A 69,841-nucleotide genomic window follows, 5' to 3' on the forward strand; every position below is an offset into this window, starting at 1 on the left:
AACTATTTGTTGCATGTTTCATATTTTTCCATTTCCCTTAACTAGTAATATTCCATCTCATGAAGGTAGCCCGATTTATTCACTCATTCTCATACACTAAATGGACATTGAGCTTGCTGTCTTTTGTCTGTCATGAAGAAAGTTGACAAGGGCACTTGAGGACTAGTCTTTGTACACTCCTGGACTTTGATTTCTCTTGGGTAAGTATCGAGGAGGCTGAAGGCTGTTTCTCAGGGTAGGTGTTGATGATGATTCCCCCACATCCTCACCAGCACTGGGTATTATCAGCCTTTTCCATTTTAGCTCTTCTCCCCTGTATATGGCATTATCTCATTGTGGTTTTTTTTTTTATTGGTATGACTGATGCTGTTGAGCAATCTTTTCCTGTGCTTATGGGTGAGTGTGGAGGTGTGAAAAGAATTGACATTCAGGGGCAACTCCCAGCCACAGGATGGAATTTAGTAGATAAGTGATACAGCCTCCTTTTCCTCCGGGGTCAACTGTGGGACATGATTCATGATGATTCTTAGACATGTCCTATTGGGATTAAGTCCTAGTTGCCCACAGTAGTAAATGCATCCTTAAGACAGTATTAGTCTGTTCTCCATTGCTATAACAAAATACTAGAGGCTGAGTAGTTATAAAGAAAGGGGAGTCTGAAAGTTCAAACAGCATATTGCCAGCTCTGGGAAGGATGTCTTGGCTGTACCATATCATGGTGGAAATACGTGTGAGAGGGAGAGGTCGGATGGCAGACAGGAAGCCAGAGTGTGGACAGGGAGCAGGCTTGCTCATCTATTAAAAACTCACCCACACAGAAATGAACTGAGGTTGCCCATGAACTACCTGAATTCTTTCTTTCTTTCTCTTTGTTTTACTCCCTCCCTCCTTCCCCTTCTTGCTTCACCCCTTGGTCAGGATATAATGCAGCAGGAAGGCCCTCACCAGGTGTTGGCACCTTGGTATTGGATTTGTCAGCCTTCAGAACTGGGAGACATAAAATTCCGTTTGTAATTAACTGTCCAGTCCGAGATCTTTTGTTACAGCAGCGCAACGTGTACTGAGGCCCTGCCCAAGTCAGAGAAGGAGAGGGAGCCACACCCTGGCCCCTGCCCTTTCCACTTCCTCCAATCCCAGAGCCTCCCTGGGGTGGACTCCACCCCGCTGACCCAGGGCCTGGGAAATGCAGCCCTCAGGCTAAGGTCCCCTCAGGTTGAGAGCTGAGCCAGGCGAGGGCAGGACAGGGGTATGAGGGCACTTGGGCCCAGACCTGGTGGGAAGGGAGTCGGCAGGAGTCTCCCCAGGGGCCTTCTCTAGGGGCTGCCCAGGTCTTGGCTTCAGGGCTGGACCCAGAGACCACCCTCTCTGTGGCGCATTCTCTGTCCCATCACCTGGCTCAGTGACAGCTGACCACACAGGGTGTGGCCCACGTACCTTCTGCCCTCCTGGGCCACCCTGAGCTTGGCTGTCCCCGGGGTGGTGGGGTGCTTGGGTGTCTGTGAGATTCAACCCACCCGAGTGGACAATGGCGGGAGGCGTGCCAGCCCGGGACACCTTCCTCCTCAGCAGGATGGAGGCCTCACGCCCCTGCTGGCCAGGCCTGCCCCCGCAGATGGCGCGTCCAGCCCTCAGTGCCCGAGAGGGAACAGTCAGGCCAGGAGGAGGGAACTGGCTGGGCCCGTGGCTCATCTTGGCCTGGCCACTAATGGGTCAGTGGCCTTGGGAGTGGGTTTGTGCACCTCTCCGTGTTTGTGGGGTCTTGTGAACAGCAGGGGGGGGGGTCCTGGCTCGTGTCCCAGCGCCCTCTCTTCCTCAGAACACACGACGTGGCCAGGGGCACATCCGAAAGCCCAGGGTGTCTTCAGCCCAGTCCTGCGGTGGGAAGAGCGCAAAGTGACCCCCAACGATCCCGGCCCCCTGGTACTCACATTGTGGGTTCAATCAGAGGTGTACCCCCAAAGCTCCCGTGTTAACGCAGAACTGTTCAGAGGTGAAAAGATTGGATCAGGGGAGTTGTGACCTCTCAGTCCCTCCCGGTTTGAATGGCAGGGTGGGGCATGGCTAGAGGAGGCAGGTCACTGCAGGTGACCTTGGAAGGGTGCATGTCTCTCCCCCTCGCTTCCCAACCAACCCTTCCATGAGCTGAGCAGCCGTCCCTGCAGGGCCCTATATTGCTATAACAAAATACCAGAGGCTGAGTAGTTATAAAGAAAAGAGGTTTATCTAGGTCACCTGTGACCTAGGGCAATGGAGCCTGCCGTCTGTTGGGTGCAGGATGGGCGACCTGCAGCCCCCCAGGTAATGGGAAGTGGTTGGGAGAGAGGAGCCCACCAGTGTCTGTGGGTCTACCCAACAGCGCCTCCTGGAGCTCAGGAGTGGAAATGCAGGCAAAATCCTCAGCCTCCAGGCCCTGAGCCATCCTGAGAGAGGACACTGATCTTGCTTCCAGAACCTTCTCCTATCCTTTTTCTCATTCTCTGTTAATTCTAAGTCTTCGGGGATCTCTTCTGGCCTTCTCTTCTTAGCTGTTGCCTTCTGTCAGGCAACCATGATCTCTGGCTTGGACCACAGTAAGAGCCTCCTCACGGACCTGCTTCTTGCTTTCCCTCTGCAGACCAGCTCCTCTCTGAAGCCAGGGGATGCTCTGGAACACAAGGACCACCGTGTCACTCCTGCTCTGGAACTCTCAATAGCTCCCCGTGGCCCTCAGGACAAAGTCCTGACTCCGTGCCATGTTCTACAAAGTCCTGCTCAGGCGTCTCTCCCACCACCATCGACTACGCACCCCCCACTCTGGCCATGCTGAGCTGTGCGTCTCCTGACTCTGTGTCCCTCTCTGCTGTCCCCGGGATGTGCACATTTCTGTTCCTTCCTATGCAGCGCCGTCACCTTCAACTTTGAGACCTGCTGCCCACCCTGAGGAGTCACCTTGGACATGTCTTCCTTCCACAACACCTACCCTGTAGGTGTTGGACCCGTTTTTATTTGCCATGGTGTTCTGAGTGCCTAGCACAGAGCCAGGTACATAGTAGGTGGTTAATAAGTGCTTGCTAAATGTATGAATACAACCACACCAGCTCCCTGCCACTTATGGAATCTGATTTAACTAGTGTTTGGTGGGCAAATCTCTCCTGACCTGTTCCATCTTTCCTACCTAACCTCGTTCCCCTTTACCCCTAATATGTACCCTCACACGGCCGATGTCTTCTCATTGTCCTGCTTGGCCACAACCCTCTCCTGATGGCCACAGCTTCTGCTACGCTGTCCTCTGTGGGCCCTGGGAGTCTGTTTCCCCTGCCCTCTGCTCGTCCAGGCCAACTCACGCCCTGAGCCCTTTACCTACCTTTGGTGCCTGTGTCAGCCAGTTTGCTTTACTACAATGAAATGCCTGAAGCCAATCACTTAGCAAAGAAAAAACACTATATCTTTCGTTCCCCGTTTTGGCGCTTCGAAGGCATTGTGCCTGTGTCAGCTCAGTTCTGATCGGGGTGGTGGGGAGCAATGGCAGGACCATGTGTCACAGCGAGTCACAAGTCCAGAAGCAGAGAGAGGGAGAGGGGACTAGCTAGGGTCCCACACCCCCAGTGACCTAAGGACCTTGCATAAAGACGCACCTCTTTAAGGTCCACGGCACCTCCCAATACTGCCACCCTGGGGACCAAGCCTTCACATGTGGATCCCTGAGGGACACTGCCCACGTGCAAGCCCATGTGTCCAGGGGTGGAGAGGGTCTGGCTGAGAGGACAGGTTGAGGGTAATGCCGTGGCTCAGGGGGTCACAGCCTCAACAAGCGCCCAGAGGTGGGACAAGTCTGTCCTGGACGGAGAACCGTCCTGGGCCAGGCTCACACGCACATCTCACTTAAGCTGGTCACACGTGTCATGGTGACATTTTACTGCAGCCGAGATGCCAGGTGCTGGGGTCAGATGCCTGGACTCGGAGCACAGCTCCTCCAACGACCTGCCAGTGACCCTTCATGATGGACACTTGCTACCCTTCTGGTCCCCAGAGGGACACCAGTGGGACAGGCACCCACCCCCTGGGCTCCTTGGGAGATGCTTGGAACCGTGCTCGGCTCGGTAGACATTAGCTATTATGAGAGTCTCCAACTGTCCCGGTGGAAGCCGCCAGCCACACGTAGCTATTTCCATTTAGATTCATTAAAATTCAGCAAAATGAAGGATCCCGTTCCTCATCACCTTAATGGATGTGTCAGGTGCTCAGCAGTCAGGGAGTTGGAAGGTGTAGATGGGAAGTCCCCGTCACGGGGGAGGTCTGCTGAGGAAGGACACGTAAGGGGCAGGAGAGCTGGGGCGGTGGGTGGCGCCGTAGTTTGGATCTGGGATAACCCCCAGCGGCCCGTGGGCTGAGGCTTGGTTGTCAGCCTGCGGTGCTGTGGGAGGTGGTGGGGTGGGCCTTTAAGAGGTGGGGCTTATGGGAGGAAGTCAGGTGATCAGAGGCATGCCCTTGGGGACACTGGGGACCCCAGCTCCTTCTCTCTTGCTTCTTGGCTACCGTGAGGTAAAGAGGCTTCCTCCATGTGCTTCTACCATAATGTGCTACCGCGGGCACAAAGCAACATGGCCAAGGGACCGTGGGCTGAAATCTCTGAAGCCATAAGTCAAACTAAACCTTTCCTCCTTTTAAAATCGATTATCTCAGGTGTTTTGTCACAGTCTTGGAAAACGGACTTAGACAAGAAGACAGGGTGAGAAATCTCCTCTTGTCCATTTGGAATTTTCATCGTGCACATTTATTACTCAGCAGAGCCTGAAAACAAAGCACACGGCAAACAGTCCTGTCAAGGAGAGACTGGGGCTCAGAGAAGGTTTGAGACCACAGCACGGGATGGTGGCCAAGCCGAGGCTGGAGTGCAGGGCCTGAACTCTTGACTACCAGGCAGCAGACAGGGGGCTCAAACGGAAGCGTGGAGCCCACAGGCAGGTGATGTTCCAGAGTCTGGCCCTGGAGACTCCAGGGAGCCCTTACGATCCTGTCAGTCACGAGGCCCTTCTCCTGACAGATCCCTGGGCCCTGCAAACACTTGGCAGAAAAACAAGAGGCGCCCAAACCTGATAACAGAGGGTGTGGCAGGTGGCGGGAGGGCCTGCGGGAGTATTCATGAGGCTGCCGCGTGGCACTCTCCAGATTTCCTGACTGTCCCGCGGTGAGGACTCCCTGTCACTTTGCCCCCAGTCTTGAAAGCAAGTGCGCGCAGTGGCTGCAGCTGGTGTCTTGTTCAGGGGCCACGGTGTCAGAACTGAGCCCGGAGCCTGCTGGGCAGCCTGCAGCGGGCGCCTGAGCTCCTTCTGCAGCGTGGTGGCTGCGGGGAGGTCCCCACTGACACGGGGGCTGGAATCCAGAGCCCAGAGGAGGGGGATGGGGGGGCGGCAGGCTGGGGAGGACCCGGTGTGACCCAGCACGAAGGGACGCTGGGTGGTCAAAGGGTATGTGATTCGACCTGGGAGACAGACGGGGCTGTCCCCGTCCCCAGCTGTTAGAGTGGGAGCCAGGCCTTCTGTGAGGCGGGGGTCCACCGAGGCCGCGTGAGGGGTGCAGGGAAGGTGGAGTGGGGCCATTCCCGGGTCTGCAGGTCAGGGTCCAGGGCAGGTTGTTTGGGGAGAGAAGAGGAAACAGAGGGCCCTGGAAGCCTGGAGGGGTGGAGGTCCTGGGCCAGTGCTGGGCTGGGCAGTTCCCCAGGACCCTGCAGCTCACGGCTGCTCTGCTGACCCCCAGCTCCGGGACCTGAGAACGGGCTCTTTGCCGGTGATAGAACTTTGCTAGGTTCCCGAACGCTCTCCACCGCGGCTGAAACCCCAGGGGACTGTCCCTTCCCCTCCTCAGGCCACCCCTTTGGAACCTCTTCCATCATTTGTCCACTTTGGTCTTGAAGCCCTGCCCTGAGCGCCCGCCACTAGCCCGTTTAACCAGCTGTTCATCCCACACCGCCCCATCAACCGGACAGCCGGTCAGTCAACAGGCTGGAGGTCCAGTCAGCCAGCTGACCACCCAGCCCACGGCCCGACCAGCCAGAGGCCAACCAAGGAGCCAAGCAAGGAGCCCAGATTGACCGGGGTCAGGCAGAGCCACGCCATGACCAGACCCGAGCTGGCCGAGGACTTGGCCTTCCCGTCTGGTTGGCCCTCGCCCCGCAATCACCTCTCTGCACACTGCTGGGCCTGTAGAGCAGCGGTCTGCAAAGTGGGTTCCGTGGGGCCCGGGTTCCGTGGAAGCGTCCTGGGAGCGCTTTGGGCTGTGCGTGGCAGCCGGCGGAGCGGGGCGGGCAGGGCCTGGGACCCGCATCCTCACGGTCTCCCTCTCTCTTGTTTTATATATTGAGATTCGGGGTTCGATTCTGTCTGGAGGAAGAGTGTGATGTCTTGAGGTTGAAATCCACCTGAAGTGCTGAAGGTTGAGAACCAGCCCACTGGGTCACCTTCTGGGCAGTAGGTTGGAGACTGTGTCCCCGCGGGCCTGGGGGAGGCGTGGTGGAGGCCCTGGGCCTGGACCGGGCGTGACCGTGAGAGACGGCTGGCTGTGTCCCCCGGGGGTCCTGGGACACTGTGTCTGGGGCCGGATGCTCTGAGGAGCCCCGGGAGCCCTGCCCACAGGAGGGTCTGAGGGGCAGCAGCCCCTGGCCACGTTTCCCACGGTCCCAAGCACAGCTCGCCTCCGGTTCAGGGTTGGCGCGAATTTGCAAGCTCCTGGCAGGCGAGGAATGTCCTTGGACGCGGTGCCCACTAGGAACCGACTCCAAGAGATCTTCCGGCCGTGGCGGGGCCTCCCCATCTGCCTGTTCCTTGGAGTCTCCGCAGGGAAGGGAGCCTGCGTGGGAAGACAGAGTGAGTCACAGACACATCACCACCCAACCCTCAGAGACCCCGGGTGGGGCGTGGGGCGTGGGGCCAGGGACATCCTCTTGGGCTCCAAACCCTCAAAGTGGAAGAGTAGCCAAATCGGGTTCCCACTGCCAGAGAGAAATCAGAGCAGGGAGGCTGCACCTTGCCTTTGCTGTGTGGCCTTGGGCAAGTGGCTATACCTCTCTGAGCCTGTTTCCTGTTCTGTGCAAAATGGAGCTGGTTGGTGGCTATCACTGCAAAGCACATGGCCACAGGGGGATGTGTCTTCGTTCAGCGGCAAATGGCCACACAGGGAGTTTCTAGAAGAGCTGGGATTACCACTGAGGTTTCCAAGTTGACACCTCTTTCCTCAACCCTGTGGACAAGCCGGGGACATCTTTCTTGTCTTTCTCTCTCTTTGGGGGGTGTCTCCCTCAACGCCTGGGGCTGACGCAGGGGGCTCTTGATCTCCTTCCCCGCTCCCTGCCCCCACGCCAGCGGGTGTGGGTTTCGGTCTCTCCTGGGGAACATCAGCCGTCCCCACCGCCTGCCCGGGAGCTGAGCGCTGTCATTTATTCAGAAGCATCGCTGGGAGCGTTTGATGGATTGGTGACAGGCCAGCTCTGTTCTGTGGGCAGCCGATGGCCGCGCCGTCACAGTTTTAGGTGTTAGGAGCGCCATGGGAAGGTAGATCTCGTGCCTCGGGGGACCCTGGGACAACAGCTCTTGGGCCATGTCCTCCCACACCTTCACGCTCACCTGGCAAGAAGACAGTCCCTCTGGGCTGCCTTCCACCAGGCTACCGCGTGCGCACCCTGTGGGGGAAATCCGCTCCAGGATGGGAGGAGGTCCATTTTGGGGCCAGGAGGGGTCCTTATTCTGCGATCAGTCTGCTGGAGGAGAGTGAGTTCTTTGAGATCCCGTGGTCCAGCCGCTCACTAAGCCATAAAGAATCCAAGGGTCATGCTGGGTGTGGTGGCTCACGCCTGCCATCCCAGCAGCTGGGGAGGCTGAGGCAGGAGGATCGCCACTTCAAAGCCAGCCTCAGCCAAAGCGAGGCCCTGAGCAACTCAGGGAGACCCTGTCTCTAAATAAAATACAAAATAGGGCTGGGGATGGGGCTCAGTGGTCGAGTGCCCCTGAGGTCAATCCCTGATATCCCTCCCCCCACCCCCCAAAAGAATCTGAGGGTCAGAGTGGAGAAAGATCTTATCCTGGGCAACCAACCAGAAGGCTGCACCCTGACTTCTCCCCATCCCTCTTTTCTGCTGCAGTTGGGAATGAGCTGCACCGTGGAGAAAAAGAACTTTGGAGGAGATCCACATCTTCATGAGCTCTCCCAGTTTACAGAAAAAGAAACTAAGGTTCAGAGAGGACCCTGGCCCTCTGGGTTGTCAATTTCCCAGTCATTGAGGTTTTGTGCGGCTGCCCCTGGCACCCACCTCGGTGCGGAGAGCGTAAGGTGTGCAGGAGATATTCGTTGAATGAAGGGACAAGCGGTCATGAGCGCAAGATCTGGAGCTGGACAGGAGATTGAAGGCCCCCCTGGGGGACAGTGGCCGGCTTTACTCGGGGAAGACTCCCTGCGGCACCGTCCCATCCCACAGGTGGGACGCGGTGTCCCGGTCCGTGGAGACTTTTCTCATATGGGCTTTAAAGTTCACGAGGGAAAATGCAAAGAAGCTGTCACCCCCCACCCCCCACCCCCGCTGCTGAGCTCTGAGGGCATCTGTCATCTGTCCTACCCCTTCAAGGGGTGGCTACTGCCACAAAGTGGCCAGAAGCCCCCGTGCTGAGATGGGCTCCTGGGATGGAATGGAAACAGATCCAGAGGAGGCCCTGGGGAGCTGGAGGAGGGGCCAAGGCCGCAAGAGGAGGAGGGGAGGGGAGGCCAGCAGGGGAGGAGGGGAGGGAGGCCAGCCTCCGCCCTGGCAGACGGCGCCCGGGGATTAGCAGACGGAACACACCGTGAGGACATTATCTGGGCAAGGACCCTGCCCCAGCAGACACCGTGAACAGGAGGGCACCTAATTCCTGAGGGCTCAAGTCACCTTTTGCTTCACGGTAACAGACATTTCCTGACCACCTACTGTGTGCTGGGCTAGGCACCTTGGGAGTGAAGAGACAGGGGAGCAGGTGGTTAAGAAAGTAGACTCTGCCCAGGTCTCCGTCCTGGCTGGACCGTGTCTGGGCTGTGTGACTCTGGGTGACTCACTCACCGAGCCTCAGGTTACTGATCTATGAAGTCGGGGATGAGAGTGCACCCCACTCATGGAGTTAGGTCAAAGGACACAGGCTGTGGACAGGAGTCCAGCCAACACCTAGAGTCAACCTGGCCAGGCCCAGCCAGACCCACCAGCCCTGGCCCGCGGCCAATGTGTGTGTGAGAATCAGTGATGGTGGATTCGAGCTGCCGGATCCTGAGTGGCTTGTTACGCAGCATACGGCAGCCGAGCTGACCGATACAGAAGGCAACTGTGCTTGTTTTAATAGAAAGTAACGTGTTTGTTGCTCATTTCAGACTCAAGCAGACAGGCAGGAAGGGGTCCACGCGGACGTACTGTTACCAGCAAACAGATGAGGGAAGTCCTGGGACACAGGAGCCCAGGTGGAGAGGCAGGGGCCAGGCGGAAGACTTGAAGAATTCCAAGTGGTCTTAAGGCGTGGCGAGTTGCTGTGACGGTTACTTGTGTCCTGCACACAGGAGCCAGGGCCAAGTGACAGTCAGATGCCCTGATCTCAGAAAGCAGGAGACTCTCACAGACTCCAGAGGGGAGGCCTGGGGTCCTGCTGTGGGTGCTGGCCTCCCATAGCCTTGCCACGTGGGTGCTGCCAAGAGGGCCCTCTACACCCAGGGCACAAACACAGACTCAGCCGCCCCCTTGGGACCGTGTGGGACCCCAGAAGGAAAGTTCTGTGGACAGACAGCACCCCATTAGCATCTCCCACAGCCTTAGGGAAGGATCTCTGGCCCTGCAAAGGCAGGACAATGACCCCCACCCCCTCCCCTGCAGTTATTTGCTGACTCTCATGACATTACTAGCCCAAGACAGGGGGTCAGTAATTGGCGTCCACGTGGTCTTGTGGGCCACTCTGGCCTCAGTATCCTCATCTGTCCAAAGGGTGGAAGGTACCTCATATGTTCATCTGGATGATAATTGAGAGTGACCCAAGGTCACACCCACTTCAGGACCTTTTCCTTGGCAGTACCCCCTGGTACAGTCCACCCTGAGACTTTGACAGCTGGTGATAACTCATCACTCGGAAATCAAACAATACCTCCTCAGTAAGCCAACCGTGACTTCTCATGGTATGGCTGCCTGAGTATGCTCACCACACCCCCTTATCTATTCACCTTTTAGCACTTCCCACTACCTGAAATGATCTCATGGACACCACACCTATGTTCATTGCTCGTCTGCTCTGAGGGACTGTGTGGACATGTCCATATGACGAGCATGTGTTATAGCACATACACAGGACAGGGCCTGGCCAATAGTAGCTGCTCACTTAATCTTGTTCGAATGAACAAATAAACAGAAAGGTGAAGGCAAATTGTCTAATGCAAGCAGGTGTGCTGTGGATATATACTTCCTTTCACTGCCTCATCTGAGACCGCCCAGAGAATCTGGTGTATTCTTCTGGTTCTCATTGCTGTAATAAAACAGCTGAGGTTGGGAACATTATAAAGAAAAGAGGTTTATTAGAACACAGTTTTGGAGGCCAAAGGTCCTGAATCCATCCAGCCTTTGGTCTGGGCCCTTTGGCTGGGTCACATTTTGGCAGATGGCACCATGGCAGGAGTGAGTGTGAGAGAGAACACATGGTGATCCCGGGAAGCCAAGAGAGATGCGCGGGTCAGTCTTGCCCTTTTATAATGACTTAGTCTTTCAAGAACCAGCTCACTCTTCCAGGCCAGTTCAGTGCCCCCCGACCTGGTCTCCCTGCACTAAGCCCCACCTCCATCACCACATCCAGGACAGGGAACCCTTGGGAAGCTTTTGTCCACGCTCCAGGCAGGTCCCTCTCAGAGGTCACTGCGGGCACCGTGTGCTCCGTGGGAGGCTCTCGGACGCATCTGGGTGGATGACGGATGTAGCTTTTCAAAGCACGTGGGGCCGTTTTCTATCAATCAGGAGATTTTATATTGAAAAAAAAAAGGGCACATTTTCAAAAAGAAAAGGGAAATTTTGCCAAAGCCAGATCTGCCTTTCTGCCTTTCTGGGAGGAAGGACTGCCACTGAGTGGCCACCACCGTGGAGTCGGGAGGGACATAGGCGCCCACTTGGCCCCAGGTCCCCTGCTCCTCTCAGTGGCCTGTGCCCCGTCCACCTGTTCCTGTGACCCGCCAGCATGGACATCCCTGGATTCATTCTTTCCTGGTCCTGCTGAAAGGCCAGGGCCACTCCTCTGTCCCCTTCCCTGTTGAGCCACAGCTACTCCCTCAAGAGTGCACTGTCCTGCGGGGCAGCCCCCTAGCTTGCAGCTCCCAGCCCGCGCTCGCCCTTGGAGATCAGATCCTCAACTCTGTGCACTGGATGCTCCAGGATCGAGGGGTTGATGAGGAGGGAAGCCTTGGCTGGGCCTCCCGGGCCGTTTGGATCTCTGATGTCTCCAATTTCCCTGCTTCTTCTCTGGCCCCAGATGGGGGACCTGGGCGGGGCTGCTGGGCACAGATGGCTTGCTATTCAGACAACCACGACCCAGCACCCCTCCCCCAGCCCTCCTCTTTCTTTTCTAGATCTGCCCCATGTGCTGGAGGTGAGTGGTGTCGCCCCCCCACCGTCCCCGTCCCCCCCACGACCCCCCATCCTCCCCATTCCCCAATCCTCTCCAGCCACGCCCAGCACCACCAGAGTGGGGGAGGAATGTGGGGCAGAGGGAGCCTGGGGAGAGGTGTCCCTGCTCTTGGTTCCCCTGAAGAAGCATTAGAAATGCAGACTTTGGGCTCTGACCACTGCTAAATCAGAGCCGTGTGTGTCAGTGAGTGTGTGTGTGTGTGTGTGTGTGTGTGTGGTGCTGGGATTGAACCCAGGGCCTTGTGCACACAAGGCAAGCACTCTACCAACTGAGCTGTGTCCCCGGCCCCAGAAGCCGTGTTTTAATTGGTGTGGCCAGAGCCCCTCTCTGTCTGTCTGGGCTGCAGTTCTTTCTCTGGGAGAAGCCGTCCCCCAACGTGGGCATTCTGCAGCGCATACACTGGTATATAACTTCAGAAGAACAAGTGGCCCCTGGCAAATTCCGTATTACCCATCAATAAAACAGAAGGGAAAACGATTCGCAAAACCACACTGGGACCTGATTCGCACCACCCCCAGCCCCACCTCTAGAGCCCAGCCAGCCAGCACTGGGTTTTGCAGATTCCAGTCCTCGAATCCTTTGTAGGACAGGGTTAGGTTCTTGCTGAGACTTGGACTCCCCTGGGGACATTTAAATATTGCTCACTAGAGATTTTTAAAACCAATTTAATTGACACACAATAATTGTACCTATGTCTGGGGTGCAGAGCTGCTTTGCTACATACACGGTGCGACGATCGCATTGGGGTGATAAGCAAACCCACCACCTCAAACGCTTATCTTCTCTGCACTGAGAACTTGCCGAATGCGCTCTTCTGCTATTTCAAAGTGGAGGTACATTATTGCAGAATATAGTCACCCTATTGTGCAAGAGAACGTCACATCTTGCTCCTGTCCATCTGCAACATGGGACCTGCTGGCCATCCTCCCCTCATCCCCTTCTGCCCCCCAACCTCTGGCGATCGCCCTTCTGGGAGATCCATTTCAGGTCCCACCCAAGCGAGAGCAGGGGCCACTTGTCTTCCTGAGCCTGGTGGCTTTGCGTAACCAACCGCCTTCCTGATTGGTCCACGCTGTCATGAATGACATGAGAGAGTCTAAAGAAATCGGCCTGGGTGTGAAAGGGGGCGTGGCTTAGCAGCAGCTGGGCGTGACCTGGGAGTGAAAGGGGCGTGGTCTAGTCGCAGTTGGGCGTGGCCTGGGAGTGGAAGGGGCGTGGCTTAACCACAGTTGGGTGTGGCCTGGGCGCAGCGGAGATTTTAAAAGCTCCCCAGATCCCAGCTGCAGCCAGGACTGACAACCGCTGTTACAACTTCAGGCCTCCTTGAAAGGTCCCAGGGGACAAAATCACTCTTTCAAATCGCACAAGGAGGAGGCTGAGGCTGGAGACCCACAGGGCAGCCTCTCCCTTTTCCCCTCGTGTTGGAATTGGACAGCGGCGTCCGTGCGGAAGGACGAGAAGGATTGCATTAGGGGACAAGACCTGAAATACACACCTTGGAGTCCCAGCGTCCCCGTCCGGGGGAGATGCAGGCCTGCGAGCAGCTGGGAGGTGGCCGTCCACGGGCTGCCTAGGCGAGCACCGGCCCTTCACGCCCCGCTCTCTCTCCACCTCCCCACTTCAGGCCTCCTGCTTTCTTGGATCTCAACCCGTGGGTCCCTTCTCTGGCCACCCTCAGGGAAGGCGGGTTTCCCTTGTTGCATATATTCAAAGAATGGGGCTCTCGGCAGAGCCGGGCTGGCAGGTGGGTGCTGAGGCATGGAAGGCTGGGGACCCTCCTGGGGCTGGAAGCTCGTGGTGTTGGCTTCAGATCTGGGGGGCCCTCGCTGTGTTCCAGAACACGACACCGGACTTACTAACATCGCAACTAATGAGCCCATGCACGGCTCGTCCAGGTCCCTAAGGTGCCACACTTGGGGGAGGGTTCTCCTTCCCGCGTCCTCTAGGCACCCGGGAGGTACTGGGTCGACCCTGCGGTGTGCACTGAGGCATAGCTGGCTTTCGTGGGTCAATAATTTTCCAATAATTAGACTTCCGTGCTCCTATGTCTTGTGGTTTAAATATGACTCAGTTATACCTCTGTTGCTAAAGTGACTGCATACGTAAGCCCTCAAAAATTGGCTTTTAACAGTGCTGGGCTACTGTGGATTTGTGCTATTTAGGTAACTTGCAATCTACTTTCAGGACAATATAATTACATGGCTGGGTTATTTTTAATTTCATGGGGCAGAATTTCTCAAGCTTCAGTCATTCCAATGCCACCTTTCTGATTTTCTTCTCTATGGTGTGGTGAATTTAATATTTTCCTTTAAATCTACCCACTAAAAATATATGTAAACGTCCTTATTAAAAATATCAGTAAATGTAGCTCAAAAGGAAACTTATATGACCACAGAAAATAGAAAATCAGGTATTGCAGCATTGCTCGGGTAGACGGTGACCATAAAATATTCAGCTTTCACATAAACGATGAGAACTAGAACAAAGCTGTTCAGTGTCCACTTGGTACCGCTGCCCTGCCCTAGGCTTTGAGGCTGTTTCGTCATAGAGGGAGACCAGCAAGTGTTGGAGAAGGTGTTAAAACCCATCAGCACCAAATTGAGACTTTGGATAGGTCTAATCAGAAGGACTGAAAAAGAACTGAAAAAGAGAATAACTTTCTCACACTCTCATTCAATATTTCCTGAGCAGATATGTCACAACGAACCCCACTAATGCACTAATAAAAACATACAAAATGTTTATTTAGTGTCTAGCCCTTGTCATAGGAGATCATTTTATCGTGTAAACTTATTTGCATGAGCCCAGTGTGGTGGCACCCGCCTGTAATCCCATTGGCTCAGGAGGCTGAGGCAGGAGGATCTCGAGTTCAAATCCAGCCTCAGCAATTTAGCAAGGCAATAAGCAACTCAGTGAGACTCTGTCACTAAATAAAAAACATAAAAAATGGCTGGGGATGCAGCTTGGTATTTAAATGCCCTGGTTGAATGCCCTTGGGCTCAATCCCTGATACATTTAAAGAAAGAAAGAAAGAAAGAAAGAAAGCTCATTTGCATGAACTCACTCATAGTTACTCTTGTCCAAGTCAATAGCAATTTTAAGTTTGGCCTTCAGTTTACTGCAATTTATTTTTATTTTTCCTCTGGTTCTCTCTTAGAGCCAGATCAAAAGGGTGGAGATTGGGTGAGTCCTGAGATCTTTTGTTCTGCCCAAACTGGTGAGTTCAAACTGCTGACAGCCCCAGAGCCTTTGAAGTGGAACTGTCCGGAGTTGGAAGTCTGCCTTTATCATCTGTTTGCTCTCTGATCTTGTGCAGAGCACTTCACTTCTCTAAGCCCACATCTTCTTAGCTGCAAAATGCAGTCCTGCAAGACTTACATAAAAGCATTCTGTGGGGATCCCCTACCACAGGACCGGTGATCCATAATTGATGGTTATTGCCCATTCTGTAAGCTCAAGACAGCTGGACACTGTCTCTCTTATTGCCATAACACTAGCACCCGGCACCTGGTTGATGGTCAATTAAAAAAATCTCACACTTGAGGCACATATGTCTGTATTCCTGGTGATTCTGGGAGGCTGAGATAGAAGGATTGCGAGTTGGAGGCCAGCCTCAGCAGTTAAGCAAGACTCTGTCTCAAATAAATAAATAAAAATGAATAAAAAGAGCTAGAGATGTAGCTCAGCGGTATAGTGCCTTTGAGTCCAATCCCCGGTATATAAAAAAGAAAAAGACTCACACTTGAGGAAGTTCAAGGTTGCAGAGGGCGGGGAACGCTGCAGGCTCAGGAGGGCTTCTGGAGAAATCTCCTCTTAGGTGGTTGAAGAGTATCAACTTAGACATTGCCTCTGGGGGCAGAACAGCTCGTGAGATTCCTGGGGGGCAGGTGCTGTGCTGAGGAGTCAATAGGAAGGGCTTCAAACTGTCCCACGGATGGTAAAAATGAAGACAGCAGGTGTTTATTTACCCTAGTCCATTGGGGCTAGAAGGACAGAGAGAACCGACATCTGGAGAGAGGAGGTGACTCGACTAAGGGGTGCAGTTTGTTTGAAGCCAGCAGATGCTTGAACCCCTGTCCTCGGATGGCTTGTCCAGCACTCCGCTCCCACGTCGCCTCCAGTCCTGTCTGCCTCCTCCACCGCTGTCATATAATGAGAAGCAGCTGGGTTTTCTTTCCAGAACTTTACAAAGCCCCCATCTTCATCTCCTTCCTTTCTGGGAATCAATCTGCATTCAACGCCGGCACCTGCACACAGCAGGGGAAGCTGGGAGTCTCCTTGCGTGCCCACAGGGCCAAGCTGCTATCCCGGGGGTGTGCGGTCAGGGTGTGCACAACAGAGGGAGCGCCAAGCCTAACGGACTCCGGGAGGGCGGGGCCTGATGTCTCCCCTGGGTCTCATCTGCTGGATTAAACGATGCTGATCCCTGAATATTAAGCAACATGAATAAGAAATAGGGAAAAAGGAAAAAGAATTAAGAAAAACAGCAATTGGAATCCCACTCCTAGAGATGGCCACTGCTGACCCCTAGCCCCATTTCCTTCCAGTTCTTTTCTCTGAATATGTAAAATCATTTATATTTCCCCTTCTCCCACCCCAGTAAGTTCACAACTGATGCATAGGGCTTGGTCCTCGCTTTAATCTCCCTTGCCTATTCTGACCATTGACTCGTGTTAATAAAGGTTTTTATTATTATTATTATTATTATTTATTCATGGACTTGGAGAAAATAAATAATTTTTATATTAAAAGTGATACAACCACATTTTGAAGTAAATGTGAAACGGGCCTCAATTTTGTAAATACATTACAAGGCTTCAAAGAGAATTTAAAGATTTCGAAAGTGTGCTGGTGGTGTGGGCTCCCTCCAGAGCCTCGAGTTAGGCTGTCACAGTCTGTGCTCTTTGAGGGGGTAGGTGGGAGAAGTATCGGGCTATTATAAGACGTTTTATCACCAAGCAACACATATGTAACAGGTTATATATATATATGTTTAATACATTATATAGGTTTAATATGATCTGTATTTATATTTTGTGAAATGCAATATACTTAATATATAATAGCTTTATTGAGATTTAGTTTACATACCATCCAATTCAGCCATTGAGAATATACATTTCAATGGGTTTTAGTAGGTTCACAAAATCATGCTATCAATGACACAATTTTAGAATGTTTTCATTGCTTCCAAAAGAATCCCTGAATCCCTGCATGCCTTAGCAACCTTGATCTACTTTGTTTCTGTATATTTGCCTGTACTTGTTTTTATTATTATTATTATTATTATTATTATTATTATTATTATTATTATTATTATTTTGCAGTGAGGGTTGAAGTCAGGGCTACTCTACCACTAAGCTACCTTCTCAGCCTTTCTTACAATTTTTAAAGAATTTTGAGAAAGGGTCTTACTAAATTGCTGAGGCTTGCCTGGATCTGAAGATCCTCTTGTCTCAGCTTCTCAAGTCACTGGGTATACAGTCCTGAACCACCATGCCTGGCTTGTTATTGATATTTCATATAAAAAATTATGCAATTTGTGGCTTTTTTGTATCAGACTTTCTTCATTTGACACAACATTTTTAAGGTTTGTCCATGTTGTAGCATGTGTCTGGACTTCATTCCTTTTTTAGGGCTGAATAATATTCCACTTTAGAGTTATATCACATTTTCTTTATCCATTCATCTGTTGAGGGACTTTTGGGTTGTTTCAGCTTTTTGACTACATGATGAATGCTGCTGGAAACATTTGTGTTTAGTTTTTGCTTCATTTCACTGAAGGGGGGGGATTGCTGGGTTATATGGTAATTGTGTTTCTTTAGGATTCACTGCAATGTTTTCCAGAGTGGCTGGTCCAGTTCACACTCCCAGGAGCCCTGTAGGAGAGTCCGGGTTCCATTCCACCCCTACCTGTCACTGGAGCCACTCTAGAGGGTGTGCCATGGTCTGTCTGATTTGGATTTGCATCTCTCAACTGACTAACGATGTTGAAGATCTTTTCGTAGCTTATGAACCTCAGGCCATTTGCCTGTCTTTGGAGAAGTGTCTGTTTAGCTCACTGGCCCATTTTAAAATTGGATTATTTGGTCATTTATCTCTTCATTATTGAGCTATGAAAGTTCTCTGCCTATTCTAGGTATGAGTTCCTTAGCAGATGTATGAATTGCAAAGATTTCACCCCAAGTCTGTGGGTTGTCTTTGCACTTTTTGGATGTTATCCTTTGAAGCACAAGAGATTCAAAGAATTTTTTCTTTAATGAAGTCTCGAGAGTATTTTTGAGATACGATTTTCTGATAGGATCCCGTGTTTCCTGTAGGGAAGCCGCGACTTGCTGAACTGACGTTCGTGCTGTTTCTGGATTCTCCGCTGGGATCCATCTGTCGGCCAGCGGGGTGCTGGTGTTATCTAGTGTGTTCCAGGGCAGGACGTGCTTGTGGATAAATCTGTGAGCACAGGTCACACGGTTTCCTTGGGATGGAGTTCTGCAAGTGCTTCGGGTAGAGATGCCCCCAAGACTCAGAGCTTGAGTTTGGGCTCCCCTCTGGCTCCCGTCCACCCCACCGGTGCTGGGTGCCCATTCACACAGCTCTGCTACCGACATTTTGAAAAGACAGCTTTCTTCCCTGATTTTTATGTCTGAATTTTAAAATGTGCGTGTATGTTTCTGGCTGATCTGCCTACAACTTTATTAGGGGGAAGAATTTTGAGGTTGATCAGAGACATCTGTAGGCAGAAGAAAAAGCTAGTTTAAATCCCAGAACACCTTTTGAAAAATGCAGATTTTTTTTTCTTAGTACCAGAGATTGAACTCAGGGGCACCTGACCACTGAGCCCCATCCCCAGCCCTGATTCTGTATTTTATTTAGAGACAGGGCCTCACTGAGTTGCTTAGGGCCTCACTTTGGCTGAGGCTGGCTTTGAACTTGCGATCCTCCTGCCTCAGCCTCCCGAGCCCTGGGTTGACAGGCATGTGCACCACACCTGGCTAAAATGCAATTTTATTCCTTCTGTGGACAGACAGAAATCCTGTGGAAGGAGGAAATACCACCTTTGCCCAGTTCCTTGGGGCGTCTACTTTAACACACAGGCACCACGTAGCCATTCTGACACTTCTGGGCTTGTCGACGGTGGGCGCCTTCAACATCAGTCACCCTGGGTCTCCTTAGTGCCATTCTTCGGTTTCTCTCATCCTGGTGACAAAAGTAATTTGGACTAAAGGGTCATTCAAATCATGCCCAAATTCTGGATTAGTGGGGTTTGAACCTTCATGAAATCTTTGGATTGTCAGGAAGATGATGGCTTCAGTGTGTCACAGACCTGTCCATCTAGACAGCAAGTCTTCAACATGGGCCACGTGATTGCCCCGAGAACCAGGGATGTGAGGCACACGCATGAACCAGGTGTGTGGTTGTTTTGTGCTTAAAACCACCTGAAGTTCTCAGACCCCTTTGAAAATCTTTAAGCCTTTCCCCCAGAAAACCCTGTACCCACAGAGGCATGCACACATAAATTGGTGGTCCCCAGAGACCATCAACAGATGACTCAACTCAGAATTGATATATTCCAATGAATTAAAAAAGATGAGCCAGGTTTGGTGGCCCACACCTGTCATCCCAGTGGCTCAGGAGGCTGAGGCAGGAGGATGGAGAGTTCAAAGCCAGCCTCAGCCAAAATGAGGTGCTAAGCAACTCAGTGAGACCCTGTCTCTAAATAAAATTCAAAATAGGGCTGGGGATGGGGCTCAGGGGTAAGTACCCCGGGATTCAATCCCCAGTGCCAGAAACTATGAGAAATAACTGTTGTTATAAGCCACTTGGCTTATAGTACTTTGTTATTACAGCCCAAACAGACTGAAGCTTATGGGTTCACACAAGCCATCCCCCCACAATTCCCTTGTTATTATTACTTCCAGAAGGGAACTGAGGCACAGAGAGGTCAAGCCACTTGTGTTAGGCCACACAGCTATGAAGTACACAGCAGAGTGAGTGTTGGGGTGGGATTCAAACCTGCACTGTGCTCTGCACCTCTCCCATCTGCGACCTTGAAGTCTCCCGGCTAAGATTATGTTGTATTCATCATCTGACAAGAGCTGGGCTCTGCGTCCGGATCCTGAGTGCCTTACTTGCCAGGGTCACCCCTTTAGTTCCCGGGTCCTGGGGGGTCCTGGGAGGTGTGCTGGGCTTCCCCGACTGGTCAGGCGGTATCTTAATATTCACAGAACTGCTCAGTTCCCTCGGCAGTGCCTCTGGGCTCTTCTGAAGACGTGCACCTTGGTCGAGGTCTGTGCAGGGGAATGGAGAGCCCAGGGCCTGGGATCCTTGCAGGTCATGGTGGGTGGGGGATCTAGGCCTGGGCCCAGCCCCTGCCCCTGAGCTCGCAGTGTGCCTCTGAGTCAGAATCCCTGGCAGGAAAGCAAACTTTCTGCACCTAGGGGAGGAGTGGGGAGCTCACTTTTCAAAAATAGGAAAGGCAGCCCCGTTGCTATGACGAAGTCCTCGTGTTTTCAAAATCCAAAAAATGACGATGACCCATATTTACAAAAGGGGCACCCACCACGTCCTTGTGAAAATACACAGGAACAACCGCATCTCCTGCCCGGTGTGAGCGGGGGGTGGGCGGGGGCCGGGGCAGCTGGTCTGAAGTAGGACCTCAAAGGCTCTGGGGTCCCCCACACTGGCCCCCCATCACCAGCAACCCCAAGCCCCCCACAGAGCCACTGCAAATGTGTCCTACAACAGTATCTGAAGAGGGATTGGAACCATTCACACAACATGGGTCTTTATGAAAACTAAGAGCAGCCCCGAGCCCCTGAGCCCAGAGCTTGGACCCACAGGTGGTGGACATCGGGTCGGCCAGCTCACGCTGCAGTCTCCGCCTGGGCCTCCGGGGTCCACTGCCCACGACCGCGGGCCTCACGCGTCTCTGCGGGTCCTTGACGGGCTTCGGCCTCCAGGTTCTGAGCTCCTGATCCTGGCCGTGGAGGCAGGGCCAGGGCCAGGGGCAACTCCGGGGCCTCCGTCTTCCCATAGGCCAAATGGGCGCAGTCCAGGAAGCCAGGCAGGGAGACGGACAGCGGAGGGACGGGAGGCGGAGGAAGGCCGAGCCGGCGGGGCTCAGAACAAGTCACTGGTGACTCCGGGGGAGGCTGTAAGGGAATTCCTCGTCACCAACCCCCAGTAGGGGACGTGGTGGGGTCACCGGAGGCTTCTCGGCTGTGCTCTGATGGTGACCCCAGGGGCCCTGGGGACCAGGGTGCTGAGGGCAGTGGATCTGACCCAGGCTGGCCTTATTTCTTTCACCTTAGGGTTTGGGGTTCCACACAGAGGCTTCTGGAAAACAGAGGCCTTTATAGAGGAAGACGGAGGCTGGTGGTCAGGGGAGGCCGAGGGCTGGGGCTGGGGTGGGGGCCTGGGAGACTGGAGGGCTCGGGTTTCCTGACGGAGCAGGGAGAAGAGACAGGCCCTGGGACAGAGGGGTCAGCGGGGCAGGAGAAGGAGGCGCAGGCCAGCGACACACAGGTCTGGAGGAGACAGACCTTCATTTCATAGAAGGGACAAGGAAAGCCCAGAGAGGGGAGGTGATTTGCCCAAGTCCACACAGCAAGACGGCGGCAGGCTTGGATTTGAACTCAGGTCTTTCTGACTTCAGAAGCTGTGTGTGTGTGTGTGTGTGTTAAGGTCATGCCCTTGACCTCTGGGCTGCCTCAAGATTCAGTGGCTTTGGTGTCTGGCCCTGGGGAGGGGCTCAGTTCAGGAACACCCCAGTGTGGGTCAGCCCCGCGGAGCCAGGGACAGCAGCCAGGGCGGGAGGCAGAGGTGCACAGGGCCACGTGGCAAAGCAGGAGGGACACGTGGCCACGTGCGGACGGCCCTGCAGGAGGGCGCTGGACCCTGCCGGGCAGGTGGGGGACACGGCTGGAGGAGAGGACGTCCAAGCGTGGTTTCAAAGGACCCAGGTTCCCTGGCGGCTGGGCGCAGGGCGGCAGTGGGGGGTGTGTGGGGGGGTGTGTGGGGGGGTGTGGGGGGTGAGCTTTGCAGAAGGAACAGCTTGGCACAGGGTGGGTTCCGAACAGAAGGGGGGCACGTGGCTGGAGAGGTGGGCAGGTTTGGGGCACAGGAAGCTTCTGTGCATGTGCGTGTGCGAGTGTGCGCATATATGAGAGTGTGAATGTGTGTACATGTGAGCACGTGGGCAGTGTGCATGCTTATGAGTATAGGTGAGTGCGTGTGTATGCACATGTATGAGGGTGTCCACGTGTGCGAGCATGTACTTATGCACGTGCATGATTGTGCGTGTGCTCGTGTGTTTACCTGCATGTGTGCACGCGTGGAGTGGGGGTTGGGAAGCCCTCTGGGAGTTACAGTGATCGAGCAGTGGCTCAGGACTTGCTGTGTGGCTTTGGGCAGTTGCTTACCCTCCCTGGGCCTCTTTTTCACTGGCTGGAACACGGCTACCTGGGGTTCCTGTCACTGAGAGCTGGCAGACAGTCACCCTTCTCCTGAGCTCCTCCCATCCCCCCTCCCATCCCGTCTGGGGTTCCAAGAGAAAGGGGCTGAAACACCCCTGCAGGGCCCTCCCTGGTCACAGGCCCCTGGAAAGCTGTCTTGCAAGAGGAGGGGCTGGGGCTGCTGGCCACCCCTGTCACCCTCACCAGGAGGGTTCGGAGTTGGGGCTCCTTGTGCCCCACCCTCCCAGGGCCCCCTCCGTGTGTTAACCCTTCCCAGCCTGGAAGAGAGCCCGGGGCCAGCCTCCTCCTCCGGCCTCCTCGCCCTGGGTTCCCGAGGCCCAACTTCTCTGCGCTTCCCTCCCCCTGGATGTGTGCAGAGCCCAGGGAGCGCCCTCCCCTCCCCTCCCCTCCCCTCCCCTCCCCTCCCCCCCTCCCCTCCCCAAACCTGGTCTCCGGGACAGGAGAGGCTGGCCTCCCCCAGACAGCGGCATGCACACTGCCAACCTGACAGGATTCTGTCTGGGTGGGAGGACGCCTGAGGACCGCCTTGCTGGGCCCTCCTGCCTGGTGAACTTGGAGTCTGCTGGCCGCCCGCCTGCAGGAAGGGCTGCTCCCTCATTTGGGAAAAACGGCTTCCTAATGCCCAACGGGGAGGAGAGGAAACCCAGCGTTCGCGGCTTTCAGCCTCCTGCCAGATCCCGCGCTGAGTTCCCCACCGTGGTCTGGTCTCCGGTGAGTGCTCCATTCCTCCCATTGGAGGAGGAGAACGTTGAGATTCAGAGAGGCTAGGAAGTGGCACAAGGTCACACAGCCAGCAGGTGGAGGAGGGGCTCCCACTCGGCTCCGCCTGCCCCAGAGGCCAGCGCCTGAGCTCCGCGTCCTCTGGGTGCTACAACAAATCCCCATGAACTTGGTGGCCCAAGACAGCACAAGGTTAGATTCCTGTGGTTCCGGAGGCCCAAGGTCCAAACCGAGACTCAGGGTATCACCAGGGGACAGCAGGCTGGTCCCTCTTGGAGGCTCCAGGGCAGACTGTGCTTCTCGCCTCTCCTGGCCACCAGAGGCTGCCAGCTCCTTGGCTCCCTGCTCCTCCATCACCAGCCTCCTCCCCGTTGGGCCTCCCACCTTCCCACAGGGACCCTTCCCACAATGCACCCCCTGGAGGACCCAACCCTGCCTCCACATCTCCAGGTCCAAAGCACATCTGCAAAGTGCCTTCCCTGTCACCAGGGAGGTGGCATAGCCTCAGGATCTGGGGGTTAGGACAGGGACATGTTCTGCGATTCCTCGTTTCTGTTGGTCCTGGACACGTGCCCTGGGGATCCTTCCTGGTAATTCAGGGGTCATTAGGAAGCACCCTATCCCATCCCTCCTGGGCAGTCTCCAGCAGGCAGGCTCCCTAGGGTGAGGCCTGGACATCCTGCTCACCAGCCTGGGCCTGGCACACAGAAGGAGCCCAGGAAATGGCTCTTGAGGGCTGGATGAACCAGAGAAGTTAAGTGACTGGCCCAAGGGCACACAGGCAGGCAGGCCAGAATGGAGCTCGCCCTTCTAGGCCTTCAAGAAAGTGCAAAGGCACAGTGTGGGCTGCAGAGGATCCTGCCAGTCACAGAGAGCATCTCTGGGAGCCTTGTCTAGCCATCTGATGACCAGAGGGGTCAAGGGAACTTCAGTTCTAGAATGTTAAGAACTGGGAGTCCCTTTATCACAAATCTGCAGGACTCCAGAGCCCGGCGGCGGACGGGGGTCGTGAAGCTGGAGCCCGATTCTCCATCTTGACCCCTGAGAGCGTTTCCAGGGGTATAAACAGGTTTCCCTGCGCCCTGGCCTCTCCCAGGCCCCAGCCTGTCTGCAGGCCCTGAATTTCAAAATCCTGTTGATAAATAAAAGTGCAAACAACGAGACGAAAACATCCTTTCGCTCCCAGGGAGGAAACCCCAAACTTTTCAGCCATGTTCCCAAGGGCGCCCCAAACCCCTGCCTTTGGGTGGGCTGGAAGCCCCTGGGGGAGGGTCCTTGGCCAGGCAGCCCCGGGGACTTTCGGAGGGACCCCAGCAGGGCTGCATGTTCTCGTCCCCACCCGGGGACCAGGGGCCCGGCTGCACAGGAGCCCAGGGCCTGGCCTGGCCAGATGCGGCCCCGGCTGGTGGAACTCCAGCGCAGGACGCCCCGGGCGACGTGGGGGCGGGGCGGGGGCGGCAGGTCCCGGAGGCACCGGCGACGTCCAAGGTCCTCCAGAGTTGGCGTCTCCCAGCGCCCCTTACAGGGTCCCAGGTTGTGCCGGCCACCAAGAGGGGCAGCAGCCGTTCCCAGGTGGGGGCAGCACGCACCGAGGCCCAAGCCCCGGGTGGGGACAGAAGCCGCCCCGCAGCGGGTCCCTGGCAGGGAGCAGCCCGGGGCGCGTCTGCTCCCGGTTTGCGCCCAGACGGTGGGCGGGCTCCCAGCTGCGCCAGGGGCGGGTCGCCCGGGCCCTCGCTGCCACCCACGGCTCCCGCGGCCCCCCCCCCCCCCCCCCCGCGCAGCTGGCGACCCGCCCTCCCCTCGCAGCCCGCTTCCTGCCCCTCCTCCTCCCCTCCCTCCAGCTGTTTCTCTGGCTGAGTCCCGGTCCCCGTCCCGGTCCCCGTCCCATTCAGGGCAGCGGCTCGGACGGAGCGGGGCTCCCGGGAAGCCTCGTGGGGGCTGCTGCGCTCTGGGGGACTCCACGGGGGTCGCCCAGGGACCGAGAGCCACCACCCGAGGAGCCCCGTGACCAGGCGGAGGAAGCCAGGGACACAGTGTCCTGGACGGAGAAGGTATCGGGCTGGCTTCTGGACGTCTTCCAGAGGGAGCGGGAGGGCCGCGGGGACGCAGCGCCCACCTTCTGGTGACTTGGTGTTTGTCCACAGGCAGGGTTTTCGGGCCACTTTCAGATTTCAGACGTAACGCCTGCGGTTTACCAGCCGACCAACAGGGACAGCAGGGACACGGCGTCCTGTAGGGATGGGGACCCCCATGCACGGGTGGCCGCGCAGAATCTCCCACCATCTGGGTGGGAAGCCTGCTGGGCCCTGGCCGCCGACCCTGAACCGTCTTTGCCAACGTGTGGAGGGCTGCGTGGGAAGGGCCGGAACCCCCTGGGCGCCTGGCGGCAGATTTGTCCTTATTTTGAAGGTGCCACGCTTTCCCCGGTGGGTCATCTTTTGCGTTTGTCTTGGGGACCCCTTTCCAGGGGTGCAACTGCGGCCTATTTGTAAGTCTCTGGACCCTTTTGCCTCTTGGTGGGTGGCGCCAGCTCACAGTCTCTGTGGCGTTGTATCTGGGCGCAGGGTTCTCACATCTCAGTTACCCACCCCTTGGACCTGAGGACCTGAGACTCTTATCCAGATGCTTCTATGTGCATTTCTTATTAATGTTGATGGTTCGCTCTTCTTTGATTATCCTGTTCAACTCTGTTCCTATTCTCCACCCCTGGGAACATGTGTTTCTTTTTTATTGATATTTAGGAGTTCTTTGCATATGAAGGATAAGATTCCTGTGCCAGTGTGTTCTGTTGAAAATATTCCACACCCGCCCCCCCCCACCTCATCCTTGTGCATTTTAAATGGGAGGAGCCTCGAAGAAAAACGAACTTTGGGCCAAATTACAAATAGACAACACATTGCAACGATCTATTAGCTGCTTTTGGATGGAAGTTGGATTGCTCCGCACTTTGTGGTTCGCAGAGGCCAGATCACAGGTCTGAGGTCACATGGCGAGGAAGCGGCCAAGGAGAGCCTGGCCTTCTTTTCTGTTAAGGAAAGCCCAACTTCCCCTTCTGCACACCTGCCTCCTTCTCAAGAGCAACCTTCTCTGCAGCTCTTGCTCTCTGGACGTCTTCACGTTGAGCTGCATCTGGTGCAGGAAGCGGGTGGCTTGGCATTTTCTTAAGAAGGAGGGTTTAACTTGAACTTTTGGGGCTCAGGTGGAAAGTCCACTTGTCTGGTCTGTTGTCCTGGTAGCCTGGGAGCTCCTGCAGACCTTGAGTATCACTTTCTTTCTCTGTGTCCTCAGTCCTTTGTGCAAGAACTAACTTAACCCATGATAGGTTCATGGAAGAGCATTGATTGAGTGAGGAGTAACCAGCTTTCAGTTTCTCCATCTGGAAAATGGGGCTGGACTAAAGTCCCATCTCTGAGGTGTTTACTCACTGACATCTCCGTTTGCAAGCCACTTTATTAAGATGACTCTCTTGAGTCTGCTCCATGGCTTTATGATAAAGGTAGCAGGAACACACCTGTTTCACAGAGTAGAAGACCCAGGCCCAGAGGGGCTTCTGAGGCTCTATCTCCTCAAGACACCATCAGCACTGTGCTCCAGGGGTCAGTTTGAACTGGATGGCCACCTGACAAGTGAGTGACAGAAGCAAGTTATCCTTTACCTTGGTGCCTCGGTTCCCTCATCTATAAAATGGGGCTACGAATAGTAGCTACCTTGTAGGATAATGATAAAGATTCAATGGGACCATACACGGACAGCACCCCGCAGAGGCTTATCATGCAGTAAGGTAGGCAGTATTAACAAATCTGTGCTGTTTTAGCTTACTCGGTTTGTGGTACTTATTGTTATAGCAGCCAACAAGAAACTAATACACTCGTTGCCTGAACTCTTACTTCATTTAACACCAGGATGTCACAGATTCTGAATACTGTCCAAACAAATCCAGGTATTCATTATACTTCTTGTCATCATTTTTATACTACCATGCTGTTTAGACCTGTAACATTCATCTGAGCCATACAGAAATGAAGCTGGATGCAGTGGTGTATGCCTGGAATCCCAGAGGCTCTGGAAGCTGAGGCAGGAGAACCATGAGTTCAAAGCCAGATTCAGCAACTTAGTGAGGCCCTAAGCAAGAGCAAGACGCCTGATTCCAAATGAATAAATACCAAAAAGGCTCTGTTCTTCAATGCCCTTGGGCTCAATATCCCTGGTACCAAAAATAAATAAATAAATAAACAGAAAAAAAATATACATTTTTTACAATAGATTATTAATATCTTTAAAATAGATGATTAGTTCATAGATTCTTGCTGACATGCAGGAAAACCAAAAGCCTATTTTGTTCTCTTTGAGCTTCTCTGTGCCTGTGCAGCCATTGCTGCCTCTGCAAGGCTATGAACTAGACTCAGAGCATCTTGCCCTGTGATCTCCAGACCACCTGGATAAGAATCATTGATGGTGTTTCTCAGAGTTTAGAGTTGGAAATCAGAATCTCAGAAGGTGAGGCACTGGTGTCTGCATTAGGACCAACTCCTGGGGAGATGGGAGCACCCTAAAACTTGAGAACCAGAGTACTTGAATATCTTTTTGTTTTTTTTTTGTCCTTTTTCCAGGTTCCTGGATTCTTTGCTGGGCATGGGGGTTTCTTTTTCCCTTTCTAAGCAAATACCCTTGTGTTTCTGTGAAGTCAAATGTTCTGTGTCAGCAATTGAGGCCGGGAGGCTTGGTGGAGAAGAAGTGAAACTTTGTCTTATGGCACCACAGAGAGTTGGATCATGTTAGCAAGCCCCCAGCGAGGAGAACTTTGAAATCATTTTAAGCCGCAGAAGCCTTTTCTCAAATGAAATTTGGCTGGGAGGTGCAACTTGAAAACAGATAAAACAGGGGGTACAGTTTACTCTGGAACAAAAATGGAGCATGTCAGGCCGCAGCTCACTCGACCCGCCTCTCATTTCTGAAGGACCTCCAAGAATCACTTAACTCTCTGGGGTGGGCTGAAAACTGGAAATCTACTTCATTTACTTGATCTAAAGATCAAGCTTCTAGACCTTTATTAGACTTGCTGTGTGAACTAAGGCAAGGTGTTCCCTGTATCTGGTCATAATCATTTAATCTCTAAATAGGGAGGTTGTATTAGTTAAGGTGGTCTGCAGTAACAAATAGGCCCAAACACATAAATGGCATTAGCAAGACATGCTCATTATAAGGCAGGTGTTTGTTTTTTAACTCTTCTTTTTGTTTTCTTCCCTCCTCCTACCCCACCCCACCTTTTGAGACAGGTTGTTTTCTTTGTTGCCTCAAACTCCTGGGCTCCCTTGATCCTCCTGCCTTGCCGCCTGAGCAGTGGGGACTGCAGGTGCATAACACTGTGCCTGGCTTAGGGCAGGTGCTTCTGAATGGAGGGTGTTCCTCGTCCTCACGGTAATTCAGTGACCCATCTTGTGGCCCCCTCACCTCCTTGGACTGGCAGATGAGAGAGTGGCAATGGCATGTTCACGTCCTAACACCTGGGCTCGGGTAGCAGACTCCCTTTGCTCCTGGGGGAGCTAGGCTTGTGGCCAATCGAGTTGCAAAGGAGGCAATTCTCAGGCCCCTAATCATGAATTTCTCTGTACAATGGCTATTTTCTCTCCCTACTGGGCGGGGTGGGGTGGGAATCAAACCAAGGATGACAATTTTAATGAGTGCTTTACATTTATGGAGTTGAAAGTTTTTATAGCCATCATTTGTTTCACTGATCTTGCGTGGAAAGGATTCAGGATCATCACTGCCTCTTTATAGATAAGGAAAACAAGGCTCAGAGAGGTAAAGGGACTTTGTCAAAGTCACACAGCTCTTAAATAAAAGAACTGGGATTCGAACTCAGAAAATCTTACTCCACCGGAACATTCACGAGCACAGACGTGTGTGTGCATGTGGTCAGGGTAAAGATCGTCCAGGCTGGACTTCCCCAGGGCTGGGCACAAGGGCAGCCAAAGCTCAAGATTATTGCAGGGTTCCCAGAACAGGCCGAAGTTCCTGATTGGGAGGCAGCTGGGTGGTTGTCCTGGCCCGGGGAAGCCCAGTGTGACAGGATTACAGCCACTGGCCACGAGAAACAAGAAAGGGCGGTGTGGGAGGGCAGGTCGGGGTCCTGGGTGGGGCTGGGGCTTGGCTGGGCTGGGCCCACCGCGGGTGTCTGGGAGCGTTTCCTGTGTGGACAGCCCACAGCAGGACGAGGACTTGAGTGACATAGGAAACTCGGTGACTCAGCCCTGCCTCCTGACCCTTGGCCCTGGAGGGAGAAGCTTGCAACACAGACTTTTCCTCATTCACTCAACAAACACCCAGTAACGCCTACTGTGCGTCGGGCCCCTCTTGGCCCACCCCATGAAGAAAGGTGGGTTCCGTGCCCTTGTGGACCTTGAGCAGTTATATTTGTTCCCATTTTAGAAATGAGGGAAGTGAGGCTCTGGTTAGGGGAGTGACAGTCCCGGGTCTCTTGGTGGGATGAAGATCTGCGCTCTTGGCCCCTCCTGGGCTCTTTCCAGATCCACGGCGGAGAGGGAGGCACTGGGCCCGGCCTGGGATGCAGAGAGAGGGCCTGGTAACGGGTGGAAGCTACTTGTGCTGCTTCTGGGCTCAGGTCTGAGGCAGTGTCAGGAAATCAGTTGATTCATCTGTCTTTGGTGTCCCTGCATTTTTTTTTTTTTTTGGAGTAACGGACGTGAGCATTCTGGAGAAAGAGCAGAATTTCTTGCACTGCTGGACGGAACCAAGGGGCAGTCATTTTGCCCGGTCCCAGAACTGCCGTAGACTCTGGGGCCCGCTCTGGAATGCAGGCCCTGACTTCCTGACAGCCTCGGCTTCCCCCTCCACGTTGTGGAGGGATGGAGTGACCAGCACTCACAGAGCCCTGGGCGCACCAGGCGGCTCCAAGAAAGCACCCTATTATCACCTTCTCAGGAAAGTGAGGACGTTGTCTTTGCCAGTCTGGGTCGGGGGCACCTGGTGCTTTGCAACTTTGGGTCCCCAGGCCGGAGCAGGTCCTTGGGGCCCTGGGGGACCACCGTGGGCCTGGCTTGTCTGAGCCTCACACATTCTCTGGCATTGATGGGAGCCCCAGAAGTTGAGTCAGCAGGCGCCAGCTGCCATGGGGGGGGGGTGGAATCAGTTCTGCTTTCTCAGGACCTGACTGGGGTTTCTGTGATCCTGCCCTGAGGCACGCGGCCTCCTGCTGAGGGCAGCACTTGTGCAAGGAGGTGGGTGGGCGGAGAGCCAGGCTCAAGAAACAACTGGCACAAGTGATTCTGCACCTTGGAAATCAGGGATGAGCGACTGGGAGCTGATGGGAGGGGGTGAGCATGGGGGGGCAGGCCCTGCACCGGGCACACCGGGCACACCTGGGCTCACCTGGGCACACCGGGCTCACCTGGGCACACCTGGGCACACCGGGCTCACCTGGGCACACTGGGCACACCGGGCTCACCTGGGCACACCTGGGCACCGCCCTGCATGGGCATGCTCCGTGAATGCAGACATCTTTGCTGGGCTTGGGGCGGGGGTGCCTCCCTCTGCCTGTCCGTCAGGGGTACCCCCTACTGTGGTCTGCACCCGTGTGCCTTATGGACTTGGGCTTTGAGGCCTGACCTTGGCCCCAGCCTTGGGCGTCCGTCATTGAGACTGGGGCCGAGTCCCTGCTTTACCCGCTGAGCTCCTGGTGGCGCAGGGTGGGCTCTTGGCTGTGAAATGCTACTAAGTGCTTCCCGGGGGTCGATAAGGAGAAGGACTGAGCCAGACTCCAGCACCTGGCGGCTGCTCGGGCGGGGCTTGGGGTGACCACATGAGCCCCTGGCCATTCAGGCTTCCAGGGCGGGCGCTGTGCCGGGCGTGGGGACCCTTCCGCTTCTGCCCCATGTCAGGAGCCGAGCTCCCTGGGGGCTCCTGGTGGAGCACGTGTGGCCACCTAGTGGCAGGTACCAGCTGCCCGCCAGGCTGTGCTCAACCCGGAGACTTCTTGGGCTCTGAGTTACCTGTGTCCCCTCAGCTGCAAGAGCCGTTGTGACCTCAGTGTGGCTCAGTTCGCCCCATTTCCGCCCCTTTCCAAACATCTGTTTCTGCTTCTGGTCCTGCTCCCGATGGCCCCACTGTCCCTCCCAGTCCCCTGTTTAAACGCGTCAGGAGGGAGCACCTTCCTGGTGCAGATGGCGCTGCGGGGCCCCCCCACAGGTCCCTGACGGGGTCCGCTTTGCTCTCTTGACAGTGGATTGGATCCCTCTCAATCTGGAACCTTCCTTCCCAGCAGGTCCCAGAAGAATCTTGAATGGACGTTGAAGTGAACGGTGTTGACCTGGACAGGACCTGGTCAGAGATGCAGGTCCCCCCCCCCCCCGCCCGTCTCTCTGGTGGTCACCTCTCTGCCTGGGTGCTCAGGCTCTGCCAAATCTGCAGCCACCTGACCTCTTGAGATCAGGCTTGGGACTAGCTGGGTATCGCTTCTGCCACTTCCTGTCCATCCTGGAAAGTGACCAGTCCAGTCTAGAATCAGGGGAGGAGCAGCAAAGTCCCCCTCTTCATGGTAGGAAGGACAGGTATATTTTGGGAGAGGTCACAGTCTGTCCTTAGAGATAATATACCAACTGGGGGTGACAATGACCGCCTGAGATAAGTGTGGCCACGCCTGAGCTGGTGCACACTCCCGTTTCTCAGCTGAGCCTCCGAAAGGGAGCGTGAGACCATGTAGAGAAGAGAGTCTCCATGGACATGGTTCATTTATTGAGCACCTACTGTATGCTAGGAGCATGGGATATTGGGCTCAGTTGAGTGGCAGGTGGCGTGTAGGCAGACAGAGGGGTCCTGTCTGCTCGGAAGGTGGGCTTGCAGGTCGGGGAGTCGGGGGATGGTGCTCACGGGTCCTGACCTCCCCTGACCATTCCACTCACCGTCCACTCAGTGGGGAACACGCACACAGGGCCACTGTGACCGAGGGCTGATTGTTGTCTGCACTGAGGCCCCTTTAGCTTGCCAAGGGCTACAGGGACAGACAGGAGACGCTTTCGGGGATCGGAGCTGGGTTAAGGGGGTGCCTGGAGGAAAGTTGGCTGGAAATAGAGGTTTCAGGCCGAGAGAGCAGCGAGCAGGGGGACGTCGGGGGCACCACAGCGTGGGGTGTCCTGTGGGCAGGGCGGGAGGCAGGGGCTGCCAGGAGGGAGCGGGGGCTCCCAGCGGTTTCGGGGAGGGCTGGTGCTCCTGGTTTCCCTGGAGGGCACCCTGGCCCTCCCAGACTCAGTGCTGGACTCCAACAGGGGGCCATGGAAGATTCCAGACGACCCCAGGCTAATTGAGTGTGCAGTTAACAGAGGGCGTGTGGCTCTGTGGCTTGTCTCCCTGGCTGTCTGGCCCCCGAGGCCAGCTGCGGGGGGACTCCCGGTGGTTCTCATGTCTGGGGGATGGCGGGTCCTTTGTCCTGCCGCTCTAAGGACTTGCTGACGGATGTGGGCACCGAGGCTGGGAGGGAACATGGCCTTTGCTTTGGGTTTCGCGGGAGCGGGATCAGGATGGCCTCTCTGGTGGGCCCCGGGGGATCTGTGGAGTCTGGACGGGCAGGAGGAGGCTGGCCTCCAGCCTCGATACCCAGGCCAAGCCTCACTGACATTAGAGGCTCCTGCGGCCTCCAGGCCCAGGGGGGTTTGGGGCAGCGACACAGGGACAGGTCCTCAGGGAGCCGGGTCGTTTCCAGTCTGTTCTAGAACAACCCGGCTCACCAGGGGCCTCTTCTGCTGCCCGGGGTTAGGGTCACGAGGAATCCAGGGCTCCTCTGCAGCAGGACGGACCCCTGGCCCCCGTTCCCGCCCTCTCTGGGCTGACCTTGGGAAAGCTGCCCCACGGCAAGGAGCCAGCAGGAGAGGACCTTCCTCCCAGGGACGTCGTGGGGCTCAGAGGAGGGCCTGCTGAGCCGGAGTTGGGGTTCCCAAATAGAACACGGCCTCCGTGGGAGGGGCTGGCCTGACCAGGCCCCCAGGACTCTGGAGCCACCGCAGGTGAAGAAGGGCCAGCTGTGGACAATGCCCGTGTCCTCGATTTGTCCCAAGTGCCTCCCCTCCTCTTCCTGCCTTGGCCAAAAACCGTGGCAGGGACCAGGGAGAGGATGAGTCACCAGCCTTGCATTTCCTGGGCCCGGGGCCTGTCTGGCCTAAAGGGGCCTCTCCTTGACTGTCCCCTCTCCTCCCGTGACACACCAAGGGTGTGAAGGAAATCAGAAGCAGGACTCTGTGGTCTGATGGGCAGGCGGGGCCCTGCGCCCCCTCCCGACCCCGGGGCTGGCCGTCTTCTGCGCTCCCCACTCCCCGTCACTCCACACTCCAGCCCTGCCCAGACTCTGGCAGGTCACATGTCCCAGGGCCTGGAGGCCAGAGGTGCCTGGGGCTCTGCTTGCCGAGAGCCCTGGTGTTGCTTCACCTTCCTGAAGGGCCAGGTAGATGTCTCCAGCTGTGTCCAGGTGGGGCTCCTGCCCAGCGCCACTTCCTGCTGCCAAGGTTGTCCCTGGGCCATCCCTTGGGCTGAAGGCCACAGACTGTTTATGAAAGGGACACTACCCTCCCCCATGGAAGCGTGTGAGGGAGGGGACAGCCCTGAGGGACGGGCAGGGAAATAAGGCCAGAGGGGACGCTTCATGCTCCACTTGTGCATCTTTATCAGTGAGATGATGACTTGAGCTTTTTTCCTGTTTGGTGGGGCTCCTGGGGATTTGCAGTTGGACAGACCTGGGTTCGAATCCCGAGTGCCCGCATTTCCAGCTGGGTGATCTTGGATCTGCGAAGGTGTCTCTGAGCCTCAGTTTCCTCGCTTACAAATTCAAAGTGGTGGCAGAATCTGCCGTGAGCTATGAAGTGAGGACTGAATGGAACCATCCACACCAAAAAAAGAAAAGTTGGTAAGCCGGGCATGGGGCACACACCTGTCATCCCAGCGGCTCCAGAGGCTGAGGCAGGAGGATCACAGGTTCAAAGCCAGCCTCAGCAAAAGCGAGGTGCTAAGCAACTCGGTGAGACCCTGTCTCTAAATAAGATACAAAGTAGGGCTGGGGATGGGGCTCAGAGGTTAAGCGCCCCTGGCTTCAATCCTTGGTACCCAAAGAATACAAAATTAGAAATCAACGCCACCGCAGTGGGCCCGCACCTAGCAGCTCTGTCATCCAGAGAGCCTGCCCAAGAACCGGGGCTTCAAACAGTGTGGCCTCAGGCGTGGCCCCCAGGACGAGGCCTCCAGATGAGGAGCCTGGGTCCCTGTCTCTCTAGCCTGACACTCAGGGTCCGGCCATCTCTCTCTTCTTTGCCTGGGCTTTGGAAGGAAGCAGGTTCGGGGAGAGGCCGGGGAGAGGCCGGGTGGTGTGGCAGTGAGCTCCGCTGTCGTGGGGATTCCTTGATGTCTAGTGAGATGGCCTCGGTTTCCTCCCCTGTAAATTGGAGGTGAGACTGAAATGCCTGACTGAAATGTCGCAGGGGAGGGTGGGGGGCTGCAGGGGCGACTTTTTCTTTCTCTTTTCTTGGGGGAGTGGGGATTGCCACAGCCAGATGTTTAAAGGAAAGAAGTTGGAACTGGGGGGCCGGGAATTGGGCTGATAACAGCTGGGACCCTGGCCGTTCGCCACGCGCCTGCTCGGCTCAACACAGGGACGCTTTACCAGCCCTTTTTATGTTTTATTTGGAGTCAGGGTCTTGCTAAGTTGCTTAGGGCCTCACTAAGTTGCTGAGGCTGGCCTCAAACTTTCGATCCTCCTGCCTCAGCCTCTCGAGTCGCTGGGATTTCAGGCATGTGCCCCTGTGCTGGCTTGTCTCTGTCTTTTGAGAAGCGTGTTTCCAGAAACCAGGGCTGTATTCTGCGACCTCTTAAGTGATCAGGACAGGGTGGTGGTAATGTAGAAGGAGCCCTGGCTCAAGGCAGACCCTTGGGACCCCTTCTGGAACCATCCAGAAGACGTGTCCCTCCCCTCAGGCACCAGGTAGAAATGCTGGGACATCTCCAGACCCTTGAGTTCCTGAGGGGGCTCTGGGGGTCCTGAGGGGTCTCCCGGCCACGGCTTGGAGAGCATGGCCCGGTGCTGGTCAGCAGGGGCCGCCTATCCTGTCCTGTCCCTGTGCTCCCGCCCCGGGACCCCTCTGTCCCTCCTGGCCCTTCCTCCTCCTTTTCCTCTTCTCTCTTTATTGAGAACGGGCTGCAGTCTTCCAGAGGCTGAGCCCAGCAGTTGGGCCAAACCCTGCCTGTCCCCAGCAGAAGGGTCCTGGAGGTGTCCCGTGACAGCTGGGCGCTGGGATGGGCTCAGCCTCAGCTCTGGAACGGGACCTGTCTCATGTCCCCTCCAGACAATGGGCCCCTCCAGCAGAGGGACGCCCCCTCCCCCTGCAGGGAGCAGGAGCTGGGGCATCCGCAGGAGCCCTGTTTACCTCGGGGAAACCAGAAGGAGAGCTAAGATGATGCTGAGATCCTGCGCTTTGTTTTAAAAACATATACAATTATTTTGAGGACATATACTTGGTTGTTTTATTGAAAAGCCTGGGAATTTTGCATCCAGCACCATAAACGCCCTGTGCATCTGAGCTAAAAAACTGTGGCCCTTTGAGTCAGTTCCAGGAAGGGTGCCTTCTGTGTCCCCTGGCCTCCTGTCTGGGTGGCTCATTTGGAGAAACCCTGGGGTGGGGAATTCATGGACTACCAGGTCTGAGGGAGGGGCTCTTTTTTCCCTTTGTCTCTGCATTTTGTATTCAAGGAGAGGCACAGAGAGGTGGAGGAATTTGCCCAAGGCCACCCAGCTGATGAGCAGCTGAGCCAGAGTTTGACCCCCAGGGGCTTTGACCATCATCCTCCGGGAAGTTGCTGTTTGAGGAAGTCCATCTGTCCCTTTGGGTCTGCAGCTGGGCAACTAGGACAGGTTTCCTGCACAGCTAAGATGGCCTTCCTCCCGGAACCTGGGAGCCTCCTGGGGGAAAAGAATGAGGAAAAGAGGATTCTAAGAAGTCTGTGGTGGGCTCTGATCTGGGTTCCCTGTGTGGTTTTAGGTGTTTGAGGGCAAAACTATCAAGTTTTGGGCACCCCCGTGTCCCCCGGTTTGGACTCGCTTGCCTGACTCTGCTCTGAGGGGGGAGGGGCTCTGAGTCCATTCTCTGTTACTAATAATACACCCCACAGTCTGGGTAAGTTGTAAAGAAAAGAGGTTTGTCTTGGCTCATAGTTGGGTCCAAGGTCAGGGGGCCACATCTGTTTGCTTTTTTGCTGGCAGAGTCCCCAGGCGGGGCAGGCATCACATGGCAAGGGACAGGGAGGGTGCAGCGCTCACCTCCAGGCCTTGACACTCCCGAGACAACCCCTAACTCGCTGCCCTGCCCGGTGACTGCGCGGATGGATCCCTGGGAGGGCAGAACCCCAATCCCCTTCAGACACCCCATCTTCCCAGCTCCTCATGAGGAACAAACTTCAACTTGAGTTGAGGAAGAAAAGCCCCATTTCCAAACCACGGCAGGGAGGGAGGGAGGGAGGGAGGGAGCCAACCCGAGATGTGGCCTCAGGTGGAGGCTGGCCTCAGCCTGGCCCCTGGAGCCCTGGAACCGGAGGGATTGTGCCCCAGGTTAGTCAGGGACAGGCAGCTCCTGCTTGGCAGAGGGTGATTCTCAGCAAAGAGGACGGTGATGACATGCTTGCTTCTAATGTCCCCTGGGGCTGGCGGATGGGCAGCTCTGCTGGGGTTTTTGGCTTCTGGACTGTTTCTGTGGATGCGATTGCAGGGGAGCTTCGGGTCCAGCTTCCACTCCCTTACAGAATGCATGAAGGAGCAGTGTGTGGGCGGAGCTAGAGGGTGTGGGCGGAGCTAGAGGGTGTGGGCGGAGCTAGAGGGGTGAGGCTAGAAGATGTGGGTGGAGCTACAGGGGTGGAGCTAGAGGATGTGGGTGTAGCCAGAAAATTGGAGCTAGAGAGTGTGGGTGGAGCTAGAGGGGTGGAGCTAGATGATGTGGGTGGAGCTAGAGGGTGTGGGTGGAACTAGATGATGTGGGTGGAGCTAGGTGATGTGGGTGGAGCTACAGGGGTGGAGCTAGAATATGTGGGTGGAGCTAGAGGATGTGGGTGGAGCTAGAGGGTGTGACGGAGCTAGAGGATGTGGGCGTTGCCAACAGGTCACTTGTACATCTCCTGGGCACAGGGGAGGAAGGCCAGCGTGCCTCCCCTTTAGGATTTCGAGAGGTTCTTGGTGAACCTCCACCTCTGCCCCATGCGCTGCCTGGCTTTTCACCATCAGAATGACCCATCCCAGTTCCGCTCAGGAGAGCCTTTCCCAGCCATTATGATGGGATCCTGCAGAGCTTCTGGGCTCTGCAGTGACCTCAGCCTGACAACCACCTGCTGATCCAGTGTCACTTCTTTGAAGCCCTCGGACCCAGAGCTGGAGTCAATGCCAGCCCACGTGTCCCCCACGTGTCCCCCACGTGTCCCCCAGCACCCTGGGATCCCTCTCTCCTGATCATCCCTCCTCTGCCTTCCCCACCTGGCTCCTGGGGTCATGGGAGTGGGTCTGTGTTTTTGTATTCCTGGTTCCTGTGCCAGGACCTGGCAGGTCATAGTGCTCAGTGAGGTTATTAACTGTGGATGAGAACCATGTCATCACACATACCTCCAACATACGTGTCAGCAAGAAAGCTCCGAGACGGGGGTTTGAAAGACTCAAGCTCCTTCACAACTGTACCGCTTGTGCAACTGGATGAGATTCCTAATCACACTCAGAATAATAATAATAATGAATAATGGTAATAATACTAGTTACCAAGGCTTTATCACGCGTCCTGTGCTCTGCTCTTCCAGTTTACCTCCCTCCTTTATCATATCCATGAAGTACCTACTATTACTGCTTCGATTGACAGGGAAACAGAGACATAGAAATCAAGCAACCCTGAGGTCTCACAGGTTTCCGTGTCCCAGAACTGGCACTTGAACTTGGGTGGTCTGGCTTCAGAGCCTGCCCCCTTCACCATCACCCATTGAACAAGGCTTTGGGTTCAAGTCTTGGCGTCTCTGTTTTTAAGCTGTGTGCCTCTGGGCAAGTTGCTTGACTCCTCTCTGCTTCAGTCTCTTCATCTGTGAGATGGGGGTGGTTGGGAGGAGAAGTGAGGGCTGGGAGGACCCCAAGGGTTCACAGGGATGGTTCCCGGGTCTCAGCAAGGCAGTGGCTTCAAGGGGTCCCTGAAGTCAGCACTAGCAGGGACGTCACAGGCCAGGGCTGTTGGTAGAAGGTCAAAGAGACTGGGAAGAGGGAGACAAAGGCTCCTCTGTCAGCCACTTGGCCCCGCAGGGAGGCTGGCCAGGAGGACCATGAGTACCACGAAGAAGGTGGACGGGATGGGACTCCTGCCCAGGAGTGGGTGGGGACCCTTCCTCCTGCCAGGACGTGTTCTTCTAGTGCCCTGGGTGGAAAATTCCCTTGGATTCTTTCCCGGGGGGCCAGGAAGGTTGGGGCCAAGTCTGCGGAAGGGACGGCTTTCTCCGGTGCCCGGGAATGCCACTGCTGTTTCTGTTTAGGACTAAATAAAGGCAGAGACAGTTCTTAGCTGGTGGCTGCTCAGGTCATCTGTCTGCCAAGCCACCCCCAGAACTGGCTCCCCCAGGGCTCGGGCGCCAGCTCTGGGACTGGGGACCACACTGACACCTGCCTGCTGGCCTGTCACATGTTCTCTGTCACATGCTCCGTCCTCTAGCCTGGCTGGCCTCCTCTCTGGGAACCTAGAGAGTCCAGCTCCACCCTGGGGTCGAGGAGGGGCCTCCGGTGCACGTCACCCTCCTGTGGCCATCCACCGTGTGGAGGATCCCTGGTCCCACAGCACCCCGGGCATGGCTGTGGTCTCCCTTGGTAAATGTGGACACCGGGGATCAGGATCGGGAACAGCTCCCGCAGCTGGGTGAGAAGCAGGGTTCCCTGATGCCCTTGACTGCAGGCGTGGCCCAGCTCAGGGGACCCACACTGGAGAAGGTTCTGGATGGTTTAATGCAGTGTTCAGCCAACACAGGGGTGAAGCCCCTTTGGCTCATCGTAAAGATGAGGGCACTGGAGATTGGAAAAGTTGTGCTCTACATGTGTGATAGGAATTACAGTGCATTCTGCTGCCACAGAGAACAAATTAAAATAAAATAAAAACACCAGACTCTTCTAAGATGCTCCAGAAAATTGGTGGGGTACATCGCAACACTGTAACACATGCACTATTGTTAGTTACCAGATTGTAACAGTAAGGGACAGGAAGAAGTTAAGTACCCCTCCCCAGGAAACTGGCTAAGTAAAACCCCAAAATTCCACTGCCCAGCGGTGCTCGCCTGTCATCCCAGAGACTCGGGAGGCTGAGGCAGGAGGATCGCAAGTTCAAAGCCAGCCTCAGCAACAGCAAGGCGCTAAGAACTCAGCGAGACCCTGTCTCTAAATAAAAAAATTAAAAGGGCTGGGGGTGTGGCTCAGGGGGAAAGTGCCCTTACGTTCAATGTCCTGTGCCCCTAAACAAACAAGCAGTTCCTCTTCCTGTTAAAACCCACCAAAGCCGTTGAGCGTCCCTTGGCTCCTGTGACCAGCACGTGGGCACACCCATCACCGCGATGATTCTAGCTCCATCCCAGAGCCAAGGCCCCTCCTGTCTGGATGCTCAGCTCAGAGGACTCTGGTCTCTGAGGATTTTGGAAATCCTCGCCCATCCTTCCCACGCTTTTAAAAACATGCCAATACAACAGAAAATGCTCCCCTCCTGCATCCAAGATATTGGGGGCCTCCATGATGGGGTGCCTTTCCTGGAGCTCCGCCTGTCAGCACTGGGGTGGCTCCGTTGGGTCTTCCTGGGAGTCTGGGGAAAAGACTCTTTTAGCTTGGCCTCCTTCCTCTTGTCTACGGGCTCTAGGTTCTCGTCTGTAAAGACAAGACAAACCGAGGCCCAGAGAGGCCAAGTCGCTTTCCCCATGGTCTACAGCTCACGAACCTGGACTGGAGAGAGCTGACCCCGGCACGTGGCGTCCTGTGTCCCTTCCGGAGCCGAAACCGCAGGGGCCCTGGGAGGCCACGCTTTTCCATCCGTGAGCTGAGGCTCTGTGTCTGCACCTGGAAGATGGAGGTGCCCAGAGGAGCCCTCTGAGCAGAACCCACTGCCTCTCTGACTCCTGGGCAGCTCCCGGCACAAGACTGCCACCCTAGGTAGCAGGTCTCTGAGCCTCAGTTTCCTCGTCTGTCAAATGGGTGTCACAGTCGTACCTACTACTCACAGGAGCGTAATGTCACAGGGCAGGTTGTTGGCAGAGGGCCTGGCTTTAGGGAGTGGACAGGGTAGCACACAGGGCAGCCCTTCCCCCCTCAGGGACAGAGGAAGGGACCTCGGGCGTCAGGAAACTGATTTATTGCACACTCCCAGGCACTGAGAGCCACAGGGACATGCCTAGGGAGTATGTCGGGACACGAGGTGTAACGGGGATGGTCCTGCTCGGACTCTACACCTGGGTCGTGTGCTCTCTTCACCTGGGCGCCGACCAGCAAGGGTTAGCCCAGGCCTGTGCCCCCCGTGAGGAGTGTAACCAGGTCAGAGCACTTGCCCTTGAGGTATTCTAGAACTTTCTTCAGATTCAGGCAGCAGTGCCTACCTGTGCACGTCAAGGCTGAAATGAAGCGTCCCCCTCCCCTGGCACCCCCAGGCCTGTCCCTTACACAGAGAGGCGTCTTGTTCAGTCATGGTGTGTGCAGCGTCCCCCCGGGGACACCTGGGAGCTCTGGGCTGTGAGGGGTCAGCTCCGTGGATGGCTGTGCCCAGGCCCCTGGGGGGACGTCCTCCAGCTCCCCGCAGCAGGGGTCGTGCAGTTTTCCAGAGGAGGCTTTTTTGAGCCAGGAGCTGCTGACCTGTGTCGCGCTCTCAGCCTGGGCTGGCCTCCAACACGGGACCCACCCACCCACCGGGGACCCTGGGGACTTTGCCTATCGTCTGCGTGTTTTCCTCCCGGTCCTGGCTCCTCTTCTGTCCCCACCCATGTCCCCCTTCCTCCTTTTACTCTCACTTTTAACTCAGGGTCCCTCTGTGAGCGAGCGTCCCCCACCGTCCCCTTCTGGACCGAGTCAGTGAACCAGCCCTGGCGGCCTGGGGAAGCCGCGGGCGGGGGCTTGAGGGCCACGGAGAGGAAGTGCCCGCGGAGGTCACAGTGAGGAAGTGGCCCCGGCCCGGGGCGGGGTGGGCGGTGGCGGGCAGCGTGTCCTGTGTGACCCCAGGGGGAGCCGGACCAGGCCTGAGATGAACGGGCAGGTTGTCCAAGTTCAGGTTCCTTAAAAAAAATAAAAGGAAGGACTTTCTAATGCCCGAGTCTTTCTAGAAGTTCCGTGGGTGGGGGATTCGAGCTGCCCGCAGAAGCACCGGACTTCGGAGGTCCTCGGAGCCACCAACCTGTCCTAGGGTCCCCTTCGATCCCCTCAAACTGGACAGCGGGTCACTCCACACACCTGCCTGCGTGATCTCATGACGGCCCCCTCGGACCCAGGCTGCAGTTCAGCCACCAAGGGGGACGCGGCCAGCCAGGGGCCAGGCGGGAGCTCCGGGCGCTGGGCCCCACTTCCTCTGGCACAGGGTGGTGGCCCGTCCTGGGCTCTCCAACAACAACTTTTCAGGCTCCGGAATTTCCTCTGGTGGCCAACCAGGGTTTGGTGTCACGCAGGGCGGGGGGCGGGGGAGCGGCTTCCCAGCAGGACCCCTCCCGGTCAGGGCTGGGCCTCCCTGGGAATAGGTGGCGAGGGGTGAGGGCAGGGCCGGGTGGAGGCAGGCAGCCTGGGAACAGGGTGGGACCTCCTACCCCAGCCTGGTCACTGGCAGCGGCACAGGACATTTGTCAGGCTCTGCCTGGGCGGGGGCCAGGGAATTCCAAGGGGCCAGACCCGCCCGCCCAAGGCCCTGCGCCTGGGCAGGTGGGGACTGGGGCCTCTCAGGGACCACCGTGTCCCCCCAGTAGCTCTGGGTGAGTGGGGGTCACCGGGGGCTCTAGGAAGAGGGGTGCAGAAGGTCACAGACTGTGGCCAAAGGACAGTCAAGGGCCGGGAAGAGGTGGACCTGAGTCGGGGCCCCCGGGTCCTGATCCCACTCTTAATCTCCCTTGGTGGTGGGGTCCTGGACCAGTTCCCTCGCTTTTCTCCGCCTCAGCTTCTGCACCCCAAAAGTGGGAATGAGAAGATTCACCTGGAAGGTCTACGTAGAGGCCCTGGGGGGCAGTTGGGGCCGGGGTGCTGCCTGATGTCATTCCAGCCTCCTGGTTCCTGTCCTCTCGCCCCTGGACCCTAGGACCCGGCAGGTGCTGAGGGGACAGAGGGCATGTTTGGTGGGGGGTACAGGGGCTTGAACTTAGGGCACTTACCCACCAAGCCACACCCCAGCCCTTTTTGGATTTTGGAACAGGGTCTCACCGAGTTGCTTAGGGTCTCACTAAGATGCTGAGACTGGCCTTGAACTTGCGATCCTCCTGCCTCAGCCTCCTGAGCTGCGGGGATGGCAGGCGTGTGTCGCTGCGCCTGGCTCACCGGGGTGTTTTAAACAGTGAGGGGTCGTGCTGGGCTCTGGCTTAGACCACAGGCCTTGGGCTCCCTCAGGGCACCAGACACTGGCCGGCGACCCCACTTGCTTGTCCATCTGTAAATTGGGAATGACGGCCGAGCTGTTGGGACACCAGGAGGCGAGGACGGCCCAAAGTCCAGCCAGACGCCCGGTGAGGCTCTTCGTTCCTGGTGTCACTTTGCCGCAAGCCTGTCCTGACCCGCGTTGAGTCCACCGTGAGGCTGGGAGCCAGGAGGGGCCCTTGTGAAAAGCACACCCCGAGCAGAGGGTCCCGTGACAGGGTGGCCTCCCAGTGCTGGGCTCCTGAGCCCAGGGAATGGGTTGATTTGGAGGGACCTGGGCTCCGAGGGTCCCCACAGTGACCCCTCCCTGGCTTCCCAGGAGGCCATCCTGGCTGGCCAGGGGGGAAGGGGCCTGATGCTGCTGCTCATGGCCAGGTCCCCCTCTCTGGGCCGCCTCCCTCCGTCCACAGGGTGGGACACCTGATTCCTGGACTCTCCAGAGACCTTCCTGAGCCACCAAGTCCCCTTGCTGTCCCTGTCTCTCCTCCCAGTGCGGCTTCCCCATTGCCCCCTGGTCAGGAGCTGCAGACCAGGCCTGGCCCCCATGGCCCTCGGGTCCCATGGGGGGGTCTCACACTCTGGGCCCCTCCGTGTGTCTCTGCGACCCCCCGCCCCCCGCACCCCAGATTCCCCAGCCGCACTCCGCAGGCCTCTGTGGGGACGTCACGGTCCCCTCTGCAGGGACCCCTCTTCCTCCGTGGCTCCACCTGGCAAAGGTCTCCCATCCTCCTCGGAGGCTCCTCCTGGTCTCCCCGGCCACCGTCCCCGGCTTTGCCCAGAGCCAGGGACCACTCAGCAGCCAGAGGAGCCACGCGGGAGGGAGGCACGTGTGACTAACTCACGGACTGCTTCACTTCCACAAAGAGACCCGAGGGCGACCTGTCCTCCCGCCCACAGGGGCCCAGGGCCCGCGGGAAACGGCGGCCGACTGTTCCCTTAGAGCCAGGGGACAGCAGGGAGGGCTGGGGACTGGTCACCCACCCTGTCTGCGGTACAGGTCCAGGAGGGCCGGTTTGCTGGGCCTGGGTTTGAGGTGACATGGCACAGCCCTGACGATGCTGTCCTTTGTTCCTGCACCCTCGTCCCCTGGGGGAGGGCAGGGGTGGGTCACCTCAGCCCCGTAGCATCTGGGAAGGAGGTGGCACATAGAGAGTGCCCACTAGCGGCTTTTCCAGGGGCCATCTGAATGCGAGGATGGGTGCAGTTTCTTGTCCCTTTCCTGGAAGGCTGCAGGAGAGGGGACAGGAGGGTCACCGGGTTGGAAGGAGGCATCCCTGGCCCTGGAGCCCAGCCCAGCGTCCAGCCTGTCTTGTCGGAAGCTGCCCAGCCTCCGGGAGGCCTGAGTCAGCCTGGGGGGGGCGGCCTCCAGTAGAACCTCTGTCTCCTGACCGCTCCCAGGAGGAGGTGCCCGGCCTCTGTCTGCCTCCGGGGCCCTGCCGCGCACACTTCCTGCCCTGGCGGGGCCATGGGCCTTGGGAACAAGGTGGCCTCTGTTGGGCGGCCAGCAAGAGGCCTGAGTGGGGACGCCCTTGGCCAGATGTGATGGGGCCGATGGGACACAAGGAGAGGGCCCGGAAGGGGCCTGTGCACTGCCAAGTTCTCCTTGGACCCTGAAACCGTGGATTCCACCGAGGAGCCGCGGAAGTGCACGTGACTTCCATCCTGTGACAGAACTTCTCCTTCCTGTAGTGCCAGCAGTGACCGTGGCCACGGCGAGCCGTGTTTTCTTGTTCCTCATAACTCCTTGAGATGGAGGGCAGAGAGGAGGAGCCTGAGGCCCAGAGAGGTGCAGTAAGTTATGCAAGGTCACACAGCCAGGAGGTGCTGTGCTGGATGGAAATCTAACTCCGAGTGATGGAGCAGGATTCCAGGGCAAACCAGAGGAGGAGAGGCTGAGGTCCAGCTTGAAGCTCCTGTTCTGCCCACTCACTTACTCCCTGGGTAACTTTGAGGAAAATCCTGAGTCTGTCGGAATCTCAGTCTTCTCATCTGTGAAATGCCTTCGTTTGAGTCGCGGAATCCCTTGAGACCCGACCAAGGGCTGGCTGTTTGGCTGGGGACACAGGCCGTTTCCTGCCCCGCCAGGAATGCCAGGTGATCTGCAGGTCCCGGAAGTGGAAACGGGTCTGGAGGGGTGCAGAGGGGGCCCGAGGCCACCCAGCCAGGGAAGGACCGGATGGCCGCTGGGCTCCTCCTGAGGGACTTTGACACAAAGTGTGAAAATGCTTCATAGAAACTGCTGTGGTCAGCAAGGACGCCAACCTTGCCCATGGGGTCATGGGGGAGAGGATGGGTTGTAAATTAACCTTGACCCTCTGAGGGGATTTAGAGCTGCAAAGGGTCCCCAAAGATCCCTCCCTGCAAGGAAGGTTTTATTATGACTATTCCATGGGCGGTTCAACTGCAACTCAGAGAGGCAAAGCAATTCACCCAGGGTCACACAGCCCAGTCATGCTGTGTATTTATGGTCCCTGCTTCTGCCCACCCAGCACAAAGCTAGGAACAGACACTTGGTCCTTCAACTATGGTCTCTTTTAAAGCGGAAGGGAGTTTCTGAGATGATCAACTGCAACCTCCTTGTTTTGTAGATGGGGCTCCAAGGAGTCAGAGAGATTCCTAAGCCCGTGTGCTAAGTAGAGGCTGGGAAGTGTCAAAGAAAGAGCGCTAGATTCTTCCCTCTCCATCTGGGTTCCAATTCCACCTCTGTTCCTCCTTAGCCACGGGACCTTGGGGAAATCCTCGGCCCTTCCACTCTAGAGCGGCTGAAGAATGGCCATGACCCCATGGGGCCTGGATGAGGTGGTGTCTCTGCACATCTGGCACACGTAGTAGGTGTTCAATAAAATGGTTCACTCTGGTGGTTACTATTCACAGTGAACCCTGCCGACGGAGGGTGCAGGGTCTACCTGGCCAGGGTCAGGAGTGAGTTCAAGGGGCCCGGGGGGATGTTCTCCTCGTTCACTGGACCAAGTGACAGAGAGGGAGGAGGCGGAGGCTGGGGTTCCTGCTCTCTCGCTCCACCCTCTCCCTGGCAGGCTGGGGCTCTCTTGTTGGGGAATTTCCTTTCCTGCCACCTCCCAGGTCCCTGAAGGTGCCTCTGCAGGGGTATCGGGTGCAGGTTGGTGGTTGGCCCTGAAGGCGCTGGGCTGGGCTGGACCTGGGGAGACAGCAACAGCTGCTCAAGGGGCACCTGGGACCCCTCAGACGCAGCCTCCAAATCTGCAGCACCCTGGGCGGCACAGCCAGCGTGTGCCACCAGCTGGCTCCTGGCTGGGGACAGTCGGGCCTCCCGCAGTATCCTCAGACCACATCCTGAGCGGCCCACATGAGCACCCCGGGCTGTCCCCTTCCACATGTGTTGAATACACAGTCCGGGGACTGATGGCGTGAGAGGACCCAGAGTGGACTTCAGGGGATTAGCTGAACACAGGACTGGGCCTCCCAGTCCGGCGGGACATAAGCAAGGGAGGAATTGTGTTTACCGTCCACCTCCAGGGCAGGGGCAGTGTTTATGGGGAGCAGCTTGGGCTGTCTGCCTGGCGACTTTGTATAAGCCCTGGGCCCTTGAGATAATGCCTAGTGTTTAGTACTGGACGCATTCTTGGGGACTGGAGTGGCTTTCAGGACTGGAGAGACGTCCATCCAAATACCGGCTCTGGGGGCCTTTGATGGCTAGGAATGGCTCTGGGGAGACGACTGCACAGGCCCCTGATCGCCAATGCCATAACTGGGCTGAGTTTGGAGGTGTCTGCACTCTACCTCTGAACCTGCTGCCAGCCCAGGGGTCATTTTGGGGCTGGGGTCGAGCCTCAGCTCAGTACTAAGGTAGGTAGGGATTTTAGCCAGTGGGTGACGTGATGTGGTTTGCATTTTAGAAAGATGTGTCCTGTGATAGTCAGCTTCCTGTTACTATAACAAATACCCGACATAAATCAACTTGAAGAGAAGAAAGGTTTCTTTTGGCTCAGCTTTGGTTTCAGTCCAGGGTCAGTGGGCTCATGACTCCTGGGTCTGTGGAGGAGGAAAGTGATCACCCAGTGGTGGCTTATGGGGTGACCAGGAGCGGAAAATCCCTGGTGTCCAGGTCCAGCCATGGCCAGGAGAACTTTCCTCCCTTGGCTGAGGGGTTGGGAGAGGGCGTGGCCACCGGGGCCCAGAGGGTGCCTCTGTGGCTAAGCCGTGGGCCCCTTCACGCACTCTTCTGGCCCAGCGGTGTGCACCCAGAGAGGCTGGAATTAGAGGTCGGAAGGCAAGGAGGCTCTTGGGGTTGGCATCTGGGTGACCCTGGAGGGCACAGGGCAGGAAGGCGGCGGCTCTCTGGTGAGGTCCTTGGCGAGGAAGGAAACGCCCTCACCCCTCGGGGAGGGGTACCCTCGGGGGACAGGCCAGGCGGTGGCGGGGTACTTCGGGGGTCTCCTGCATCCTTGTGCTCAGAGCTGCAAGAGGTTTTGGGGTCTCCTGGCCCCTGAGCAGGGTCTCCCCTGGCCTCCGCCCGTCCTCAGGTCCTGAGCTCAGGCCTCTCAGACTCGTGCCTCCCAGCTCCGCCGGTGACTCAGTGCGAGCTCCCGCACGTGGGCGTGAGAGCGTGGAGGACATTTTCTCCCGACATGGAGCTAATTCTGTCCCGGGGCTGGCAGCCAGGGCTGCGGCGGGGACATCTGCTGGTGCTGTGTGGGTTCCAGGTTAGAAATCGCTCAGAGCCTGGGGATCCAGGGATTGCAACCACGGCCATCTGGGGGAGCCGGGGGCCCCTGCCCTCTGCCCTGGAGGGTGGGAGGTGGGCGAGGGACCCTCCAGGGAACCACGCAGCAGGCAGACATCCCGACCCACAGCTGTCTGGCGGGTGGGATGCAGGTACAGTTAGTTCTAGGCTCTGGGGTCCACTGTGCAGACGGTGGACAATGTCTCCCTTCTCTGTGGCCTAGGGAGGGTCACCACCCTCTTGGGGGTCTCAGTTTCCTCAGCTACAAAACAGGACATCCTCAGGGGGGCGTCCTGGCTCCCCATAGCCTTTTGGAGGCCAAGAGAATCAGGGGAGAGGCGTCTGGGCCGCCCAGCTAGACGGTCAGGGAGGGCCGTGGGGAAGCGGGAGAGGGGGACAGGAGCCAGGCCAAACAAGGCCATCTGCAGAGTGAAGAGGGATTCCAGCCTCCTGATGGGCTCCCACGCCCACGGCCTTGTTCAGGCCTGGTGTTGAGGCCGGGGCCTGTCGCTGGGCTGGGGGAGGCAACTGTGGAGGGAGAGCCCACAGGTGGTGCCACAGCTGGGCGGCCCGCAGGTGAGTGGGTGGCAGGTGAGGGCTCTCAGCGGGAGGGCTTCGGGGATGGCGGACGGGGAGGGGGAGGGGGAGGGCGGGGGGAGGAGGAGGCTGAGACACAGACAGGATTAGAGAGAGGGGACCCAGAGGTCAAACGAGAAGTGGGCGGAGGAAGGGGGCCAGGGGGACCATAAGGCAGAAATGGAAGTCACACTTTGCTGCCTAGATGTCCCTTGGCCCCACGGTCCTCTGAGCCCATGGGGACACAGGTCACCCCGGCTCACGGGAAGCTGGTTCACGCTCACCAGGCGGCTGTGAGGGGTGACCCAGGGTTAGGCTTAGGGTCCATCCAAGTGACCTTGTGGCACTAGGGCAAGGATGAGCCGAGGCCACGTTCCCTCCGTGGTCTGCCGTGTCCCAGCGTCCCCGCCGGCCAGGGGCAGAGGCCCCTCCTGTGCCTGCAGGAGGCTGGAAGGTCCACCGCCTCAGAAGGGCCTCTGTGGTGCCCTGTCGGGCCATCTCCCCTCGGGCCACAGACTGGAGGGGAAACAGAGGAGCCCGCGACACAGACCCCGAGCCCTGGCGGGTTGGTCCTGCTCTCGGAGGCTCCAAAGGGGCTGAGGCCAAGGAGGAGGGAGTCTGGCCAGTCCCTGGGCTCGTGCCACCTTGAGCTTCCTTGGGTCCTGCGCTACCTGGGGCTGAGGTTCCTCCCCTAAGTCTTGGGCGGGCGGCTGGCGGGCGGTGACAGCCACGCGCAGGTTGTTCAGTGAGAACGGAGCGGACACCATCCGCCTGGGCTTCTGTTCTCGGTGTCGGGGAACCGGTGGTGACCTTGACCGCGCTTGGTCCCTGCAGGAGTCCTGTGGTGGGGTTGTGGTCAGAACAACCTGGTGGCCTCCTGTCCCCATCTGGGGAGGTCCTGGGGCCAGGCCACCTCACAGACGCCTCGGGCTGAGCTGTTGGTTTATCCAAGTCCAAGTTCATCCCCTGTCTGCAGAGAGGACCTGCTTGGCCCCGTGCCTGGGGCGGCTCTGGGCTGGGCGCCACCTGAGCATGAACCCAGGCAGGGATGCGGGGGTCTGTTATTTTGGGGTCTCTCTGGCAGTCGGGAGAGGAGGGGGATTTGACCCCATTACACCCTCTCCGACCTCACCTCCCGCCTCACCGCCGATCTCACCTCTGACCTCACCTCCCGCCTCACCTCCCTCGCAGCCTCCAGGAGCCCCTGAGCTTGTCCCCTGCCCCACACCGCCCCCTGTCCCAGGACTGCCCCGGTGCGTCCTGTCGTCCGGCTGGGGTCTTGTAGAACGTGCAGTTCCGCGTCTCCAACGCATTTCCCGCTCTCAGGGGCTCGTGTCCTGTCCCCTGCTGCTTTTAAAAGGGCTCCCTGTGGCTGCGTGTGCACGTGGTCGTCTGGACAGTGGCACAGCATCTCCAGGTGGGGACTCACCCCCGTCACCTGTCCCCTCTGCCAGGATGGACACTCAGGGGCTGCCAGCATCCAGCCACCGGCAGACCCGCCTGCGCCCTGCCCGAGCGCTGCAGGGACTGTGTGCAGGCACTGGCCTCCCCAGGACAGCGGGCACTGCGACAGTCTGGGAGGGATGACCTCGGGCACCCGGGCAGCCCCTGGGGATGTGCCCCCAGGACAGGCCCCGAGGAAGTCAGGAGTCAGCCTCGGGGATGTGGCTGCGTGGTCCCCACGGTGCTCGGTGGGGCTGAGCCAGAGCCACGTCTGTGGGCCTCTGCAGGTCCCCTCCCTGGCTCCTGCCCGCACAGCCCTGGCTCTCCGCTCCCTAGGGCTTTCCGGGATGGCTTCCTTGCTAGATCCTTTTGCAGGAATCGTCACACGAGGGTTTGCTCCTGGGGGCAGCGGCAGAAGCCCCTCTACAGCAACAAGCGGGTAGAGACCCGCTGTGAGCCCCAGGCCCAGATATTCTCTCAGGAGTGGCCACAGGGACCCACGGCGTGACAAAGTGTCTGTGGCCCTCCTGGGCAGCCGGGGACTCTCCTGCTTTCTCCTGCTTGCCACGGCCTGGTGGGGTGGGCTGCGCACCTTGTGCTCGTCCTTGGCAGTTCTTGGCCTTGGGTTCGTCCGACTCCTGGGCTTGGGAGACGCCCCCCTGGACATTGCCTGTCCCGACATTTCCCCACCTTCCTGTGGGGGGCGCTGTCTCTAGGGGTCTGTAGGAAGGAGTTCCTTGAACATGCTGATGGCCAACCCTTGTTGGGTTTGGAGACTGTAAATACCCTCCTGCACTGGAGTCTCTGTGTGTGAGTCTGTGGTGTAAGTACATCTGTGTGTGTGTGTGTGTGTGCGCGTGCGGTGGAGTCCGGGGACCTGAGTCCCAGAATAGGTGAGGCTGCAGGGCGGGGAGCTGCAGGGAAGGCTTCAAAGCACAGAATGAACACTTGGAGGAACCACAGGCAACCCCTTGATTTTTGGGGGGGGTACTGGGAATTGAACCCAGGGGCACTCGACCCCTGAGCCCCATCCCCAGCCCTAGTTTGTATTTTATTTAGAGACAGGGCCTCCCTGAGTGGCTTAGGGCCTCACTCTTGCTGAGGCTGGCCTTGAACTCGGGATCCTCCTGCCTCAGCCTCCCCAGCCGCTGGGCACTCCTTGATCTTTGATGGAGTCGTGTTCACATAAACCCAAAGTTCAAAGTATTGTAGGTTAAAAATGCATCCTCGGTGCCCCAGTCAGCCTCAGGATCCCAGATTGGCTGGGAACTGTGGCCAGCTGCCACTGCCCGGCATCTTGAGAGTGGATCCAAGCACCTATCCCCAGCCTGGGAAAAGGCCAGAATTCAAAATATGAAGTATGGTTTCTGTTGAGTGCATATTGCCTTTGCATCATCATGAAAGTCGAAAATTGTGAACCGGATCGTCTTGAGCTGGGCACTGGGTGCTCTGATTTATAACAATGACAACAGCAATGACCTGAAGCTGCATGTGTTTCCAAAGCCTCAGTTTTCTCATCCGTAAAATGGGCCAGAGGACACCCCCCCACTGCAGAGCTGCAGCCATACGTGGGACAGTCTGTGACAAGGCTGGGCACCGTTAGGTAGTAAGTGCCCAATAAATACATTAGGGTGCCAGTAATATTAAGCGTGCACTTATTAAGTGCTCCCTGCATGCCGGGCATTGAGTGGGGTGATGACAGGGAACGGTAGGTGTCAGGTGGCCCTTGGTGTGTGGGTGGCCTTGGGAGAAGCGTCGCGTGGAGAATGGTCAGCAGCAAAGGGAGAGGCCTGGGGACCTGGAGAGAGGGAGGCAGGAGGAGCCTGGTGGACCCCGGCTACAGCCAAGGCCACCGCTAACAACAAAATAAATAGCAACACTGGCCGCGTCCTCCGCCGGGGCACTGGCCTGGCCTCCTTGAGCCTCTGTGTCCCCAGCTGATGGGTGTGACCACGCTGGGATCCTGTAGGGCCCTTGGGTGGCGTCAGAGTGCAGCTCGAGGCTGGCTGCCCAGGAAGTGCTTGGTGGAGTCACCTTGTCCTTCATCCCCCCATCTGCTGGACGGTGTTCCGGCCCCGGGCTGAGGCATGTAAGATGCTCACTGGGGACAAAGGGTGACAGGCCCCTCTATCCCCGCATCCCTTCTTTGCCTGTTTAGAAAGAGAAGAGGGCAGAAGTGACCCTCGGTGATTTCCAAACCCTGAGCCTGAGGGGACATCACAGGAGGAGGGCTGCTCTGGGACACGTCACCGCCCCGGGGCCACCATGCTGGGCGCAGGCTCAAGCCACCAGTGCTTTAGAGGATGGTGTCAGAAAAATAGGACAAGACAACAAAGACCAGTGGGTGCCCACCATTGGCTCTGGTCCCCGGACGTGGCGCTGAGTAAGGTCCAGCTCTTGTGCTCAGATGTCCTGCCGCCTGGTCAGAGGCGTCCCCTGGCCACGGCCACATAAATAACTCATGACTCTCAGAGGTGAGCAGACGGGGAGTGCGCTGGCCTCCTAAGGATGCTCCGCCAAATGGTCACTAACGGTGGCCTGCTGTCACCCTGGCTGTGACAGATAATGTGGCTGCTGGCCAGTGACTCCCCTCCCTGGACGTGTGCCCCAGACCTCAGCCAGATTGTCCCCAAATCTGGGGAGGGTGCATTCCTTGAGAGGTTCAAACGAGCGGAACAAGAAGGAGAGTGTCCCCAGAGGGTGGAGCCGGGGACCCTGCAGCATCAGGAAGGATGTGAACAGGCTCAGAAAAATGTGCTTGGCTTTCTAGAAAGCCCTGTGGTTAAGTGCTAAGGTCGGGGTTAGAGCAACCTGGATGTGCATCTGTCCCTGGCTGACCCTGTGACATGGGCTTCCCTTCAACGGAAGCGACAGCAGGGTCACCCCTGGGTTGCATGAGCTCATGCAGCCGAGCGTCCTCAGCACGCCCCGGCTCTTGTGTGCACCCCACCAACTCTGCATCACAAGGGACTAAGACCAATAGAAAGCCTCATCCGGGGCAGACCAGGGACCCAGCCAAACCCAGGCAGAGGCTGAAGGCCAGCAGCGGTAAGGGAACGGCTGCCTTTAGCCTGCAAAATCGACTCTGAGCTTCCTTGTAGCCACATCAAAAAGGGAACAGCGGATCCATCGCAGGGTCTTGCATTAAGAAGAAAGAGGAAAGAGTTTCAGTGTCTCAGGAGACACAATGTTGTCCTGGACCAGGAAGGAAGAAATGGCAGCGCCATGGACCAGGAATCACACAGCTCGGCAGGTGTCATCTCATGTGGAACTTGGGGTAAAGAGGAGGGAAGTCTGAGAAGGTGCCTCAGATCCCTGTGAGGGCCCCAGGAATGTGAGGAGGGTCCTGCTTGGGCTCAGAGTAGGTGGGAGTGGGCTGTTAACCCTGCAGGGAGGCAGGGGAAATCTGAGCCTTTTCACCTGGGAATCTCTAGAAGTCAGATTCTGGAGGCAGATATACTAGCTGTGTGACCTCAGGCAAGTGGCTTCACCTCTCTGAACCTCAGTTTCCTCATCTATGAACTGGAGTTATCCCTGCAGGGCCATTTGGGAGTACGGTATGGAGTCTTGCAGTGTCTTGCAAGTAGTGAGCACCCGAGTAGTTGTTAACCACGTGTGCGCCCATATTCTGTGTATATAATCGCCTAGACTCCTTTTCTTTCATAAGCTTGGAGGGATACAAGTGACTAAAATGTGCTAGCTCTTTACAACGAAAACTTGTCCAAAGGGTCATTGCCATTGTGTGCTGCTCCCAGCAACTCGAGGGGGCAGTCCTTTACCTCCATCTGAGAGGCTTGGCTTTGAGAAGCAAAATCCTTACTCTGTCCCTGATCTGCCTTTGGACTCAGAACCGGCATGACAGGAGGGTCCCCGTCCTCTGGCCTCCCAGCTGGCCTTCTCCCCTCCACTCAGATGAGAGACAGTTTAGGGAGTCGTGGAGAAGCCTGAGGAGTTGATGATAATGACCAGCATCGCGCCGGCCTGCGAGAGGCCCTCCTGTCCAAGGATTCCGTATCCGGGATCGGAAACATTTTGGAAAAACAATTGCGTCTCCACGGAACGCGTCATTCCTTGTCCCCAAACCATTCCGCGTGTGTAGGCCGCGTTTGCCTTCGTCCCGTATCACGAGGGATTCAGAGGTAACTTGAAGGCGTGGCTGGGCACCGCCGTCTTTACGGGGTCCTTGGAGCCTGGGGATTTCGAGAAGCGGGGGAAGGGCACGTCCCCACAGAGGAAACGGGCCCACTGGACTCCTGCTGGAGGGTGGACAGACAGACGTGCCCAGAGGACGTCGGGGAGCTGTCAGGGCCTCTGTGCAGCCCTGCTTGACTCCGACCCAAACATGGAACGACGCGGCCTCTCACTCCACGGTGCCCTCAGCCCCAGCTGAGAGCCGCCAGGTGGTGACGTGTGGCTGTGTCTCTGCGGAGCGGCCTGGGGTCCTGGATCCCCCTCCTTCTCTCCCTTCTTTTATCTTAAAACATATTTTCAGTTAGATGGACACGATGCCCTGAGTTTGTTTACTGAGTTTTACGTGGTGCTGAGGATGGACCCAGGGCCCCACAAGGGCCAGGCGGGCGCCCCACCCCTGAGCCCCAGCCGGCCCCTCCCTTCTACCCTCTGACTCCACTTGTCCCTCAAAACTCAACTCAGAAGCCACCTGCCCCAGGAAGCCTCGGACTCCCAGGCTGGTGGCCGTCCCCCCGCTGGGCCTCCTGGCGCCCTGCAGACCTGCCCTGGGCCCGCACTTGTACCTGTGAGCTCCCGTGGGAAGGGCCCCGGCAAAGCCATGTCCTCGTCCCTGGGAGAACCAGCACTGGGGGACTCTGGACAAGGTCGTTTCTTCCTCAGGGACCTGCTTGGTGGGAGCCATTGACTTGGACGGATCACGATTTCAGGGGCAGCGTGACCTGCGGGTTCAGAGCCCAGGGTCTCTCCGGGCCTCTGCCCGGGCCTTCACCTCCCGGAGCCTCACTTAGCCCCGTCCTGGGGTTTGAGTGACAGCAACCCGGATTGAGAGCTCTGCCAGTCCCGGGTGCCTGCCAGCTCAGCATGTCACCCCAGGGGTCACCAACCCCCCGTCAGCGTCCTCCAATCACGAGAGGCCAGCTCCAGTACCCTTGGGGACACTCAGTGGACGCCCTGGGCTGCCCCCCAGCCTGCAGAGTGGAGAAACACCGAAGCTCAAATCCTGAGCCCCTTGATCTCAGAGTCCTGCATGGAATTTCCCAACTTCTTTTATCTAATAGAAGCCAAGGACGACTTTCATGTAATCAAGGAGAACCTCAGGTCCATGAGGACCAGCCACACACTGATCCACGGGCAGCCTCGCCCGGCTCCAGCGTCTGGTTTGGAGCCGGGCAGAGGAGAGAGTGTGGACGCGGGAGGGCCGAGCCCTGGGTTCCAGCCCTGGGTGGCCGTGACCCTGGGGGCCGCCACCTCCCTTACTGAGGGCTTGCTGTGTCAGGTCCCAGCAAAACACCCCACATCCCCGACAAATCTAGTTCTTCTTCTTTTTTATTTTTTGGTACCAGGGACGAACCCAGGGTGCTTAACCACTGAGCCCCATTCCCAGCCCTTCATTAAAATTGTATTTAGAAACAGAGTCTCGCTGAGTTGCTTAGGGCCTTGCTAAGTTGCTGAGGCTGGCCTTGAACTTGTGATCCTCCTGCCTCAGCCTCCTGAGCTGCTGGGATGACAGGCGTGCGCCACTGTGCCTGGACCAGCCTCTGAAGAGCTCCCAAGCGCGGGAGGTCTTGGAAGCAGTGGTCATGTGCAAGGTCATGTGCGAGGTCACGTGCCGGGTTCAAACCCCACCTCGACAGCTTTCCGGCTGAGTGACCTTGGCTGAGTACCACTCAGAGGCCAAACTTCTGCAGCCTCCTGTGTCTGGCACAAGCAGCCCAGGGGCTCCTGATTCTGGCCCTGAGCCTGTGCCACCCCTTCGTCCTCACATCCAGACCCACCTGCCCCCTCCCTCTCCCCTCAGGTGTCTCCAGCTGCGCACAGGAACCGGCAGACCCAGGACCCCCATTGGACACCACAGCACTGAACGGTGAGGGACTCCTGTGGTCTGAGCTCAGGTCTCCAAAGGGGACGAGTAGCCTTGGCCAGGCTGGGAGCACGGGGGTGGCTGCTGGCAGGGTTTTGGAAGTGAGGCTGGACTCTCTGTCCTAGGGGGCAATTTCCCCATTAGTCAAGGGGCTTTGGGGTGAATATTTCCTTCCCCTCAAACGGTGGGGGAGGAGAGGATCCCAAAGAGGCAGAAGATATGATCGTCAACAGGACAGACCTGAAACTTGGAATTTTTTAGTACTGAGGATTGAACCCAGGGGCACTCAACCACTGAGCCCCCTCCCCAGCCCTATTTTGTATTTTATTTAGAGACAGGGTCTCGCTGAGTGGCTTAGGGCCTCGCTTTTGCTGAGGCCGGCTTTGAACTCGCGATCCTCCTGCCTCAGCCTCCCGAGCCGCTGGGATGACAGGCGTGGGTCACTGTGACCGGCTGACCCTCGGATTTCAATGGCAGCTTGGTCTTTTCCCAGCTCTGGGGCCTTGGGCCACTGCTGGAGGGGGGTCTGCTCAGAGCCGGGCGGGGCGTGGGTCATCTTCTGGGGTCACTGCCGCCCAGCTGCCCCTCATGACCCCCCTTGCCTTGCAGAGGATGGAGGATGGGGAGTACAACTCCTCCCTCCCCTACGACGAGGAGTACCTGGATGATCTCGGCCCCGTGCTGGTTCTGGACGACCACCCGCCCCCGGAAGCCAGGGTGACCAGGACCCTCGTGGTGGTGATCTACAGCCTCGTCTGCTTCCTGGGGATCCTGGGCAACGGCCTGGTGATCGTCATCGCCACCTTCAAGATGAAGAGGACGGTGAACAGCGTGTGGTTCCTCAACCTGGCCGTGGCCGACTTCCTCTTCAACGTCTTCCTGCCGCTGCACATCACCTACGCCGCCCTGGACTACCACTGGGTGTTCGGGACGGCCCTGTGCAAGGTCAGCAGCTTCCTGCTCATCCACAACATGTACACCAGCGTCTTCCTGCTCACCGCCATCAGCCTGGACCGCTGCGTCTCCGTGCTGCTCCCCGTCTGGTCCCAGAACCACCGCAGCATCCGGCTGGCCTACACGGCCTGCGTGGTCATCTGGGTGCTGGCCTTCTTCCTGAGCTCCCCGTCCCTCGTCTTCCGGGACACGGCCAGCCTGCACGGCAAGACCTCCTGCTTCAACAACTTCAGCCTGTCCGCCGCCGGCCCGTCCGGCCGGATCGGGTCCAGCCAACACGTGCTGGTGACCGTCACCCGCTTCCTGTGTGGCTTCCTGGTCCCCGTCCTCGTCATCACGGCCTGCTACCTCACCATCGTCTGCAGGCTGCGGCGCAACCGCCTGGCCAAGACCAAGAAGCCCTTCAAGATCATCGTCACCATCATTGTCACCTTCTTCTGCTGCTGGTGTCCCTACCACACTCTCTACCTGCTGGAGCTGCACCACACTGTCCTGCCTGGGACAGTCTTCAGCCTGGGCCTGCCCCTGGCCACGGCCCTCGCCATCGCCAACAGCTGCATGAACCCCCTTCTGTACGTCTTCATGGGCCAGGACTTCAAGAAGTTCAAGGTGACGCTCTTCTCCCGCCTGGCCAACGCTCTGAGTGAGGACACGGGCCACTCCTCCTTCCCCAGCCACAGGAGCTTCACCAGGATGTCGTCCGTGAACGACAAGTCTTCCGTGAACGAGAGGGAGACCAGCATGCTGTGAGCCTCACCTGGGAGACCTGCAGTGGTCACTCCCAGCCAGGGGTGCCCAGGGGTGCCCGGGGACGTGCCTTCTGAAGACCAAGGCAGGCACCTCCTTACTGCACCTTGATGGATACTCGCTGCATTTTGCGTAGGGGTGAACCGTGTTTTGAATCCAGGGTGGGGAACCCCTTTCTCTGAGTGGCATGGGGGACAGAGCTGGCCATGTCTCACATGGACCTTGGACCAGCACCCTGAGCTCCAAGGGAGACCAGTCTGGACCCACTCAGAGCAGCCAAGGAAGGATTCTCAAAAGCACAGCCGTGAAATGAGATTGGCATAGGCCATGGTATTAAGCTGCCTACTGGGTACCCCAGGAATACCCGGGTCCCCTCCAAAGTCCCTGGAGGGAGCAGGAGAGGTCAGGGGGAACCTAGCAGTTGACGCTTCGTCCCCCGAGATCCTGGCCCTGCAGGTGTCCCTCTGGGTGAGGCCTGTGGAAAGGCCCAGGATACTGACTGAAGTGACAGACGCCCCTGACCGTGAACTTGACTTTGAGAGGAGTTGAGAAGATGGACCAGGTCCCCAGGGCTTTGTGGATTCTGGCAAGGTCCAGACAAGGGAGCCTGCAACTGGGACTGGGGTCTGGGGAAAGGCAGAGCAAAGACCGACCAAGGCGTGGGCACGGCAGCTCGCCCCAGAGCTCCCCACGGTGGGGGCACGTCAGCCACAGGTGCAGGGACGCCGGCCCAGGGTGGAGGTGGCGGTGGGGACCCCGCTGCTGCCCTGGCAGGACAGCCTGCAAGCTGCCTTCCCGAACCGCGTCCCCGAGACAAGGCCAACAGCTCCCGTGTGTGCACCTCCTTGTCTGGCCTATTCTCTCCTTCCTTTGGCGGGAAGTGACATTGTCCCACTGACAAATGACAGAGCAGAGGCTCTGAGGAAGGAAGCCAGGCACCCAGCATCACATACTCGGCCTCACAGCGGCAGAGATGCAATCTGCCCCAGGCTCTGCCTCCAGAGGCTCCCCTCTGGTATGGAGAATTTGTCTGTTGAGAAGATTCCAGACCATCACGTGGCCCATGTTCAGCACGTCCATGAGATATTTACTCCCCACGGTGGCCCTGAGCTAGGTACAATGGTCATTTCCCTTTTGCATATGAGGAATCTGCAGCTCAGAGAGGTTAAGGGACTTGCCCGGGGTCACCCAGCCAGTTTGCTGGAGGCTGGATTGGAACCTCGGTTTGCTGGGTTCAAACAAGGCGGCAGAGTCAGGAAGGAGCTGGAGAGGTTGGGGCTTCTTTGTAACAGGGTGCTGCTGGGGGTTGAACCCAGGGGCGCTTTAGCACCGAGCTACATCCCCAGGGCTTTATTTTGTATTTTGAGACAGAGCCTCCCTACGTTGCGGAGGCTGGCCTCGTCCTGGCACTCCTCCTGCCTCAGCCTGGGATCGGAGGCGAGTGTCACCGCGCCTGGCGAGAAGTTAGGTTTTGAGCGTAACTTGACTTTTTCAGCAGATCGATGTGAAAATCTCAATGGCCCTTTAAGGAGCTTCTGCAAATCGTTTTCAAAATGATCCAAAACGGCAGAGAAAACGCACTTGGCCTCCAGCTCCCTGGACACCCACCGGCACCCCCCCACCCCCGGGGCCCCCACCCTCAGCGCACCCCGAGGTCAGGGGAGGCCTGGCGGGCGTCGGCCTCCTGTTGGACCGAGGCCTCTTGGCCCTGAACCGCCCGAGTCCCTTGGTTGTGGAGCCTGTCCCTCCAGATGTCACGTCTACCTCGCGCTGGGCCCTTCCCAAGCTTCGGGCTTGGAGTCACACTTCATCAAGGGACAGACTGCTCCTTCCTGCTGGGTCTGGAGGCTTTTGATGAGGTAGCTCTGAGACCATCCAAGCCGGGCCTCCGACGGCCTCAGGGAGTGGGGACCGCACAGTTGGATGGGGAGACGGAGCTTTGAAGACGGCCCAGGGCCCCTGCTGTCCCCGCCCAGGTTTACAGATGAGGCGCTAGGTGCCGGGTCACAGAGGCAGTCCTCTGCCACTCAGGCCTCCGGGCTACGGGGACAGTGCTTCTCCTGGGCTGCGGGGGAGGCCCCGCCAGGCTGGGGGCCAGGAATCCGTGGGGTCACTGGGGACGCCGTTAAGCAGGACGGGATGCAGACCAGCTGTCCTCCTCCCTCGCTCCTGGATGCCACACCAGCGTCCCTGTTCCGACTGACATTTTCTGTTAGGGATGTCAGTGTGACCAGGACGTCCCCTCCTGTCTTGGCCCCACGGTGTCTTCTGTAATCCCTGCAGTAGGTGACGCGTGCTCCTGTGTCACACTCCATGGGTAACCAACACGCCCAGACCTGGCTTCTTCTCTCTGGGCTGGAGCCAGCCAGTGGTCTCAGTGCTACCTCCGGGGTCAAGTGGGTCCAGGGGACATGGGGACGAATGGCAGAGAGACCTGAAGAGAAGACAGTACCTGAGGGTGGGGGAGGGAGGGAGGGGGAGCAGAACACGCCGATGACCGAGAGGGCTCTGGCGTTTACTGAGCACCTACCATGTGTCACCTACCATGTGACTGGCCTGCCGGGGGAGGACCACCATGGCCACGTGGGTGGTGCAGAAAGCGAGGCTAGGAGCTGGTCACGCTTACCTGGGGGACACGGGCTGGGAAGGGGGCAGCTGGCTCGGAGTCAGGGCTGCTGTCTGGGCCCCCACCTCCATTTTTCTAGCAACCAAGCACGCAAAGGGGTGGTGACTTCCTCTGTGTAATAGCGGGTGGGAGAGAATGGCCCGGCCTCCTCGCTCCCGAGTCTTGCTCAAGAGCACTGCTCGGGCCAGCTCAAGGGCCCATCCCCCACTCCCCATCCCCCCAACACTCCCCCATCCCCCCAACATCCACCATCCCCCCACACATCCACCCACTCATCTCCCCACCCCCCACCCACCCCCCGGTTTACATGAGCACCTATTATCCACCCATTCGCCCAGTCTCCATTACAGTGCATTCAACACCTGCTCTTTGCTGGAGCCCAGGGAGGCCCTGGGGACACAGGGATGACCAAGCCACACCGTCTCTGTTCTCAGCATCTCCTGCGCCTGGCGGGTGGGACAGACAGCTAACCACTAAAACCCACCAAACCCGCCCATCCCGGTGGAGAAAACCCTCAATGAAGGGCCACACACTTATTCTAGAGGGACCTGACCCCTTCGGGAGCCAAGGACGCACCCTGGGGAGGACACGTTTGAGTCACCTTGGTGGGCACTGGCTTGGTGGGGGGCCCTGGAGGGGGCGCTCGGGGGGCGGGGACAGGTGGCCAGTCCTGTTGATCTGGGAGATCCACACAGCGGTCACCGGGGCTGGGGACTCCGTGCGGGAGCAGGACGAAGGTGGGACCAGGCAGGGAAGAGGCAGAGCCCTGAGAGCGAGGGGCCAGGCCTGCTCAGGTCTGCACCCCGTGTCCACGGCCCTGGCTGCTGTGCAGGGACCCAGTGGAGCCGGCAGCTGAGGTGGCCCAGCTGAGCAGGGACAGTCCCTGGGCTGGGGGAGGGGAGGTGGAGCCCTGGAGGGGGACTATTGGGGAGATAGTGAAGAGCCGCCCGCCCGAGCCCTCTCAGGGGAGCGGTTAGTGGGAAGCCGAGCCAGCCCAGGTCTCTACACGGAGTCTCGATGCTTTGCTTTATTGACATGAATTAAGAGTAAACATTATTCAAATCGACCTCAATTACGATCCTCGGGGGGCCCCTGAGCACATAATGAATCCCATAAATCACACACAGGTTCACCTCGGGGGGGCAGAGGCAGGTTCAAGCTGGGATTGCAGGGGTGGTGGCGGGGGTGGCGCGGGGGTCTATGCAGCTGCGGGGACCAGGGTTTAGCCTTGGCCGTCACCTGGGCTCTGTCTGGGGGGAATCTTCTAGCCTCCCTCTGGAGGATGTGGATGCCCCCACCATGAACTGGATTCCTGGTCAAAGGGCAGGTGGGGAGCAAGCGGCAAGCAGCTCGGGCCTGTGCATGGTCCAGTGACTGACAAGGACAACCTGGTGGCCGGAGCTAATGTGCATCGGGCATGTTCAAGTGTGGGCGGCCACTTTAGTGTCATTATTTCATTGAGTCCTTGCGGCAACCTCTGTGGTAGGAGCTGTTGCTCTCTCCACATACAGATGGAGAAGTTGAGGTTCAGAGAGGTGAAGTGACCTGCCTGAGGTCACACAGCTACTAAGTGATCAAGCGGGGGTCCCAGCCCTGCTGGTCTCAAAAACTGTTTCCCCAGCAACCTGCAGACACAAAACTGTCCTCTGAAGAGACTTGTCTCTGGAGGGAGGCTGACAGGGTGCGCTCCTGTGAGGTCCCAGTGAGGGGGTCTGGGGGATTGCTTTGTCCTGGAGGGAGGGCTTGTCACCTGCAGGCAGCTTGGGGGGCTTAGGGTTTTGGAGTTTGGAAGAGACGCATCCTGCCCTGCCCTTCCCCTCTCCGGCTCACAGACTGAAACGAAGTGGGGGTGCAGCTCATCTGGGGACCTCCTGCCTCTCTGACCGCTGTGCGCTAAGTGAGTGCAAATGCTCCTGCATGTGGTCGGCGTTCGCCAGGCCGCCCCCTTCACTTCTGAGTTTGTCCCCCAGGCCCCCAGTCTGTCCTGGAGGACCTGTGCCCAGGCTCTGCCAGCCCCTCGGAGCCTCCGGCAGAACCCTGGCTGGAAGGAGGCGGGTCTTGGCGAAAGTCACTTCAGGGCAGAGACGTGATGTTTGGGACATGAACTCAGCCTTCCAAATTGCCCCAGGTGTGGGCGAGGGGTGTTCCTTGACCCGGAAGTGGTCACATGGGTGTCCTCACAGGTTACGCTCACTTCTCTGCGTGTCTAAGGTGAACGCGCCGCACAGCAGTAAGTTATATCTCAATAAAAGTCTTTTTAAAAATAAAATAGCTGGTGGTAACTGTAGAAACGACTTCCCGAGGGCACCCTGGCCAGCCGGCAGGAGGAGAGGACCAGATCTGGGGGAATCCTCCTGGGGGGAGTGGCCCCTGCAGGGTCTGTCCAAAGAGACAGTCTCAGGAAGGACCAAGCCCTCCTGGGGGTTATCCCAGGGTGACCCTGACTCTAAGGGCCTCTGATCGCCGTGCCAGGAGCAGGTGGGCTCAGGAGTCGCATGGTCCGAGCTCGAATCCCAGTCCACTCTCTGCATCAGCTGGAGACCTCTGATGAGCTCATTCAACTCCCCAAGCCTCAGTTTTCTCATCTGCACAATGGATCCTATCAGAGTTTGCAGCTCCTGGGGTTACCAGGGAGTTAAAGGAGACACCCCCCACCTCAGTGCTTAGCTCTCATTCCCTCTGGGGGCAACCCCCCCCCGCAGGTCACAGCATGGTCACCTTTGCCCCTCCCCCACTCTGCAGAGAGGCCAGGCTAAGGTGCCCCGTCCCCCCCTCTAGCAGATCCCCGTCTGATCATTTCACTTATTTCGGTATTTGGCTGCCTTGGGTCTGCTCTGCTCTGGGTGGCGAGCTCCGCCCGGCATGGACCTGTCCCTCCCACTGTACCCCATCACCAAGGGCAGAGCTGAGCCCGAAAAAGTGCTCACAGTTTTTTGTTGAGTGAAGAAATGGTCAGCAGCTGACATTATTTTTATCACCATCACCGTCAAGGACCATGATGGTCACGGTCACAATACACTCTCACAATACGTGAATGATCAAATACAGTGAAAGTGCCCAACATCCCAGCCACTAGAGAAATGCAAATTAAAATAATGCAAATTAAAATGATGCTGACTCACTCCAGTCAGAACAATCTTCAAGAACACAAGCAACAAAACATGCTGGTGAGGATGTGGGGAAAAGGTACCCTCATACGTTGCTGGTGGGACTGCAGATTGCTGCAGCCACTCTGGACAGCAGTGTGGAGAGTCCTCAGAAAACTTGGACTGGAACCACCATTTGACCCAGCTATCTCATTGCTCTGTCTATACCCAAAGGGCTTAAAATCAGCCTACTACAGGATACAGCCACATCAATGTTTATAGCAGCTCAATTCACAATAGCTAAGCTACAGAACCAACCTAGGTGCCCTTTAACAGATGAATGGATAAAGAAAATGTGGTATACATACACAGTGGAATATTACTCAGTCATAAAAAATAATAACTTTATGACTTTTGCTGGTAAATGGATGGATCTGGAGACTCTCATGCTAAGTGAAATAAGCCAAAGGGCATATGTTCTCTCTGAAATGTGGGTGCTAACACACAATTGGGAGGGGAGAGGATAGAAGTTCATTGAATTAGAAATTTGGAAATGAAGGGAAGGGATTGGGGATAGGAGTAGGAAAGAGAGTCAAAGGAATCTGAATAACTTTCCTGTATCCACATAGGAGCACACGGCCAGTGAAACTCCACATCATGTACAACTGTAGAAATCGGAAGCTCTACTCCACATATGTACGGCATGTCAAAACATGCTCAAAAAAGAACAAATAGAAAAAAAAAAGGAAAAAAATACATGATTTCCAAATATACCTGATTTTCTACTTTTTTCCTCTATGGATGAAGGCTGGAAAGGGTGCCATTTCTCCCCACTTCACAGACAAGGAAACTGAGGCCTGGGGTACTCAGTTGGGAGTGGAGGAGTCGCGGTCTCGGTCTCTCTCTTGCACAATTCAGAGCCATCAGACGAAAGAAGTTTCCATTAAGGGCCTCCCTCTCCCTGGGCCCCCTCCCTCCCCTGGCCCCCTCCCTCCCCTGGCCCCCTCCCTCCCCTGCTGCCTGATTTACTGCAGCCTGGAAATAAAGGAACCAGATGTCTCCCCCGCTCCTCTTATTGTTTTGCGGTTCTTTTCCGGATCAGGGCTCTGGGAAGGGTTTGGCGGGTATGGCTGGCCGCGGACTCCTGTGTTCAACACCCCTCTGGATAAAGCCATCAACCGGGCCTCAGGTTTGCATCGGGCACAGATGATGGGCGACAAAGCACAGCCAGACCCCTGAGTGTCTTATGATGCCCTGTGACTCTGGAGCCCAGGGAACTGACCCTGGCAGAGGCCCGGGGCTAGCCCTGCCCTGGTCTCCACCATGTGGACATTTGGCACCTGAGAGCAAGCATCTGGATGGCTGAAGGAGTTTCCAGTTGGCTCCCAGATGTTGACCCTGTGGAGCAGGGACATGGTGGGAAAGGGGACTCTCACAGCCTTAGCTGTTGGCCTGTGGACTCCTGGTTGATGGCAGGATTTAGGAGGCCCAGGCCCCTGTCCAGTCTTCTTGGGAACCACTGGCTTGGGATGAGATTTTAGGCACGGTGACAGGTGGCCGGAGGCCATTCCACGTCGGTCATTCTATTTCCTCTCCATGGGAAGGCTGGACAGTAAAACCAGCATTTAGGGACGAGGAAGCTCAGAGGGATCAAGTGACCGACCACTCGCCCGGAGGCAGAGCTGGGATTCGAACCCACGCCCATATGACTTTGTGGCGTCTTCTCTGCTTATTCTACTTCCTGGGTTAAGTGAAACAGAGACCTAAGAATCAGTACAGATCAGAGGAAGAGGCTTCTGGGTGTAGTTAGAGAAGACTCACAGCTTGGCTGGAAATAGCTGAGTGGAGACAGATTCTGGGGTCCCAGAGGCACCCGTCAGCCTCTGCTCGCCCACCCCCCGATTCTCCAAATCAGCAAGAGATTGGATTCAACGGCTCTTTCCCTCCTTGGAAAAGAGCAGGAAGAGACCCAAATGAATGGCTGCTAAGAGGTAAAAAATGGTTCAGAAACAGAGGCAGGTGGAGGGAGAATAGAGAACGGATGTGGGTCTCCTGACCCCTTCCATTCTCGCTCTAGGAACACTCGGTGTGTTCGTTTATCGGAATCAAAATGTCTCTGGTTGGTGGTTTCTGGATTCTTTGGGCCTGCTGTGCTCGTTTGAACCTGGTTCTAGTCCCCTGGCTGCAGGATCTTCCATAGATTGATGGGAAAAGCTTGCCTAATCTTAAAATGCGGGATACAAAGGGGCCCTGTGGTCAGCCTAGTCAAGCCCCTCCCAGGACAAAGCAGGAACTGGGGACTTCCCCTGGCCCCAGTCCTTTCTCTCCTGCCCCACAATTCCACTTCCAGTCCCTCCCGTGGCTCAGTCTTTTTCTCACAGTTTGGCCCAGACACACTGAGTTGAGAGGCAGAGAAACAGACAATCAGCGTACTTTAAAAGGCTGGGGATATAAATGACAGGAAAGAAAGCCCTGGAAACCCCTGAGAGTTAATATCTGCCTTTGGACTCACCCTTGGAAATAAACCAAGCAAGATATGAAAGAAAGAAGACCATCTCCATGAGGGTGCTGTGGGCTGCAAGTAACAGAAGACCGGGTCAAGATGGCTGAGGCCATAAGCAAAGGCATTCCCTCCCTACTGAAAAGGCCCGGTGTGTGGGAACTCAGCAGCCCAACCTTGACACCAGGGGCTCCTTCCCTCTGATCTGTCACCTTCAGAGAAAGTCTTTGTCCCCAAGATACATCTCTCCTGGTCCAAAGATGGCTTCTGCAATGTCAGATGTTGAAGTCACTTTGGCATCTGCCAGAAGGGGAGAGACTGTCCCTTTAAGAATGTTGCAAAATGCCTCCCCCTGAAGCCCCCAGCAGAGCTCCCCTGACCTCTTTGGTGTAGCTGGGTCACGTGGCTGCTGCTCCACCAATCACAGTGAGGGAAGGGAGGCTGGCTTACACCAATCAGAATCCACTCCTGAGTCACCTGGGAGAGGGGTGACCACTCAGATGAGACCAGGTTCCACTCCCAAGGACAAAGGAGGGCAGTTCAGGGTAGAGACCAGTGGGGTCTGTTCTACCACATTTTTAAAATATTTATTCTTAAGTTTTAGGTGGACACAGTATCTTTATTTTACATTTATGTGGTGCTGAGGATCGGACCTAGTGCCTGGGCATGCTAGGAGAGCGCTCCACCACTGAGCCACAACCCCAGCCCCCTACCACATTTTTATTCATTTTTTAATCAGGTCACCAAGTGTTCCCTTTGGACAGCCTTGAACACTCAAGTCACTACCTAGTAGACCTAGTGGAGGTGCCACAATCTATCTAGTTAGAATGTTATTGGTGACCAACCTAGGTACCCTTCAACAGATGAATGATAAATAAAATGTGGTATATTTTATATATAATATAATATATATATTACTCAGCCGTAAAGAAGAATGAAATTACAGTATTTGCCATTAAATGGATGGAACTGGACTGGAGGCTATTATGCTAAGTGAAATAAGCCAGTTCCAAAAAACCAAAGGCTGAATGATTTGATATGCGGATGCTAACACACACTGGGGGCAGATAGAAGTTCACTGGACCAGACAAAGGGGAATGAAGGGAAGGGAGGGGATGGGAGCAGGAAAGACAGTAGAATGATGGGACGTAACCTTCCATGTTCCTATGGGACCACACGACCGGGGGAACTCCACATCATGTACAGCCACAAACATGAGGAGCTACACCCCACGTACGCACGTGTCAAAATCCACTCTACTGCCGTGTATATCTAAAAACAGCAAATAAAGAGATAGAAAACTTTATTGGTGGACATTAGGGGATTTCTTCTCTAGAAGATTTTAGTATGGTGATGAGCTTCCTCAGTGGGGTCCTGGCTCCCGCCGAGCAGAGCTTGGAAGCCCCCGCCCCTTGTGTCGGGGAGGCCCGCAGAGCTGACCTGGACTTTCTGCCCACAGGCCCACCCACAGGGGTCCCACTTAGAGCAGTGAGAACTTTCCAGAAGCTTCCAGAGTCTGGCTGGCTTGAGGGAGAGGGCATGGCGGGTGGACATGGCCACACGGTGAGGCTCTGGCCTAAGCAGAGTGGGCAGTGGCTCTTCCTGCCTGTGCCCTGGTCCCCCTCTGTGAGCCGGAGAGGCCGTAGAAACGCCCTGTGGCCTGTGTGAGGTCAGCAACGCCGTCCCCCTGCAGAGTTGACTCCAGGGCTTGAAGAGACCATGTGCCTAAAGTCGCTGACTCTCCGGCCCCATGGTTTCTTCTTCTTTATTCACAGTACTGCGTCTGCTCTGCTCTCTCCAGGGCCTGGCTCAGTCCGCGCCATTGACTCAGGACGCTGCATGGATCTTAGATGATGTGTCCGGGCAGCGCGTTTCAGGCTGCTAGGACTTGGCAGGCGAGGAGAGGGCCATTTTTGTCACTGATAGGTGGTCTGGTCCTTCTCGTGCCACACCCCCGGCCCCCACCCACAATGGCAAACAAAACAGACATGAAGTTGTCACTTTGCATGGGTTGAACTGTGTCCCCTTCTGCCCCTCCCTAAGATAAAGCAAAACAGAACACAACAGGAAAGAACCTACATGTTGACATCTAAAATGCGACAGGTGGGACTGTGATCCAGGGCCCCCGAGCAGAGCCGTGAGAGGAGAAAGGAGCCAAAGCACCGGCCGGTCCCCGCTCCTGCGGCGGAGCGTCTCCCCTTCTCTTCCCACACCCCTCGGGCTCGGCCCTTCTCATCCTGCAGGAAGCCTCGGAGCTACAGAGGGAAGGTGTTTGGCTTCTGGCTCAGGCAGAGTCTGGGAGCTGAGTCTCCGCTTCAGAGCATGGAAAAGAATAATAGCGCACCCTGTCATCCCAGCGGCTCGGGAGGCTGAGGCAGAAGGACCGCGAGTTCAAAGCCAGCCTCAGCAACAGGGAGGCCCTAAGCAACTCAGTGAGACGCTGTCTCTAAATAAAATACGAAAAAGGGCTGGGGATGTGGCCCAGGGGTCGAGCATTTGCCTGACATGAGCAAGGCCCTGGGTTCAATCCCTAGTACTGTCAATAAATAACTAAACAAAAGTTGGGCAATCCTCCCTCGAGACGGGAAGCCCAGCTAACCGTCCAATTCTGCATCACAAACAGAACATGGCCTCCTTCTGCCTCTTGCGTAAGGGATCCTGTTTTCTTCCTGTGCATGCGGACTCCTGGGGCCAGCTGTCCTTGGATTGCTGACCAAAGGAGCATCCTCATGATTTCCAGAGGAGCCACTGGTCACAATTAGATCTTGATTCTTTGGGCTGTTTCCCAGCGGGCTTCGCATGGGCCAGCTCGTGCCACTGGAACAAAATGCCCGAAGCCTGGCCATTCAGAGGGGACAGAAATTGATTTCTCACAGTTCCCGAGACAGGAAGCCCGTGATGAAGCCTGGTGGGGCTGGGGTACAGGGACAGAGGGCAACCTCGCCCCTCCAGCCCTGCTCACAAGGGCACTAATATCTTCAGGAAGGGCGGGATCCTCCTGGCCTAATCCCCACCCAGGGACCCCCTCCCCCGCCTTTAATCCTGGTGCTTTGGAGATTAAGTTTTTGCAGGAATTTTGGAGGAGACAGACATTCAAACCATAGCACTTCAGATCTTAGGGACTGGAATGAGCTGGGCGCGGCGGCCCTCGCCTGTCATCCCAGAGGCTCAGGAGGCTGAGGCAGGAGGATGGCGAATTCAAAGCCAGCCTCAGCAACAGTGAAGTGCTAAGCAACTCAGTGAGGCCCTGTCTCTAAATAAAATGCAAAATAGGGCTGGGGAGGTGGCTCCGTGGCTGAGTGCCCCTGAGTTCAATCCTTGGTACCCTCCCCCCCCAAAAAAAAACCTAAAATGAAAAAGTCACAATGATGATGATGATGATTTTTGGTACTGGGGAGACAGGGTCTCACTGAGTTGCTTAGCAGCCTCGCTTTTGCTGAGGCTGGCTTTGAACTCGCCATCCTCCTGTCTCAGCCTCCTGAGCCGCTGGGATGACAGGCGTGCGCCACTGTGTCCAGCCATAATGGTCATTATAAAGACCATTTTTATGACTCCTCAACCATAAAATATATTTTCTCCACATTTTACAGAGGAGGAAATGGAAGCTCAGGGAGAGGGGACGTTCCTCGCCCAAGGTGACTTGGCTGGTGAAATGACACAGAGATGGGGGAGGGACGCTGCTGTCCTCAGGCTCCTGGGTACAGTGACACATGATTTTCTGGTCACTGATGTGGAGCTGCGCACTACATGTCTGAGAACCCGGGGGTGGGCAGGGATGGGGTTGGAGAAGCTCCACGGAAATGTGGGGGCTTCCGTCCCTAATGCATGTGTGATGGGATTGGGGGTCGCCTGGGATCCGGAGATCTGTCCTCCCTCTCTGCATCTCTGGCTCTCCTGGGTCTCAGGGCTGCCAGGGCCTTTGCAGGTGGCGAGAACAGATGGGGTGCAGATGGCAGTTTCTGGCTCACACAGGACCTCACCTGCCTGGCACCAACCGCTCCAAATGCTCACTTCAACAGGAGGGATCAGCCCCATTTTTTTTTTCTTTTGTACCAGACATTGGACCCAGGGGCACTTAACCTCTGAGCCACACCCTCCCCCCAGCTCTTTTTATTATTATTTTATTTTGAAACAGGATCTCACCGAGTTGCTTGGGGCTTTGCTAAATCACTGAGGCTGGCTTTGAACTTGCAATCCTCCTGTCTCAGTCTTCTGAGTTGCTGGGATTAAAAGCATGCCCCAGCATACCCAGGCTTGATCAGCCCCATTTTGAAAGAGAAGAACTCAGGGGCTCAGAGAGGTCAAGCCTTGTGCCCAAGCCACACAGCTAAGGAGTGGCAGTGCCCAGGACACTGGCTGCCAAGCTCCTGTGCCCAGCACTGAACTCGGAGAGCCTGGGCAGGGCACTTCTACGCTTTGTGCCTCGGTTTCCTCATCTGCAACATGGACAGGAAGCATGGGGTCTGAAATGGGATGCTAGACCCCGAGGTAGGCTGCATGTCCCGGGATCAACCTTGGGTAGGTCAGTCTCCTTTTCTGGGTCTCAGTTTTCCTTTCTGAAAAACAGAGCAGGAGACGGGGAAGGCGACCGGTTTTCCCAGGCTCGTGACTGTCAGGGTTAGCATGTAACAGACTGTGTGTCGGCTGCTCTTGACGTTGATTCCTCCTGGATTCCTGGGGTCAGGCATGTCCGG

General features: G+C 56.8%; 1 protein-coding gene across 2 annotated transcripts; it reads left to right on the forward strand.

The window, feature by feature from the left end:
- The first annotated feature begins 22,749 nt into the window (after window positions 1-22,749).
- On the forward strand, window positions 22,750-59,377 carry Cmklr1 (chemerin chemokine-like receptor 1). 2 transcript variants are annotated; one of them, XM_077105243.1, is made up of 3 exons: window positions 22,750-22,822; window positions 55,172-55,237; window positions 55,844-59,377. In XM_077105243.1, the coding sequence occupies exon 3, from the start codon at window positions 55,847-55,849 to the stop codon at window positions 56,936-56,938; it is 1,092 nt and encodes a 363-aa protein (XP_076961358.1). In that variant the 5' UTR covers window positions 22,750-22,822; window positions 55,172-55,237; window positions 55,844-55,846; the 3' UTR covers window positions 56,939-59,377. The 2 variants fall into 2 exon arrangements, with proteins under 2 accessions (XP_076961358.1, XP_076961357.1); XM_077105242.1 differs by lacking the exon at window positions 22,750-22,822 and adding an exon at window positions 24,706-24,882.
- The last annotated feature ends 10,464 nt before the right edge of the window (window positions 59,378-69,841 follow it).

The sequence above is a fragment of the Callospermophilus lateralis genome, chromosome 1 (assembly GCF_048772815.1).
Source record: "Callospermophilus lateralis isolate mCalLat2 chromosome 1, mCalLat2.hap1, whole genome shotgun sequence".
Lineage (NCBI taxonomy): Eukaryota > Metazoa > Chordata > Mammalia > Rodentia > Sciuridae > Callospermophilus > Callospermophilus lateralis.

What these genes read in the sequence shown, in the direction of transcription:
- Cmklr1 (XM_077105243.1), top strand. Translation starts at nt 55,847, where the DNA reads ATGGAGGATGGGGAGTACAACTCCTCCCTCCCCTACGACGAGGAGTAC.